Raw genomic sequence first — 72,089 nt, 5'->3', positions numbered from 1 at the left:
AAGAAACAAGCAGTCTCCTTCTGACATCATAAATAAACAAGCAGTCTCCTTTTGACATCATAAAGAAACAAGCAGTCTCCTTCTCACATCATAAAGAAACAAGCAGTCTCTTTCTGACATCATAAAGAAACAAGCAGTCTCCTTCTGACATCATAAAGAAACAAGCAGTCTCCTTCTGATATCATGTAGAAACAAGATATATATGTCTGATATATCAGAATATATATATGCTTGTTGAATATAAATCTTCATTAAAACGTTTAAATGTTCATTTTAAAAAACATTAAAATCATCATTAAAATGTTTAAATGTTCATTTTTTTAAAAACGTTAAAATGTTCATTAAAACGTTTAAATGATCATTAAAACGTTAAAATGTTCATTAAAACGTTTAAATGTTCATTAAAACGTTAAAATGTTCATTAAAACGTTAAAATTTTCATTTTTAAAAACGTTAAAATGTTCATTAAAAAGTTTAAATGTCCATTAAAACGTTAAATTCTTCATTAAAACGTTTAAATGTTCATTTTAAAAACGTTAAAAGGTTAATTAAAACGTTAAAATATTCATGAAAACGTTAATGTGTTCATTAAAACGTTAAAATATTCATTTTTAAAATGTTAAAATGTTCATTAAAACGTTAAAATGTTAATGAAAACGTTAAAATGTTCATTAAAACGTTAAAACCTTCATTAAAACATTAAAATCTTCATTTTTAAAAATGTTAAAATGTTCATTAAAACGTTAAAATCTTCATTAAAACGTTAAAATCTTCATTAAAACGTTAAAATCTTCATTAAAACGTTTAAAATCATTAAAACGTTAAAATCTTCATTAAAACGTTAAAATCTTCATTTTTAAAAATGTTAAAATCTTCATTAAAACGTTAAAATCTTCATTTTTTAAAATGTTAAAATGTTCATTAAAAACGTTTCAATGTTCATTAAAATGTTTAAAAGTTCATTAAAACGTTTAAATCTTCATTTTTAAAAATGTTAAATGTTCATTAAAACGTTAAATTCTTGATTAAAACGTTAAAATCTTCATTTTTAAAAACGTTAAAATCTTCATTAAAAACGTTTCAATGTTCATTAAAATGTTTAAAAGTTCATTAAAACGTTTAAATCTTCATTTTTAAAAATGTTAAATGTTCATTAAAACATTAAATTCTTGATTAAAACGTTAAAATGTTCATTTTTAAAAATGTTTAAAGTTTCATTAAAAAGTTAAAATGTTCATTTTTTGAAACAAGCAGTCTCCTTCTGACATCATAAAGAAACAAGCTGTCTCCTTCTGACATCATGTAGAAACAAGCAGTATCTTTCTGATATCATGTAGAAACAAGCAGTCTCCTTCTGACATCATAAAGAAACAAGCAGTCTCTTTCTGACATCATAAAGAAACAAGCAGTCTCTTTCTGACATCATAAAGAAACAAGCAGTCTCTTTCTGACATCATAAAGAAACAAGCAGTCTCCTTCTGATATCATGTAGAAACAAGATATATATGTCTGATATATCAGAATCTATATATGCTTGTTGAATATAAATCTTCATTAAAACGTTTAAATGTTCATTTTAAAAAACATTAAAATCATCATTAAAATGTTTAAATGTTCATTTTTTTAAAACGTTAAAATGTGCATTAAAACATTTAAATGTTCATTAAAACGTTAAAATCTTCATTAAAATGTTAAAATTTTCATTTAAAAAAATGTTAAAATGTTCATGAAAACGTTTAAATGTCCATTAAAATGTTAAATTCTTCATTAAAATGTTTAAATGTTCATTTTTAAAAACGATAAAAGGTTAATTAAAACATTAAAATTTTCATGAAAACGTTAACGTGTTGATTAAAACGTTAAAATGTTCATTTTTATGATGTTAAAATGTTCATTAAAACGTTTAAAGGTTCATTAAAACATTAAAATGTTCATTAAAACGTTAAAATGTTCATTTTTAAAATGGTAAAATGGTTATTAAAACGTTTAAATGTTCATTAAAACGTTAAAATCTTCATTAAAACATTAAAATTTTCATTTTTAAAAACGTTAAAATGTTCATGAAAACGTTTAAATGTCCATTAAAACGTTAAATACTTCATTTAAACGTTAAAATGTTCATTAAAACATTAAAATGTTCTTTTTAAAACGTTAAAATGTTCATTAAAACATTAAAATGTTCATTAAAACTTTAAAATCTTCATTAAAATATTAAATTCTTCATTAAAACGTTAAAATATTCATTAAAACATTAAAATGTTTATTTTTAAAAACTTAAAATGTTCATTAAAACGTTTAAATGTTCATGAAAACGTTAAAATGTTCATTGAAACGTTAAAATGTTCATTAAAACGTTAAAATTTTCATTTTTAAAAATGTTAAAATGTTCATGAAAACGTTTAAATGTCCATTAAAACGTTAAATACTTCATTAAAACGTTAAAATGTTCATTAAAAAATTAAAATGTTCTTTTTTTAAATGTTAAAATGTTCATTAAAACGTTAAAATGTTCATTAAAACGTTAAAATGTTCATTAAAATGTTAAAATGTTCATTAAAACGTTAAAATGTTCATTAAAACGTTAAAATGTTCATTAAAACGTTTAAATCTTCATTAAAACGTTAAAATCTTCATTAAAACGTTAAAATCTTCATTAAAATGTTAAATTCTTCATTAAAACGTTAAAATGTTCATTAAAACATTAAAATGTTTATTTTTAAAAATGTTTAAATGTTCATTAAAACGTTAAAATCTTCATTAAAAATGTTTAAATGTTCATTAAAACGTTTAAATGTTCATTAAAACAGTAAAATCTTCATTAAAACGTTAAAATCTTCATTTTTAAAAATGTTAAAATGTTCATTTAACGTTAAAATCTTCATTAAAAATTATAAATGTTCGTTAAAATGTTTAAAAGTTCATTAAAACTTTAAAATGTTCATTAAAACGTTTAAATCTTCATTTTTAAAAATGTTAAATGTTCATTAAAACGTTAAATTCTTGATTAAAACGTTAAAATGTTCATTTTTAAAAACGTTTAAATGTTCATTTTTAAAAACATTTAAAGGTTCATTAAAAAGTTAAAATGTTCAATTTTTGAAACAAGCAGTCTCCTTCTGACATCATAAAGAAACAAGCAGTCTCCTTCTGACATCATGTAGAAACAAGCAGTTTCTTTCTGACATCATAAAGAAACAAGCAGTCTCCTTCTGACATCATAAAGAAACAAGTAGTCTCTGTCTGATGTCATGTACAAACAAGCAGTCTTTTTCTGATATCATAGAAAAAAGCAGTCTCCTTCTGACATCATAAAGAAACAAGCAGTCTGTTACGACACCTGGGTTTTACAATGGCTGGTCGTATTATTATTACTGTTTAGTCAGAATTTTTTCACCTGTTTTGGTAGTTTTCTTCCCTTTGTTATGTTTTCTTTTGGAGTGTCAACACCAGACCCAGATACAAGATGGCTGCCTCCCTGCTGTTGTCCAGTAACCATGGAAACCACAATGAGCACCGGCAGTCTCATCACCACTGGATCCCTCCACAGTTCTTCAGGTGGAAGCAATTGGACTAATCATTTTCTCTGGATCTGGAAAGGATACAAGGCTGGAAGAACTTTCATTCTGGGAGCTATACTTGTAACCAAGTAGACTCCATTTGGCTGGTTTCAGGGTTTTAGAAGTTTAAACATCTTGAAAGAAAATAATTCCTCAGCTTGTATTAAGTCTCTCTTTGGGTGTAGTAATTACTCTTGGTAAAAGAACTACAGTGGCCACTGTTAGAGTTTGAGAGTCATTTGTGGTTAAGTCGCTGAATTATTATGTAGAAGGTGAAAGCTTCTTTAGGTTTTGGAAATAACCCTGAGTCTTCTAGTTAATCCATCCCAAATCTTTCTTTTGTACCAACCTGTTGGACACTTAGGTCTGAATGGTTTTCTTTTGGTGCTGCCAGTTAAAAGATCTGAGCCTTAGTCTCCTGCTTTATTTTAAACAAACATTGGACTCTCTGAGATTTATGGGCTGTGTTAGTGAATTGCTGTAAGGATTTCCAGCCCTTGGTTTTGTGTTGTCCTCTAATATTTTAATAAATTTGTTTTTCTTTACACAAGTTCCTTCTTGCCTCCCTGGTTTCCCCTCCCTGAAGAAGGTAAAACGTAACACAGTCTCCTTCTGATATCATGTAGAAACAAGCAGTATCTTTCTGATGTCATGTAGAAACAAGCAGTCTCCTTCTGATATCAAGAAACAAGCAGTCTTTTTACGGCCCCCAGCTCGTCTAGGAGATGATGGTAAAGGGGGCGTAAAGAAATATATGTGAAATACCGGACAAACCAAGATTCACTCTCTCAGAGAAGTTTAACTAAAAATCACTGCATTATGCAGGCAAAGACAAAATGAATACAAAACCAAAACGACATCCACACTGGGGAATCACTAATAATACTAAACACAAAGATCATCCAATACTGGGAATATCAATAAACACAAAACGCCGGTACTAATCCGGGAAAACTAAAGGAATGAGCTAAACACAAAAAGCTCCACCAGAAGGGTGAGCTGAACTCTGTAACGAGTATTCTAACAAAGACAAACAACGAGCTCTGGACTAGGAAGTGTACCACACAGGTAATCAAAACAAAGACTCTATGGTCTGGGTTACTAGGAGGGAAAAAGAGGAACACTCGTTTTAACACAAGGCCTCTGCTAAGCTTCCCTCCTCGAATGACAGAGGGAGCTGCCTTTTATAGGAAGCTCCCTGATTGAATGATTAGCGACACCTGGCTCAGTTAGAGCCAAGAAAACAGGAGGAGCTCTGAGGCCATCTTGTGGCCACAAAACAGACAGCGTCTGTAACACCCTTCCCCTCAAAACAACTAAAATCTTTTTTGTTGTTGCCACAAAAACAAGAGCGCTCCCTCTAACTAACTAGAACAAAAAAAAAACACAGCTAACTAACTAACTAAAATCCCTGGATCTCGGAAGGCGGGCTGATTAAACACATAAAATCACGCTGCACTGACCCTCAGTGCTGCGGAGTGTCCCTGAGATGGTAGCTTTCGCTACCAACACTAGCCTTAAAGGGAGATCCTCACAGCTAAACAAAACAATTTCCACTAGGGAGCCTCAAACTGTGTGGCATCGGGATAGCGCGTCAGCCATCATGTTGTCTGTTCCTTTCTTGTGGCGGACTTCAATGTTGAACTCCTGGAGGAGGAGAGCCCATCTCATGAGACGTTGGTTGGCGTTGAACATGCGGTGGAGGAAGGTCAGCGGATTATGATCTGAGAAAACAAATGTGGTGAAATGGCTGCAGACATACACGTGAAAATGTTGTAGGGACCAAATTAAAGCTAGAGTTTCCTTTTCTATTGTAGAGTAGTTGCGTTGTGACTGGTTGAACTTCCTGGAGAAATAGCAGACGGGGTGATCAAGTCCGTTAGCATCCTCCTGGAGAAGAACAGCTCCTGCTCCGGCGTCAGAGGCGTCCACCTCGATTTTAAAGGGCCGCGACAGATCAGGAGCAGCCAGGATCGGTGCGCAACAAAGCAGGTTTCTGAGAGAAAGGAAAGCCTGGTGACAGTCTGGGGTCCAAGAAAAGGGAATATTAGTGGACAGCATGTCAGTTAATGGTTTAGCGACAGTTGAAAAGTTTCTACAGAAACATCTATAATATCCCGTAATGCCCAGGAACCGACGCAGTTCCCTCCGAGTGGTAGGAGGAGGACAAGAAACGATGGCCTGGATTTTGTCAACAAGGGCCCTTACTTGACCTTGACCCACTTCTTTTCCTAGGTACCGGACAGTAGCTCTAACAAACTCACATTTTGCCAGATTCAACGTGAGGTTAGCGAACTTGAGTCTGTCAAAAACACGTTCCAAAGTCTGAATGTGGAGGTCCCAAGAATTAGTGTAAACAACGATGTCATCCAGATAAGCACTGCAGTGGGGGATGTCAGATAAAACTTGATTGACTAACCTTTGGAATGTAGCTGGAGCGTTCCTTAAACCAAAAGGTAGCACGGTATATTGCAGGAGATTATCAGGGGTAACAAAGGCAGAAACTTTTGAAGCGAAAGGGGTCAAAGGCCAGTAACCTTTTAGTAAATCCAGTTTGGTAACAAAGGTAGCAGAACCAACACTGTCAACACAATCTTCTACACGGGGCAGAGAAAACGAGTCAGGAACCGTTTTTGCGTTTAATTTTCTGTAGTCTGTAACAAACCGGTAGGTTCCATCAGGCTTATTTTCCAATAAGCAGGGCGAGCTCCAGGAGCTGGAGCTGGTTTTGGCCAAGCCGTGTTCCAAGAGGTAGTTTACCTCAGCTTTCATCAAGTCTCTTTTCAGGGGGCTAGCCCTGTAGGGATGCAAACGAACAGGGACGGAATCAGTCAGTGTTATATCATGAGTTATGAGATGAGTTTGGCTGGGAACATCAGAGAACAGTTCAGGGAAGGAATGAATCAGTAGCAAGAGCTCCCTCTGTTGGGACGAGGCGAAATGACCCAAACTGGAGGTTAGGTTAGCGAGCGCTTCTGAATTACAGAGGCGTGGAGTAATCGGAGGAGCTGGACTCCACGGCACACGATCATCTGAGGAAACCTCAGATTTCTGAGGAGCGACTTCGGTAGAGACGAGACAAGGCTGGATCACAGGGTTTCGAACACAAAATAGTTTTAATCTATTTATGTGGCAGACCATGGTTTTCTTTCTCATAAGGGGAGTTTTAATCACATAATTACATTCATTCAGTTTGGAGTGAATGACAAATGGGCCTTCGAATTTCGGAGCTAATGAAGATCCAACAACAGGACTTAGAAGCAAGACCTGGTCCCCTGGTTGCAAGGTTCTGGGTACAGCCTTTCTATCAAAGGTTCTTTTCATCTTAAGTTTTGCGTCTTCGAGGTGCTGTTGAGCAAAGAGATTTGATTCTCTCAGTCTCTTTTTAAAGGTTTCCACATATAGAGGAACATTGGTCCCGGTTTGAGGAACGGGCCACAAAAACTTTTCTTTTAGAGCCTTTAGGGGCCCCCGAGGAGTGTGACCGAACACGAGCTGATGGGGGCTGAAACCGGTGGACTCCTGAACAGCGTCTCTGGCGGCAAACAGGACAAAAGGAAGTCCATCTTCCCAAGATCGTCCGGTGGAGAGACAATATTTTCTCAACATACTTTTTAGTGTTTGATGCCACCGTTCAACAACTCCCAGACTTTCAGGGTGATAACTAGAAGATTTCAGGTGCTGTATTTTTAGGGTCTTAGCCACCTGAGCAAAAATGCGTGAGGTAAAGTTGGTACCTTGATTGGACTGAATGATTTTAGGTAAACCAAATACAGAGAAGAAACCGGTCAGCGCTTTAATTACATTAGCTGTAGTAATGGAGGACAGAGGCACGGCTTCAGGAAAGCGGGTAGCAGAACAGATGATGGTTAATAGATATTTCTTTCTGGTTCGGGAGGGAGGAAGAGGTCCTACACAATCAATAGCAATGTGGTCAAAAGGAGTGCTTATGACAGGAGTAGGATGTAACGGAGCAGGCCGAATGGTCTGATTCGGGTTCCCTACTTTTTGACAGATCGGGCAGCTTTTACAAAAGCCTGAGACGTATTTCTTTAAACCAGGCCAAAAGAAATGGCACAATATAGCGTCATAGGTTTTGTTTATGCCTAAGTGGCCGGACCACTCACATTCATATGCTAACGCCAAAATGGGAGAGCGGAACTTTTCAGGCACAACTATCTGCTTTGTTTTTCCCCATTCGGCGCCTTCAGCAGAAGGCCGGTCCCAACATCGGAGCAGAACCTCATTTCCTATTATGTAGCTAGCTTTCCCTATTGAGGGCTTAGCGTCACCAGCAGCGAGTGAAAAATAAGGCTGGAGAGTTTTGTCCATTTTCTGAGCTGCTACCAAAGCATCATAGCTTATAGGGAAGTTCACAGCAACCTGGAGCTTCATAACAGCAGTGGTATCTGCAACGGAGGTGTCGTCTGACAGGAAAGGATGTAACACAGAATCTCGGAGAGTTATCTTCGGATCCTTTTTAGCTTGCGCTCTAGTCAGCACACAAGCAGGCAGAGGGCCTTCATTATCATGAACTTCGGGCTCTAAAATGAGTTCAGGCAGAGGTACGACCAAACCTCCAGCAGCATTGTTTCCTAAAATCAAATCAACTCCCTTTGTAGGGAGTTCGTCCAACACACCAACCAGAAAATCACCTGAGACTAAGGGACAGGTCATTTTAATGTGGTGCATTTCGGCCGAGACAGCTCCCATCTCGATACCTTGTAGCAACACCGAATAGCCGGCTTGGCTATTTTCAGAAAACGGCAACAAGCTTCTTTTTATTAAAGTCAGGGAAGCTCCTGTATCTCTCAAGATAACAACTTTTGTGTCAGCTTCAGAAACCCGGAAGAGACACAAAACCCTCTGAAAGGAATGGCTTAAAGCAGAGATTTGGCTTTTTAATACTGGGTTTTTCACAGCAAGCTTTTTCCGTTCTGTCCTTATTTGGAGAACTTCTGGTTCTACGGTTCTTCTGTTTCAAGGAATAACAATCACGGATGACGTGGCAACGTTTATGGCAGTAAAAACACTCTGGTTTTTCAGGATTTAAGTTTGGAGTTAATCTTACACTGGGTCTGAATGCACGGTTCACGTCAGTACGAATCTCTCTGACCCGGTGAGTGAGGGAGAACTCATCGGCGAGGAGAGCAGCCTCAGAGAAGGAATTCACCTTCTGCTCATTTAAATAGAGAACCAGTTTTTCAGGAAGATGTCGCTTGAACTCTTCTATCAAAATGAGCTCCTTTAGATCAGCCAATGAGTAAATATGAGAAACAGAACACCATTTCTCAAACAACACAGACTTTAAGTGAGCATACTCAACATACGACTGATTTAACTTAGGTTTCTCGAATCTGAACCATTGCCTGTAGGCTTCAGGAACTAGTTCATAAGCCGTGAGCACTGCGGACTTTACCTTGTCGTAATCTGCATCGTCTGTTGGAGACAGAGCGGATACCACCTGAAGGGCCTTACCTGTTAACCTGCAAGTCAAGAGGAGAGGCCAGACCTCGCGAGGCCACTGCAGCGTCGCAGCGATCCGCTCAAAGGCAAGGAAGTAGCCGTCCACTTCTGTCTACCGGAACTGGGGCAGCAGTGTGATGCATTTACTGACATCAAAGGGTGTCGTTCGCAACGGTGAACTGGCGGGTGTCACTGGATCTGGGCAAACCTCCGCATGGGAGGCAGATGAGTCATCAGGTTCCTGGGAGGAAGTCCAAGCCGCTTCAGGAACGGGCTTCTTGTTGCATAGCTCGATCTCGAGCATCTTAAGCTGAGTTTCGGCATCCAGTCTCTTTAAGTCCAACTCATGGCGTAACCACCGTTCGAGAGCGCGTTCATCAGCCTCAATGCACAGGCGAGCGAGCCGGAGTTTCAGGCGAGCTCCACTGAGTGGCGAAGTCGAAGGACTCTGATCTGGTGACGGTGAGCCGGAAGAGGATTCTTTTGGTTTGACCTCTTTCTCTGGAGTCACTGGAGGCGATGAAGGGCGTGAGCCGGTTTCGGAAGGAGGCGGAAGGATCTCTTGAGCCTCCAAATAGTCCACAACGAACTTCTGTAGAGGGTCTTTTGGGAGCGATTTCGGGACAACCAGGTCGAAGTGGGCAGCTACTTCCTGCAGGTCAGCTTTTCTGCAACGGCGCGAGGGAGCCTCCACAAAAGCCCGCAAATCAAAGGTTGCCATGGTGACGTCCGCTCCACCTCCAAGAGAGGAAACAAGGTTAGTCCAGAAAACACAAAATAGATGTTAAACCGGGAATAAATGCACAAAAAATGACAAAGATCCCGGACGAGCCCCCACTCTTTTACGGCCCCCAGCTCGTCTAGGAGATGATGGTAAAGGGGGCGTAAAGAAATATATGTGAAATACCGGACAAACCAAGATTCACTCTCTTAGAGAAGTTTATTAACTAAAAATCACTGCTTTATGCAGGCAAAGACAAAATGAATACAAAACCAAAAGGACGTCCACACTGGGGAATCACTAATAATACTAAACACAAAGATCATCCAATACTGGGAAAATAATATCAATAAACACAAAACGCCGGTACTAATCCGGGGAAACTAAAGGAATGAACTAAACACAAAAAGCTCCACCAGAAGGGTGAGCTGAACTCTGTAACGAGTATTAAGAAACACAAAAGCTCCACCAAAAGGGTGAGCTGAACTCTTTAACGAGTATTCTAACAAAGACAAACAACGAGCTCTGGACTAGGAAGTGTACCACACAGGTAATCAAAACGAAGACTCTATGATCTGGGTTACTAGGAGGGAAAAAGAGGAACACTCGTTTTAACACAAGGCCTCTGCTAAGCTTCCCTCCTCGAATGACAGAGGGAGCTGCCTTTTATAGGAAGCTCCCTGATTGAATGATTAGCGGCACCTGGCTCAGTTAGAGCCAGGAGAACAGGAGGAGCTCTGAGGCCATCTTGTGGCCACAAAACAGACAGCGTCTGTAACAAGTCTCATTTTGACATCATAAAGAAACAAGCAGTATCTTGGTGACATCATAAAGAAACAAGCAGTATCTTGGTGACATCATAAAGAAACAAGCAGTCTCTTTCTGACATCATAAAGAAACAAGCAGTATCTTGGTGACATCATAAAGAAACAAGCAGTATCTTGGTGACATCATAAAGAAACAAGCAGTCTCTTTCTGACATCATAAAGAAACAAGCAGTATCTTGGTGACATCATAAAGAAACAAGCAGTCTCTTTCTGACATCATAAAGAAACAAGCAGTCTCCTTCTGATATCATGTAGAAACAACATATATATGTCTGATATATCAGAATATATATATGCTTGTTGAATATAAATCTTCATTAAAACGTTTAAATGTTCATTTTAAAAAACATTAAAATCATCATTAAAATGTTTAAATGTTCATTTTTTAAAACGTTAAAATGTTCATTAAAACGTTTAAATGATCATTAAAATGTTAAAATGTTCATTAAAACGTTTAAATGTTCATTAAAACGTTAAAATCTTCATTAAAACGTTAAAATTTTCATTTTTAAAAACGTTAAAATCTTCATTAAAACGTTAAAATTTTCATTTTTAAAAACGTTAAAATGTTCATGAAAACGTTTAAATGTCCATTAAAACGTTAAATTCTTCATTAAATCGTTTAAATGTTCATTTTTAAAAACGTTAAAAGGTTAATTGAAACGTTAAAATTTTCATGAAAACGTTAACGTGTTCATTAAAACGCTAAAATATTCATTTTTAAAATGTTAAATTGTTCATTAAAACGTTTAAAGGTTCATTAAAACGTTAAAATGTTCAATAAAACGTTAAATTGTTCATTTTTAAAATGTTAAAATGTTCATTAAAACGTTTAAAGGTTCATTAAAACTTTAAATTCTTCATTAAAACGTTTAAATGTTCATTTTTAAAAACGTTAAAAGGTTAATTAAAACGTTAAAATTTTCATGAAAACGTTAACGTGTTCATTAAAACGTTAAAATATTCATTTTTAAAATGTTAAAATGTTCATTAAAACGTTTAAAGGTTCATTAAAACCTTAAAATGTTCATTAAAACGTTAAAATGTTCATTTTTAAAATGTTAAAATGTTCATTAAAACGTTTAAAGGTTCATTAAAACGTTAAAATCTTCATACAAACATTAAAATTTTCATTTTGAAAAACGTTAAAATGTTCATGAAAACGTTTAAATGTCCATTAAAACGTTAAATTCTTCATTAAAATGTTTAAATGTTCATTTTTAAAAACGTTAAAAGGTTAATTAAAACGTTAACATTTTCATGAAAACATTAACGTGTTCATTAAAACGTTAAAATGATCATTTTTAAAATGTTAAAATGTTCATTAAAATGTTTAAAGGTTCATTAAAATGTTAAAATGCTCATTAAAACGTTAAAATGTTCACTTTTTAAAATGTTAAAATGTTCATTAAAACGTTTAAAGGTTCATTAAAACGTTAAAATCTTCATTAAAACGTTAAAATGTTCATTAAAAATTTAAAATGTTCATTTTTAAAAACGTTAAAATGTTCATTAAAAGGTTTAAATGTTCATAAAAACGGTAAAATGTTCATTTAAACATTTAAATGTTCTTCAAAACGTTAAAACCTCTATTAAAACATTAAAATCTTCATTTTTAAAAACGTTAAAATGTTCATTAAAACATTTAAAGTTTCATTAAAACGTTCAAATGTTCATTAAAACTTTAAAATCTTCATTTTTAAAAATGTTAAATATTCATTAAAACGTTAAACTCTTGATTAAAAAGTTAAAATGTTTATTTTTTGAAAAAAGCAGTCTCCTTCTGATATCATGTAGAAACAAGCAGTCTCTTTCTGAAATCATAAAGAAACAAGCAGTCTCCTTCTGACATCATAAAGAAACAAGCAGTCTCTTTCTGACATCATAAAGAAACAAGCAGTATCCTTCTGACATTATAAAGAAACAAGCAGTCTCTTTCTGACATCATACAGAAACAGTCTCTTTCTGACATCATAAAGAAACAAGCAGTCTCCTTCTGACATCATAAAGAAACTAGCAGTCTCTTTCTGATATCATGTAGAAACAAGCAGTCTCCTTCTGACATCATAAAGAAACAAGCAGTCTCCTTCTGACATCATAAAGAAACTAGCAGTCTCTTTCTGATATCATGTAGAAACAAGCAGTCTCCTTCTGACGTCTCCTTCTGACATCATAAAGAAACAAGCAGTCTCTTTCTGATATCATGTAGAAACAAGCAGTCTCTTTCTGATATCATGTAGAAACAAGCAGTCTCTTTCTGATATCATGTAGAAACAAGCAGTCTCCTTCTGATATCATGTAGAAACAAGCAGTCTCTTTCTTATATCATGTAGAAACAAGCAGTCTCTTTCTGATATCATGTAGAAACAAGCAGTCTCCTTCTGACATCATAAAGAAACAAGCAGTCTCCTTCTGATATCATGTAGAAACAAGCAGTCTCCTTCTGACATCATGTAGAAACAAGCAGTCTCTTTCTGATATCATGTAGAAACAAGCAGTCTCCTTCTGACATCATAAAGAAACAAGCAGTCTGTTACGACACCTGGCTTTTACAATGGTTGGTCGTATTATTATTACTGTTTAGTCAGAATTTTTTCTCCTGTTTTGGTAGTTTTCTTCCCTTTGTTTTGTTTTCTTTTGGAGTGACAACACCAGACCCAGATACAAGATGGCTGCCTCGTGCTGTTGTCCAGTAACCATGGAAACCACAATGAGCACCGGCAGCCTCATCACCACTGGATCCCTCCACAGTTCTTCAGGTGGAAGCAATTGGACTAATCGTTTTGTCTGGATCTGGAAAGGATACAAGGCTGGAAGAACTTTCATTCTGGGAGCTACTTGTAACCAAGTAGACTCCCTTTGGGCTGGTTTCAGGGTTTTAGAAGTTTAAACATCTTGAAAGAAAATAATTCCTCAGCTTGTATTAAGTCTATCTTTGGGTGTAGTAATTACTCTTGGTAAAAGAACTACAGTGGCCACTGTTAGAGTTTGAGAGTCTTTTGTGGTTAAGTCGCTGAATTATTATGTAGAAGGTGAAAGCTTCTTTAGGTTTTGGAAATAACCCTGAGTCTTCTAGTTAATCCATCCCAAATCTTTCTTTTGTACCAACCTGTTGGACACTTAGGTCTGAATGGTTTTCTTTTGGTGCTGCCAGTTAAAAGATCTGAGCCTTAGTCTCCTGCTTTATTTTATACAAACATTAGACTCTCTGAGATTTATGGGCTGTGTTAGTGAATTGCTGTAAGGATTTCCAGCCCTTGGTTTTGTGTTATCCTCTAATATTTTAATAAATTTGTTTTTCTTTACACAAGTTCCTTCTTGCCTCCCTGGTTTCCCCTCCCTGAAGAAGGTAAAACGTAACACAGTCTCCTTCTGATATCATGTAGAAACAAGCAGTCTCCTTCTGATATCATGTAGAAACAAGCGGTCTCCTTCTGATATCATCAAGAAACAAGCAGTGTCCTTCTGACATCACATAGAAACAAGCAGTCTCCTTTTGACATCATAAAGAAACAAGCAGTATCTTGGTGACATCATAAAGAAACAAGCAGTCTCTTTCTGACATCATAAAGAAACAAGCAGTCTCCTTCTGATATCATGTAGAAACAAGATATATATGTCTGATATATCAGAATATATATATATGCTTGTTGAATATAAATCTTCATTAAAACATGTTCATTTAAAAAAAAACATTAAAATCATCATTAAAATGTTTAAATGTTCATTTTTTTAACGTTAAAATGTTCATTAAAACGTTTAAATGATCATTAAAACATTAAAATGTTCATTAAAACGTTTAAATGTTCATTAAAACGTTAAAATCTTCATTAAAACGTTAAAATTTTCATTTTAAAATGTTAAAATGTTCATTAAAATGTTTAAAGGTTCATTAAAATGTTAAAATGCTCATTAAACATAAAAATGTTCATTTTTAAAATGTTAAAATGTTCATTAAAACGTTTAAAGGTTCATTAAAACTTTAAAATCGTCATTAAAACGTTAAAATGTTCATTTTTAAAAACGTTCAAATGTTCATTAAAACGTTTTAATTCATTAAAACGTTAAAATCTTCATGAAAATGTTAAAATCTTCATTTTTAAAAACGTTAAATGTTCATTAAAACCTTAAATTCTTGATTAAAAAGTTAAAATGTTCATTTTTTGAAAAAAGCAGTCTCCTTCTGATATAAAGAAACAAGCAGTCTCCTTCTGACATCATGTAGAAACAAGCAGTCTCTTTCTGACATGATAAAGAAACAAGCAGTCTCCTTCTGACATCATAAAGAAACAAGCAGTCTCCTTCTGACATCATAAAGAAACAAGCAGTCTCTTTCTGACATCATAAAGAAACAAGCAGTATCCTTCTGACATCATACAGAAACAAGCAGTCTCCTTCTGACATCATAAAGAAACAAGCAGTCTCCTTCTGACATCATAAAGAAAGAAGCAGTCTACTTCTGACATCATAAAGAAACAAGCAGTCTCTTTCTGATATCATGTAGAAACAAGCAGTCTCCTTCTGATATCATCAAGAAACAAGCAGTGTCCTTCTGACATCATAAAGAAACAAGCAGTCTCCTTTTGACATCATAAAGAAACAAGCAGTATCTTGGTGACATCATAAAGAAACAAGCAGTATCTTGGTGACATCATAAAGAAACAAGCAGTCTCTTTCTGACATCATAAAGAAACAAGCAGTCTCCTGATATCATGTAGAAACAAGATATATATGTCTGATATATCAGAATATATATATGCTTGTTGAATATGAATCTTCATTAAAACATTGAAATGTTCATTTTAAAAAACATTAAAATCATCATTAAAATGTTTAAATGTTCAATTTTTTGAAAACGTTAATATGTTCATTAAAACATTTAAATTATCATTAAAACGTTAAAATGTTCATTAAAAGATTTAAATGTTCATTAAAACTTTAAAATCTTCATTAAAACGTTAAAATTTTCATTTTTAAAAATGTTAAAATGTTCATGAAAACGTGTAAATGTCCATTAAAACGTTAAATTCTTCATTAAAATGTTTAAATGTTCATTTTTAAAAACGTTAAAAGGTTAATTAAAACGTTAAAATTTTCATGAAAACGTTAACGTGTTCATTAAAATGTTAAAATATTCACTTTTAAAATGTTAAAATGTTCATTACAACGTTAAAATGTTCGTTTTTAAAACGTTAAAATGTTCATGAAAACGTTTAAATGTCCATCAAAACGTTAAATTCTTCATTAAAACGTTTAAATGTTCATTTTTGAAAACGTTAAAAGGTTAATTAAAACGTTGACATTTTCATGAAAACATTAACGTGTTCATTAAAACGTTAAAATGTTCATTTTTAAAATGTTAAAATGTTCATTAAAATGTTTAAAAGTTCATTAAAACGTTAAAATGCTCATTAAAACGTTAAAATGTTCATTTTTAAAATGTTAAAATGTTCATTAAAACGTTTAAAGGTTCATTAAACCTTTAAAATCTTCATTAAAACGTTAAAATCTTCATTAAAACATTAAAATGTTCATTTTTAAAAATGTTAAAATGTTCATTAAAACGTTTAAATGTTCATGAAAACGTTAAAATGTTCATTTAAACATTTAAATGTTCATTAAAACGTTAAACCCTTCATTAAAACATTAAAATCTTCATTTTTAAAAACGTTAAAATGTTCATTAAAATGTTTAAAGTTTCATTAAAACATTCAAATGTTCATTTTTAAAAATGTTAAAATGTTCATTAAAACGTTTAAATGTTCATGAAAACGTTAAAATGTTCATTTAAACGTTTAAATGTTCATTAAAACGTTAAACCCTTCATTAAAACATTAAAATCTTCATTTTTAAAAACGTTAAAATGTTCATTAAAACGTTTAAAGTTTCATTAAAACATTCAAATGTTCATTAAAACTTTAAAATCTTCATTAAAACGTTAAAATCTTCTAAAAAACATTAAAATCTTCATTTTTAAAAACGTTAAATGTTCATTAAGACATTAAATTCTTGATTAAAAAGTTAAAATGTTCATTTTTTGAAAAAAGCAGTCTCCTTCTGATATCATAAAGAAACAAGCAGTCTCCTTCTGACATCATGTAGAAACAAGCAGTCTCTTTCTGACATCAAAAAGAAACAAGCAGTCTCCTTCTGACATCATAAAGAAACAAGCAGTCTCTTTCCGACATCATAAAGAAACAAGCTGTATCCTTCTGACATCATAAAGAAACAAGCAGTCTCCTTCTGATATCATGTAGAAACAAGCAGTCTCCTTCTGACATCATAAAGAAACAAGCAGTCTCTTTCTGATATCATGTAGAAACAAGCAGTCTCTTTCTGATATCATGTAGAAACAAGCAGTCTCCTTCTGATATCATCAAGAAACAAGCAGTGTCCTTCTGACATCATAAAGAAACAAGCAGTCTCCTTTTGACATCATAAAGAAACAAGCAGTATCTTGGTGACATCATAAAGAAACAAGCAGTATCTTGGTGACATCATAAAGAAACAAGCAGTCTCTTTCTGACATCATAAAGAAACAAGCAGTCTCCTGATATCATGTAGAAACAAGATTATATGTCTGATATATCAGAATATATATATATGCTTGTTGAATATGAATCTTCATTAAAACATTGAAATGTTCTTTTAAAAAAACATTAAAATCATCATTAAAATGTTTAAATGTTCAATTTTTTGAAAACGTTAATATGTTCATTAAAACGTTTAAATGATCATTAAAACGTTAAAATGTTCATTAAAACGTTTAAATGTTCAGTTAAACGTTAAAATCTTCATTAAAACGTTAAAATTTTCATTTTTAAAAATGTTAACATGTTCATGAAAACGTTTAAATGTCAATTAAAACGTTAAATTCTTCGTTAAAATGGTTAAATGTTCATTTTTAAAAACGTTAAAAGGTTAATTAAAACGTTAAAATTTTCATGAAAACCTTAAAATGTTCATTAAAACGTTAAAATGTTCATTTTTAAAATGTTAAAATGTTCATTAAAACGTTTAAAGGTTCATTAAAACGTTAAAATCTTCATACAAACATTAAAATTTTCATTTTGAAAAACGTTAAAATTTTCATGAAAACGTTTAAATGTCCATTAAAACGTTAAATTCGTCATTAAAATGTTTAAATGTTCATTTTTAAAAACGTTAAAAGGTTAATTAAAACGTTAACATTTTCATGAAAACATTAACGTGTTCATTAAAACGTTGAAATGATCATTTTTAAAATGTTAAAATGTTCATTAAAATGTTTAAAGGTTCATTAAAATGTTAAAATGCTCATTAAAACGTTAAAATGTTCACTTTTTAAAATGTTAAAATGTTCATTAAAACGTTTAAAGGTTCATTAAAACGTTAAAATCTTCATTAAAACGTTAAAATGTTCATTAAAAAATTAAAATGTTCATTTTTAAAAACGTTAAAATGTTCATTAAAAGGTTTAAATGTTCATAAAAATGATAAAATGTTCATTTAAACATTTAAATGTTCTTCAAAACGTTAAAACCTCTATTAAAACATTAAAATCTTCATTTTTAAAAACGTTAAAATGTTCATTAAAACGTTTAAAGTTTCATTAAAACGTTCAAATGTTCATTAAAACGTTTAAATTCATTAAAAGGTTAAAATCTTCATTAAAACTTTAAAATATTCATTTTTAAAAATGTTAAATATTCATTAAAACGTTAAACTCTTGATTAAAAAGTTAAAATGTTTATTTTTTGAAAAAAGCAGTCTCCTTCTGATATCATGTAGAAACAAGCAGTCTCTTTCTGACATCATAAAGAAACAAGCAGTCTCCTTCTGACATCATAAAGAAACAAGCAGTCTCTTTCTGACATCATAAAGAAACAAGCAGTATCCTTCTCACATTATAAAGAAACAAGCAGTCTCTTTCTGACATCATACAGAAACAAGCAGTCTCCTTCTGATATCATGTAGAAACAAGCAGTCTCCTTCTGACATCATAAAGAAACAAGCAGTCTCTTTCTGATATCATGTAGAAACAAGCAGTCTCCTTCTGACGTCTCCTTCTGACATCATAAAGAAAGAAGCAGTCTACTTCTGACATCATAAAGAAACAAGCAGTCTCCTTCTGACATCATAAAGAAACAAGCAGTCTCTTTCTGATATCATGTAGAAACAAGCAGTCTCCTTCTGACGTCTCCTTCTGACATCATAAAGAAACAAGCAGTCTCTTTCTGATATCATGTAGAAACAAGCAGTCTCCTTCTGACGTCTACTTCTGACATCATAAAGAAACAAGCAGTCTCCTTCTGACATCATAAAGAAACAAGCAGTCTCTTTCTGATATCATGTAGAAACAAGCAGTCTCCTTCTGACGTCTCCTTCTGACATCATAAAGAAACAAGCAGTCTCTTTCTGATATCATGTAGAAACAAGCAGTCTTTCTGATATCATGTAGAAACAAGCAGTCTCTTTCTGATATCATGTAGAAACAAGCAGTCTCTTTCTGATATCATGTAGAAACAAGCATTCTCTTTCTGATATCATGTAGAAACAAGCAGTCTCTTTCTGATATCATGTAGAAACAAGCAGTCTCCGTCTGATATCATGTAGAAACAAGCAGTCTCTTTCTTATATCATGTAGAAACAAGCAGTCTCTTTCTGATATCATGTAGAAACAAGCAGTCTCCTTCTGACATCATAAAGAAACAAGCAGTCTCTTTCTGATATCATGTAGAAACAAGCAGTCTCCTACTGACATCATAAAGAAACAAGCAGTCTGTTACGACACCTGGCTTTTACAATGGTTGGTCGTATTATTATTACTGTTTAGTCAGAATTTTTTCTCCTGTTTTGGTAGTTTTCTTCCCTTTGTTTTATTTTCTTTTGGAGTGATAACACCAGACCCAGATACAAGATGGCTGCCTCGTGCTGTTGGCCAGTAACCATGGAAACCACAATGAGCACCGGCACCCTCATCACCAATGGATCCCTCCACAGTTCTTCAGGTGGAAGCAATTGGACTAATCGTTTTCTCTGGATCTGGAAAGGATACAAGGCTGGAAGAACTTTCATTCTGGGAGCTATACTTGTAACCAAGTAGACTCCCTTTGGGCTGGTTTCAGGGTTTTAGAAGTTTAAACATCTTGAAAGAAAATAATTCCTCAGCTTGTATTAAGTCTATCTTTGGGTGTAGTAATTACTCTTGGTAAAAGAACTACAGTGGCCACTGTTAGAGTTTGACAGTCTTTTGTGGTTAAGTCGCTGAATTATTATGTAGAAGGTGAAAGCTTCTTTAGGTTTTGGAAATAACCCTGAGTCTTCTAGTTAATCCATCCCAAATCTTTCTTTTGTACCAACCTGTTGGACACTTAGGTCTGAATGGTTTTCTTTTGGTGCTGCCAGTTAAAAGATCTGAGCCTTAGTCTCCTGCTTTATTTTATACAAACATTGGACTCTCTGAGATTTATGGGCTGTGTTAGTGAATTGCTGTAAGGATTTCCAGCCCTTGGTTTTGTGTTATCCTCTAATATTTTAATAAATTTGTTTTTCTTTACACAAGTTCCTTCTTGCCTCCCTGGTTTCCCCTCCCTGAAGAAGGTAAAACGTAACACAGTCTCCTTCTGATATCATGTAGAAACAAGCAGTCTCCTTCTGATATCATGTAGAAACAAGCGGTCTCCTTCTGATATCATCAAGAAACAAGCAGTGTCCTTCTGATATCATCAAGAAACAAGCAGTGTCCTTCTGACATCACATAGAAACAAGCAGTCTCCTTTTGACATCATAAAGAAACAAGCAGTCTCCTTCTGATATCATGTAGAAACAAGATATATATGTCTGATATATCAGAATATATATATGCTTGTTGAATATAAATCTTCATTAAAACATTTAAATGTTCATTTAAAAAAAACATTAAAATCATCATTAAAATGTTTAAATGTTCATTTTTTTTAATGTTAAAATGTTCATTAAAACATTTAAATGATCATTAAAACATTAAAATGTTCATTAAAACGTTTAAATGTTCATTAAAACGTTAAAATTTTCATTTTTAAAATGTTAAAATGTTCATTAAAATGTTTAAAGGTTCATTAAAACGTTAAAATGCTCATTAAACATAAAAATGTTCATTTTTAAAATGTTAAAATGTTCATTAAAACGTTTAAAGGTTCATTAAAACTTTAAAATCTTCATTAAAACGTTAAAATGTTCATTTTTAAAAACGTTCAAATGTTCATTAAAACGTTTTAATTCATTAAAACGTTAAAATCTTCATTAAAACGTTAAAATCTTCATTTTTAAAAACGTTAAATGTTCATTAAAACCTTAAATTCTTGATTAAAAAGTTAAAATGTTCATTTTTTGAAAAAAGCAGTCTCCTTCTGATATCATAAAGAAACAAGCAGTCTCCTTCTGACATCATGTAGAAACAAGCAGTCTCTTTCTGACATCATAAAGAAACAAGCAGTCTCCTTCTGACATCATAAAGAAACAAGCAGTCTCCTTCTGACATCATAAAGAAACAAGCAGTCTCTTTCTGACATCATAAAGAAACAAGCAGTATCCTTCTGACATCATACAGAAACAAGCAGTCTCCTTCTGACATCATAAAGATACAAGCAGTCTCCATCTGACATCAAACAGAAACAAGCAGTCTCCTTCTGATATCATGTAGAAACAAGCAGTCTCCTTCTGACATCATAAAGAAAAAGGCAGTCTCCTTCTGACATCATAAAGAAAGAAGCAGTCTACTTCTGACATCATAAAGAAACAAGCAGTCTCCTTCTGATATCATGTAGAAAGAAGCAGTCTCTTTCTGATATCATGTAGAAACAAGCAGTCTCTTTCTGATATCATGTAGAAACAAGCTGTCTCCTTCTGATATCATCAAGAAACAAGCAGTGTCCTTCTGACATCATAAAGAAACAAGCAGTCTCCTTTTGACATCATAAAGAAACAAGCAGTATCTTGGTGACATGATAAAGAAACAAGCAGTCTCTTTCTGACATCATAAAGAAACAAGCAGTCTCCTGATATCATGTAGAAACAAGATATATATGTCTGATATATCAGAATATATATATGCTTGTTGAATATGAATCTTCATTAAAACATTGAAATGTTCATTTTAAAAAACATTAAAATCATCATTAAAATGTTTAAAAGTTCAATTTTTTGAAAACGTTAATATGTTCATTAAAACGTTTAAATGATCATTAAAACGTTAAAATGTTCATTAAAACATTTAAATGTTCATTAAAACGTTAAAATCTTCATTAAAACGTTAAAACTTTCATTTTTAAAAATGTTAAAATGTTCATGAAAACGTTTAAATGTCAATTAAAACGTTAAATTCTTCATTAAAATGTTTAAATGTTCATTTTTAAAAATGTCAAAAGGTTAATTAAAACGTTAAAATTTTCATGAAAACGTTAACGTGTTCATTAAAATGTTAAAATATTCACTTTTAAATTGTTAAAATGTTCATTACAACGTTAAAATGTTCGTTTTTAAAACGTTAAAATGTTCATGAAAACGTTTAAATGTCCATCAAAACGTTAAATTCTTCATTAAAACGTTTAAATGTTCATTTTTGAAAACGTTAAAAGGTTAATTAAAACGTTGACATTTTCATGAAAACATTAACGTGTTCATTAAAACGTTAAAATTTTCATTTTTAAAATGTTAAAATGTTCATTAAAATGTTTAAAGGTTCATTAAAACGTTAAAATGCTCATTAAAACGTTAAAATGTTCATTTTTTAAATGTTAAAATGTTCATTAAAACGTTTAAAGGTTCATTAAAACTTTAAAATCTTCATTAAAACGTTAAAATCTTCATTAAAACATTAAAATGTTCATTTTTAAAAATTTTAAAATGTTCATTAAAACGTTTAAATGTTCATTAAAACGTTAAAATGTTCATTTAAACGTTTAAATGTTCATTAAAACGTTAAACCCTTCATTAAAACATTAAAATCTTCATTTTTAAAAACTTTAAAATGTTCATTAAAACGTTTAAAGTTTCATTAAAACATTCAAATGTTCATTAAAACTTTAAAATCTTCATTAAAACGTTAAAATCTTCTAAAAAACATTAAAATCTTCATTTTTAAAAACGTTAAATGTTCATTAAGACATTAAATTCTTGATTAAAAAGTTAAAATGTTAATTTTTTGAATAAAGCAGTCTCCTTCTGATATCATAAAGAAACAAGCAGTCTCCTTCTGACATCATGTAGAAACAAGCAGTCTCTTTCTGACATCATAAAGAAACAAGCAGTCTCCTTCTGACATCAAAAAGAAACAAGCAGTCTCCTTCTGGCATCATAAAGAAACAAGCAGTCTCTTTCTGACATCATAAAGAAACAAGCAGTATCCTTCTGACATCATACAGAAACAAGCAGTCTCCTTCTGACATCATACAGAAACAAGCAGTCTCCTTCTGACATCATAAAGAAACAAGCAGTCTCCGTCTGACATCATACAGAAACAAGCAGTCTCCTTCTGATATGTAGAAACAAGCAGTCTCCTTCTGACATCATAAAGAAACAAGCAGTCTCCTTTTGACATCATAAAGAAACAAGCAGTATCTTGGTGACATCATAAAGAAACAAGCAGTATCTTGGTGACATCATAAAGAAACAAGCAGTCTCTTTCTGACATCATAAAGAAACAAGCAGTCTCCTGATATCATGTAGAAACAAGATATATATGTCTGATATATCAGAATATATATATATGCTTGTTGAATATGAATCTTCATTAAAACATTGAAATGTTCATTTTAAAAAACATTAAAATCATCATTAAAATGTTTAAATTTTCAATTTTTTGAAAATGTTAATATGTTCATTAAAATGTTTAAATGATCATTAAAACGTTAAAATGTTCATTAAAACATTTAGATGTTCATTAAAACGTTAAAATCTTCATTAAAACGTTAAAATTTTCATTTTTAAAAATGTTAAAATGTTCATGAAAACGTTTAAATGTCAATTAAAACGTTAAATTCTTCATTAAAATGTTTAAATGTTCATTTTTAAAAACGTTAAAAGGTTAATTAAAACGTTAAAATTTTCATGAAAACGTTAACGTGTTCATTCAAATGTTAAAATATTCACTTTTAAAATGTTAAAATGTTCATTACGACGTTAAAATGTTCGTTTTTAAAACGTTAAAATGTTCATGAAAACGTTTAAATGTCCATCAAAACGTTAAATTCTTCATTAAAACGTTTAAATGTTCATTTTTGAAAACGTTGAAAGGTTAATTAAAACGTTGACATTTTCATGAAAACATTAACGTGTTCATTAAAACGTTAAAATGTTCATTTTTAAAATGTTAAAATGTTCATTAAAATGTTTAAAGGTTCATTAAAACGTTAAATGCTCATTAAAACGTTAAAATGTTCATTTTTAAAATGTTAAAATGTTCATTAAAACGTTTAAAGGTTCATTAAAACTTTAAAATCTTCATTAAAACGTTAAAATCTTCATTAAAACATTAAAATGTTCATTTTTAAAAATGTTAAAATGTTCATTAAAACGTTTAAATGTTCATGAAAACGTTAAAATGTTCATTTAAACGTTTAAATGTTCATTAAAACGTTAAACCCTTCATTAAAACATTAAAATCTTCATTTTTAAAAACGTTAAAATGTTCATTAAAACGTTTAAAGTTTCATTAAAACATTCAAATGTTCATTAAAACTTTAAAATCTTCATTAAAACGTTAAAATCTTCTAAAAACATTAAAATCTTCATTTTTAAAAACGTTAAATGTTCATTAAGACATTAAATTCTTGATTAAAAAGTTAAAATGTTCATTTTTTGAATAAAGCAGTCTCCTTCTGATATCATAAAGAAACAAGCAGTCTCCTTCTGACATCATGTAGAAACAAGCAGTCTCTTTCTGACATCATAAAGAAACAAGCAGTCTCCTTCTGACATCAAAAAGAAACAAGCAGTCTCCTTCTGACATCATAAAGAAACAAGCAGTCTCTTTCTGACATCATAAAGAAACAAGCAGTATCCTTCTGACATCATACAGAAACAAGCAGTCTCCTTCTGACATCATAAAGAAACAAGCAGTCTCCGTCTGACATCATACAGAAACAAGCAGTCTCCTTCTGATATCATGTAGAAACAAGCAGTCTCCTTCTGACATCATAAAGAAACAAGCAGTCTCTTTCTGATATCATGTAGAAACAAGCAGTCTCTTTCTGATATCATGTAGAAACAAGCAGTCTCCTTCTGATATCATCAAGAAACAAGCAGTGTCCTTCTGACATCATAAAGAAACAAGCAGTATCCTTTTGACATCATAAAGAAACAAGCAGTATCTTGGTGACATCATAAAGAAACAAGCAGTATCTTGGTGACATCATAAAGAAACAAGCAGTCTCTTTCTGACATCATAAAGAAACAAGCAGTCTCCTGATATCATGTAGAAACAAGATATATATGTCTGATATATCAGAATATATATATATGCTTGTTGAATATGAATCTTCATTAAACATTGAAATGTTCATTTTAAAAAACATTAAAATCATCATTAAAATGTTTAAATGTTAATTTTTTTGAAAACGTTAATATGTTCATTAAAACGTTTAAATGATCATTAAAACGTTAAAATGTTCATTAAAACATTTAAATGTTCATTAAAACGTTAAAATCTTCATTAAAACGTTAAAATTTTCATTTTTAAAAATGTTAAAATGTTCATGAAAACGTTTAAATGTCAATTAAAACGTTAAATTCTTCATTAAAATGTTTAAATGTTCATTTTTAAAAACGTTAAAAGGTTAATTAAAACGTTAAAATTTTCATGAAAACGTTAACGTGTTCATTAAAATGTTAAAATATTCACTTTTAAAATGTTAAAATGTTCATTACAACGTTAACATGTTCGTTTTTAAAATGTTAAAATGTTCATGAAAACGTTAAATTCTTCATTAAAACATTTAAATGTTCATTTTTCAAAACGTTAAAAGGTTAATTAAAACGTTGACATTTTCATGAAAACATTAACGTGTTCATTAAAACGTTAAAATGTTCATTTTTAAAATGTTAAAATGTTCATTAAAATGTTTAAAGGTTCATTAAAACGTTAAAATGCTCATTAAAACGTTAAAATGTTCATTTTTAAAATGTTAAAATGTTCATTAAAACGTTTAAAGGTTCATTAAAACTTTAAAATCATCATTAAAACGTTAAAATCTTCATTAAAACATTAAAATGTTCATTTTTAAAAATGTTAAAATGTTCATTAAAACGTTTAAATGTTCGTGAAAACGTTAAAATGTTCATTTAAACGTTTAAATGTTCATTAAAACGTTAAACCCTTCATTAAAACATTAAAATCTTCATTTTTAAAAACGTTTAAAGGTTAATTAAAACGTTAAAATGTTCATTTAAACGTTTAAATGTTCATTAAAACGTTAAACCCTTCATTAAAACATTAAAATCTTCATTTTTAAAAACGTTAAAAGGTTAATTAAAACGTTAAAATTTTCATGAAAACGTTAACGTGTTCATTAAAATGTTAAAATATTCATTTTTAAAATGTTAAAATGTTCATTACAACGTTAAAATGTTCGTTTTTAAAATGATAAAATGTTCATTAAAACGTTTAAAGGTTCATTAAAACGTTAAAATCATTAAAACGTTAAAATTTTCATTTTTAAAAACGTTAAAATGTTCATGAAAACATTTAAATGTCCATCAAAACGTTAAATTCTTCATTAAAACGTTTAAATATTCATTTTTGAAAACGTTAAAAGGTTAATTAAAATGTTGACATTTTCATGAAAACATTAACGTGTTCATTAAAACGTTAAAATGTTCATTTTTAAAATGTTAAAATGTTCACTAAAATGTTTAAAGGTTCATTAAAACGTTAAATTGCTCATTAAAACGTTAAAATGTTCATTTTTAAAATGTTAAAATGTTCATTAAAACGTTTAAAGGTTCATTAAAACTTTAAAATCTTCATTAAAACGTTAAAATCTTCATTAAAACATTAAAATGTTCATTTTTAAAAATGTTAAAATGTTCATTAAAACGTTTAAATGATCATGAAAACGTTAAAATTTTCATTTAAACGTTTAAATGTTCATTAAAACGTTAAACCCTTCATTAAAACATTAAAATCTTCATTTTTAAAAACGTTAAAATGTTCATTAAAACGTTTAAAGTTTCATTAAAACATTCAAATGTTCATTAAAACGTTAAAATCTTCTAAAAAACATTAAAATCTTCATTTTTAAAATGTTAAAATGTTCATTAAAACATTTAAAGGTTCATTAAAACGTTAAAATATTCAATAAAACGTTAAAATGTTCATTTTTAAAATGTTAAAATGTTCATTAAATCGTTTAAAGGTTCATTAAAACTTTATTCTTCATTAAAACGTTTAAATGTTCATTTTTAAAAACATTAAAAGGTTAATTAAAACGTTAAAATTTTCATGAAAACGTTAACGTGTTCATTAAAACGTTAAAATATTCATTTTTAAAATGTTAAAATGTTCATTAAAACGTTTAAAGGTTCATTAAAACCTTAAAATGTTCATTAAAACGTTAAAATGTTCATTTTTAAAATGTTAAAATGTTCATTAAAACGTTTAAAGGTTCATTAAAATGTCAAAATCTTCATACAAACATTAAAATTTTCATTTTGAAAAACGTTAAAATGTTCATGAAAACGTTTAAATGTCCATTAAAACGTTAAATTCTTCATTAAAATGTTTAAATGTTCATTTTTAAAAACGTTAAAAGGTTAATTAAAACGTTAACATTTTCATGAAAACATTAACGTGTTCATTAAAATGTTAAAATGATCATTTTTAAAATGTTAAAATGTTCATTAAAATGTTTAAAGGTTCATTAAAACGTTAAAATGCTCATTAAAACGTTAAAATGTTCACTTTTTAAAATGTTAAAATGTTCATTAAAACGTTTAAAGGTTCATTAAAACGTTAAAATCTTCATTAAAACGTTAAAATGTTCATTAACAAATTAAAATGTTCATTTTTAAAAACGTTAAAATGTTCATTAAAATGTTTAAATGTTCATGAAAACGATAAAATGTTCATTTAAACATTTAAATGTTCATTAAAACGTTAAAACCTTTATTAAAACATTAAAATCTTCATTTTTAAAAACGTTAAAATGTTCATTAAAACGTTCAAAGTTTCATTAAAACGTTCAAATGTTCATTAAAACGTTTAAATTCATTAAAACATTAAAATCTTCATTAAAACTTTAAAATCTTCATTTTTAAAAATGTTAAATATTCATTAAAACGTTAAACTCTTGATTAAAAAGTTAAAATGTTTATTTTTTGAAAAAAGCAGTCTCCTTCTGATATCATGTAGAAACAAGCAGTCTCCTTCTGACATCATAAAGAAACAAGCAGTCTCCTTCTGACATCATAAAGAAAGAAGCAGTCTCTTTCTGATATCATGTAGAAACAAGCAGTCTCCTTCTGACGTCTCCTTCTGACATCATAAAGAAACAAGCAGTCTCCTTCTGACATCATAAAGAAACAAGCAGTCTCTTTCTGACATTATAAAGAAACAAGTAGTCTCTTTCTGACATCATACAGAAACAAGCAGTCTCCTTCTGATATCATGTAGAAACAAGCAGTCTCCTTCTGACATCATAAAGAAACAAGCAGTCTCCTTCTGACATCATAAAGAAAGAAGCAGTCTCTTTCTGATATCATGTAGAAACAAGCAGTCTCCTGACGTCTCCTTCTGACATCATAAAGAAACAAGCAGTCTCTTTCTGATATCATGTAGAAACAAGCAGTCTCCTTCTGACGTCTCCTTCTGACATCATAAAGAAAGAAGCAGTCTACTTCTGACATCATAAAGAAACAAGCAGTCTCCTTCTGACATCATAAAGAAACAAGCAGTCTCTTTCTGATATCATGTAGAAACAAGCAGTCTTACTGATATCATGTAGAAACAAGCAGTCTCTTTCTGACATCATAAAGAAACAAGTAGTCTCCTTCTGATATCATAAAGAAACAAGCAGTCTCTTTCTGACATTATAAAGAAACAAGCAGTCTCTTTCTGATATCATGTAGAAACAAGCTGTCTCCTTCTGACATCATAAAGAAACAAGCAGTCTCCTTCTGACATCATAAAGAAAGAAGCAGTCTCTTTCTGATATCATGTAGAAACAAGCAGTCTCCTTCTGACGTCTCCTTCTGACATCATAAAGAAACAAGCAGTCTCTTTCTGATATCATGTAGAAACAAGCAGTCTTTCTGATATCATGTAGAAACAAGCAGTCTCTTTCTGATATCATGTAGAAACAAGCTGTCTCCTTCTGACATCATAAAGAAACAAGCAGTCTCTTTCTGACATCATAAAGAAAGAAGCAGTCTCTTTCTGATATCATGTAGAAACAAGCAGTCTCCTTCTGACGTCTCCTTCTGACATCATAAAGAAACAAGCAGTCTCTTTCTGATATCATGTAGAAACAAGCAGTCTCCTTCTGACGTCTCCTTCTGACATCATAAAGAAAGAAGCAGTCTACTTCTGACATCATAAAGAAACAAGCAGTCTCCTTCTGACATCATAAAGAAACAAGCAGTCTCTTTCTGATATCATGTAGAAACAAGCAGTCTCCTTCTGACGTCTCCTTCTGACATCATAAAGAAACAAGCAGTCTCTTTCTGATATTATGTAGAAACAAGCAGTCTTTCTGATATCATGTAGAAACAAGCAGTCTCTTTCTGATATCATGTAGAAACAAGCATTCTCTTTCTGATATCATGTAGAAACAAGCAGTCTCCTTCTGATATCATGTAGAAACAAGCAGTCTCTTTCTTATATCATGTAGAAACAAGCAGTCTCTTTCTGATATCATGTAGAAACAAGCAGTCTCCTTCTGACATCATAAAGAAACAAGCAGTCTCTTTCTGACATCATAAAGAAACAAGCAGTCTCCTTCTGATATCATGTAGAAACAAGCAGTCTCCTTCTGACATCATGTAGAAACAAGCAGTCTCTTTCTGATATCATGTAGAAACAAGCAGTCTCCTTCTGACATCATAAAGAAACAAGCAGTCTGTTACGACACCTGGCTTTTACAATGGTTGGTCGTATTATTATTACTGTTTAGTCAGAACTTTTTCTCCTGTTTTGGTAGTTTTCTTCCCTTTGTTTTGTTTTCTTTTGGAGTGACAACACCAGACCCAGATACAAGATGGCTGCCTCGTGCTGTTGTCCAGTAACCATGGAAACCACAATGAGCACCGGCACCCTCATCACCAGTGGATCCCTCCACAGTTCTTCAGGTGTAAGCAATTGGACTAATCGTTTTGTCTGGATCTGGAAAGGATACAAGGCTGGAAGAACTTTCATTCTGGGAGCTACTTGTAACCAAGTAGACTCCCTTTGGGCTGGTTTCAGGGTTTTAGAAGTTTAAACATCTTGAAAGAAAATAATTCCTCAGCTTGTATTAAGTCTATCTTTGGGTGTAGTAATTACTCTTGGTAAAAGAACTACAGTGGCCACTGTTAGAGTTTGAGAGTCTTTTGTGGTTAAGTCGCTGAATTATTATGTAGAAGGTGAAAGCTTCTTTAGGTTTTGGAAATAACCCTGAGTCTTCTAGTTAATCCATCCCAAATCTTTCTTTTGTACCAACCTGCTGGACACTTAGGTCTGAATGGTTTTCTTTTGGTGCTGCCAGTTAAAAGATCTGAGCCTTAGTCTCCTGCTTTATTTTATACAAACATTGGACTCTCTGAGATTTATGGGCTGTGTTAGTGAATTGCTGTAAGGATTTACAGCCCTTGGTTTTGTGTTATCCTCTAATATTTTAATAAATTTGTTTTCCTTTACACAAGTTCCTTCTTGCCTCCCTGGTTTCCCCTCCCTGAAGAAGGTAAAACGTAACACAGTCTCCTTCTGATATCATGTAGAAACAAGCAGTCTCCTTCTGATATCATGTAGAAACAAGCGGTCTCCTTCTGATATCATCAAGAAACAAGAAGTGTCCTTCTGACATCACATAGAAACAAGCAGTCTCCTTTTGACATCATAAAGAAACAAGCAGTATCTTGGTGACATCATAAAGAAACAAGCAGTCTCTTTCTGACATCATAAAGAAACAAGCAGTCTCCTTCTGATATCATGTAGAAACAAGATATATATGTCTGATATATCAGAATATATATATGCTTGTTGAATATAAATCTTCATTAAAACATTTAAATGTTCATTTTAAAAAAAACATTGAAATCATCATTAAAATGTTTAAATGTTCATTTTTTTAACATTAAAATGTTCATTAAAACGTTTAAATGATCATTAAAACATTAAAATGTTCATTAAAACATTTAAATGTTCATTAAAACGTTAAAATCTTCATTATAACGTTAAAATTTTCATTTTTAAAATGTTAAAATGTTCATTAAAATGTTTAAAGGTTCATTAAAACGTTAAAATGCTCATTAAACATAAAAATGTTCATTTTTAAAATGTTAAAATGTTCATTAAAACGTTTAAAGGTTCATTAAAACTTTAAAATCTTCATTAAAACGTTAAAATGTTCATTTTTAAAAACGTTCAAATGTTCATTAAAACGTTTTAATTCATTAAAACGTTAAAATCTTCATTAAAACGTTAAAATCTTCATTTTTAAAAACGTTAAAAGTTCATTAAAACCTTAAATTCTTGATTAAAAAGTTAAAATGTTCATTTTTTGAAAAAAGCAGTCTCCTTCTGATATCATAAAGAAACAAGCAGTCTCCTTCTGACATCATGTAGAAACAAGCAGTCTCTTTCTGACATCATAAAGAAACAAGCAGTCTCCTTCTGACATCATAAAGAAACAAGCAGTCTCCTTCTGACATCATAAAGAAACAAGCAGTCTCCTTCTGACATCATAAAGAAACAAGCAGTCTCTTTCTGACATCATAAAGAAACAAGCAGTATCCTTCTGACATCATACAGAAACAAGCAGTCTCCTTCTGACATCATAAAGAAACAAGCAGTCTCCATCTGACATCAAACAGAAACAAGCAGTCTCCTTCTGATATCATGTAGAAACAAGCAGTCTCCTTCTGAGATCATAAAGAAACAAGCAGTCTCCTTCTGACATCATAAAGAAAGAAGCAGTCTACTTCTGACATCATAAAGAAACAAGCAGTCTCCTTCTGATATCATGTAGAAACAAGCAGTCTCTTTCTGATATCATGTAGAAACAAGCAGTCTCTTTCTGATATCATGTAGAAACAAGCAGTCTCCATCTGATATCATCAAGAAACAAGCAGTGTCCTTCTGACATCATAAAGAAACAAGCAGTCTCCTTTTGACATCATAAAGAAACAAGCAGTATCTTGGTGACATCATAAAGAAACAAGCAGTATCTTGGTGACATCATAAAGAAACAAGCAGTCTCTTTCTGACATCATAAAGAAACAAGCAGTCTCCTGATATCATGTAGAAACAAGATATATATGTCTGATATATCAGAATATATATATGCTTGTTGAATATGAATCTTCATTAAAACAATGAAATGTTCATTTTAAAAAACATTAAAATCATCATTAAAATGTTTAAATGTTCAATTTTTTGAAAACGTTAATATGTTCATTAAAACATTTAAATGATCATTAAAACTTTAAAATCTTCATTAAAACGTTAAATGTTTCATTTTTAAAAATGTTAAAATGTTCATGAAAACGTTTAAATGTCAATTAAAACGTTAAATTCTTCATTAAAATGTTTAAATGTTCATTTTTAAAAACGTTAAAAGGTTAATTAAAACGTTAAAATTTTAATGAAAACGTTAACGTGTTCATTAAAATGTTAAAATATTCACTTTTAAAATGTTAAAATGTTCATTACAACGTTAAAATGTTCTTTTTTAAAACGTTAAAATGTTCATGAAAACGTTTAAATGTCCATCAAAACGTTAAATTCTTCATTAAAACGTTTAAATGTTCATTTTTGAAAACGTTAAAAGGTTAATTAAAACGTTGACATTTTCATGAAAACATTAACGTGTTCATTAAAACGTTAAAATGTTCATTTTTAAAATGTTAAAATGTTCATTAAAATGTTTAAAGGTTCATTAAAATGTTAAAATGCTCATTAAAACGTTAAAATGTTCATTTTTAAAATGTTAAAATGTTCATTAAAACGTTTAAAGGTTCATTAAAACTTTAAAATCTTCATTAAAACGTTAAAATCTTCATTAAAACATTAAAATGTTCATTTTTAAAAATGTTAAAATGTTCATTAAAACGTTTAAATGATCATGAAAACGTTAAAATTTTCATTTAAACGTTTAAATGTTCATTAAAACGTTAAACCCTTCATTAAAACATTAAAATCTTCATTTTTAAAAACGTTAAAATGTTCATTAAAACGTTTAAAGTTTCATTAAAACATTCAAATGTTCATTAAAACGTTAAAATCTTCTAAAAAAAACATTAAAATCTTCATTTTTAAAATGTTAAAATGTTCATTAAAACATTTAAAGGTTCATTAAAACGTTAAAATATTCAATAAAACGTTAAAATGTTCATTTTTAAAATGTTAAAATGTTCATTAAATCGTTTAAAGGTTCATTAAAACTTTATTCTTCATTAAAACGTTTAAATGTTCATTTTTAAAAACATTAAAAGGTTAATTAAAACGTTAAAATTTTCATGAAAACGTTAACGTGTTCATTAAAACGTTAAAATATTCATTTTTAAAATGTTAAAATGTTCATTAAAACGTTTAAAGGTTCATTAAAACCTTAAAATGTTCATTAAAACGTTAAAATGTTCATTTTTAAAATGTTAAAATGTTCATTAAAACGTTTAAAGGTTCATTAAAATGTTAAAATCTTCATACAAACATTAAAATTTTCATTTTGAAAAACGTTAAAATGTTCATGAAAACGTTTAAATGTCCATTAAAACGTTAAATTCTTCATTAAAATGTTTAAATGTTCATTTTTAAAAACGTTAAAAGGTTAATTAAAACGTTAACATTTTCATGAAAACATTAACGTGTTCATTAAAATGTTAAAATGATCATTTTTAAAATGTTAAAATGTTCATTAAAATGTTTAAAGGTTCATTAAAACGTTAAAATGCTCATTAAAACGTTAAAATGTTCACTTTTTAAAATGTTAAAATGTTCATTAAAACGTTTAAAGGTTCATTAAAACGTTAAAATCTTCATTAAAACGTTAAAATGTTCATTAACAAATTAAAATGTTCATTTTTAAAAACGTTAAAATGTTCATTAAAATGTTTAAATGTTCATGAAAACAATAAAATGTTCATTTAAACATTTAAATGTTCATTAAAACGTTAAAACCTTTATTAAAACATTAAAATCTTCATTTTTAAAAACGTTAAAATGTTCATTAAAACGTTCAAAGTTTCATTAAAACGTTCAAATGTTCATTAAAACGTTTAAATTCATTAAAACATTAAAATCTTCATTAAAACTTTAAAATCTTCATTTTTAAAAATGTTAAATATTCATTAAAACGTTAAACTCTTGATTAAAAAGTTAAAATGTTTATTTTTTGAAAAAAGCAGTCTCCTTCTGATATCATGTAGAAACAAGCAGTCTCCTTCTGACATCATAAAGAAACAAGCAGTCTCCTTCTGACATCATAAAGAAAGAAGCAGTCTCTTTCTGATATCATGTAGAAACAAGCAGTCTCCTTCTGACGTCTCCTTCTGACATCATAAAGAAACAAGCAGTCTCTTTCTGATATCATGTAGAAACAAGCAGTCTCCTTCTGACGTCTCCTTCTGACATCATAAAGAAAGAAGCAGTCTCTTTCTGACATCATAAAGAAACAAGCAGTCTCCTTCTGACATCATAAAGAAACAAGCAGTCTCTTTCTGACATTATAAAGAAACAAGTAGTCTCTTTCTGACATCATACAGAAACAAGCAGTCTCCTTCTGATATCATGTAGAAACAAGCAGTCTCCTTCTGACATCATAAAGAAACAAGCAGTCTCCTTCTGACATCATAAAGAAAGAAGCAGTCTCTTTCTGATATCATGTAGAAACAAGCAGTCTCCTTCTGACGTCTCCTTCTGACATCATAAAGAAACAAGCAGTCTCTTTCTGATATCATGTAGAAACAAGCAGTCTTACTGATATCATGTAGAAACAAGCAGTCTCTTTCTGACATCATAAAGAAACAAGCAGTCTCCTTCTGATATCATAAAGAAACAAGCAGTCTCTTTCTGACATTATAAAGAAACAAGCAGTCTCTTTCTGATATCATGTAGAAACAAGCTGTCTCCTTCTGACATCATAAAGAAACAAGCAGTCTCCTTCTGACATCATAAAGAAAGAAGCAGTCTCTTTCTGATATCATGTAGAAACAAGCAGTCTCCTTCTGACGTCTCCTTCTGACATCATAAAGAAACAAGCAGTCTCTTTCTGATATCATGTAGAAACAAGCAGTCTTTCTGATATCATGTAGAAACAAGCAGTCTCTTTCTGATATCATGTAGAAACAAGCTGTCTCCTTCTGACATCATAAAGAAACAAGCAGTCTCTTTCTGACATCATAAAGAAAGAAGCAGTCTCTTTCTGATATCATGTAGAAACAAGCAGTCTCCTTCTGACGTCTCCTTCTGACATCATAAAGAAACAAGCAGTCTCTTTCTGATATCATGTAGAAACAAGCAGTCTCCTTCTGACGTCTCCTTCTGACATCATAAAGAAACAAGCAGTCTCTTTCTGATATTATGTAGAAACAAGCAGTCTTTCTGATATCATGTAGAAACAAGCAGTCTCTTTCTGATATCATGTAGAAACAAGCATTCTCTTTCTGATATCATGTAGAAACAAGCAGTCTCTTTCTGATATCATGTAGAAACAAGCAGTCTCCTTCTGATATCATGTAGAAACAAGCAGTCTCTTTCTTATATCATGTAGAAACAAGCAGTCTCTTTCTGATATCATGTAGAAACAAGCAGTCTCCTTCTGACATCATAAAGAAACAAGCTGTCTCCTTCTGATATCATGTAGAAACAAGCAGTCTCCTTCTGACATCATAAAGAAACAAGCTGTCTCCTTCTGATATCATGTAGAAACAAGCAGTCTCCTTCTGACATCATGTAGAAACAAGCAGTCTCTTTCTGATATCATGTAACAAGCAGTCTCCTTCTGACATCATAAAGAAACAAGCAGTCTGTTATGACACCTGGCTTTTACAATGGTTGGTCGTATTATTATTACTGTTTAGTCAGAACTTTTTCTCCTGTTTTGGTAGTTTTCTTCCCTTTGTTTTGTTTTCTTTTGGAGTGACAACACCAGACCCAGATACAAGATGGCTGCCTCGTGCTGTTGTCCAGTAACCATGGAAACCACAATGAGCACCGGCAGCCTCATCACCAGTGGATCCCTCCACAGTTCTTCAGGTGGAAGCAATTGGACTAATCGTTTTCTCTGGATCTGGAAAGGATACAAGGCTGGAAGAACTTTCATTCTGGGAGCTACTTGTAACCAAGTAGACTCCCTTTGGGCTGGTTTCAGGGTTTTAGAAGTTTAAACATCTTGAAAGAAAATAATTCCTCAGCTTGTATTAAGTCTATCTTTGGGTGTAGTAATTACTCTTGGTAAAAGAACTACAGTGGCCACTGTTAGAGTTTGAGAGTCTTTTGTGGTTAAGTCGCTGAATTATTATGTAGAAGGTGAAAGCTTCTTTAGGTTTTGGAAATAACCCTGAGTCTTCTAGTTAATCCATCCCAAATCTTTCTTTTGTACCAACCTGTTGGACACTTAGGTCTGAATGGTTTTCTTTTGGTGCTGCCAGTTAAAAGATCTGAGCCTTAGTCTCCTGCTTTATTTTATACAAACATTGGACTCTCTGAGATTTATGGGCTGTGTTAGTGAATTGCTGTAAGGATTTACAGCCCTTGGTTTTGTGTTATCCTCTAATATTTTAATAAATTTGTTTTTCTTTACACAAGTTCCTTCTTGCCTCCCTGGTTTCCCCTCCCTGAAGAAGGTAAAACGTAACACAGTCTCCTTCTGATATCATGTAGAAACAAGCAGTCTCCTTCTGATATCATGTAGAAACAAGCGGTCTCCTTCTGATATCATCAAGAAACAAGCAGTCTCCTTCTGATATCATCAAGAAACAAGCAGTGTCCTTCTGACATCACATAGAAACAAGCAGTCTCCTTTTGACATCATAAAGAAACAAGCAGTATCTTGGTGACATCATAAAGAAACAAGCAGTCTCTTTCTGACATCATAAAGAAACAAGCAGTCTCCTTCTGATATCATGTAGAAACAAGATATATATGTCTGATATATCAGAATATATATATGCTTGTTGAATATAAATCTTCATTAAAACATTTAAATGTTCATTTTAAAAAACATTAAAATCATCATTAAAATGTTTAAATGTTCATTTTTTTTAACGTTAAAATGTTCATTAAAACGTTTAAATGATCATTAAAACATTAAAATGTTCATTAAAACATTTAAATGTTCATTAAAACGTTAAAATCTTCATTAAAACGTTAAAATTTTCATTTTTAAAAATGTTAAAATGTTCATTAAAATGTTTAAAGGTTCATTAAAACGTTAAAATGCTCATTAAACATAAAAATGTTCATTTTTAAAATGTTAAAATGTTCATTAAAACGTTTAAAGGTTCATTAAAACTTTAAAATCTTCATTAAAACGTTAAAATGTTCATTTTTAAAAACGTTCAAATGTTCATTAAAACGTTTTAATTCATTAAAACGTTAAAATCTTCATTAAAACGTTAAAATCTTCATTTTTAAAAACGTTAAATGTTCATTAAAACCTTAAATTCTTGATTAAAAAGTTAAAATGTTAATTTTTTGAAAAAAGCAGTCTCCTTCTGATATCATAAAGAAACAAGCAGTCTCCTTCTGACATCATGTAGAAACAAGCAGTCCCTTTCTGACATCATAAAGAAACAAGCAGTCTCCTTCTTGCATCAAAAAGAAACAAGCAGTCTCCTTCTGACATCATAAAGAAACATGCAGTCTCTTTCTGACATCATAAAGAAACAAGCAGTATCCTTCTGACATCATACAGAAACAAGCAGTCTCCTTCTGACATCATAAAGAAACAAGCAGTCTCCTTCTGACATCATAAAGAAAGAAGCAGTCTACTTCTGACATCATAAAGAAACAAGCAGTCTCCTTCTGATATCATGTAGAAACAAGCAGTCTCCTTCTGACATCATAAAGAAACAAGCAGTCTCCTTCTGACATCATAAAGAAAGAAGCAGTCTACTTCTGACATCATAAAGAAACAAGCAGTCTCCTTCTGATATCATGTAGAAACAAGCAGTCTCCTTCTAACATCATAAAGAAACAAGCAGTCTCTTTCTGATATCATGTAGAAACAAGCAGTCTCCTTCTGACATCATAAAGAAACAAGCAGTCTCCTTCTGATATCATGTAGAAACAAGATATATATGTCTGATATATCAGAATATATATATGCTTGTTGAATATAAATCTTCATTAAAATGTTAAAATCTTCATTTTTAAAAATGTTAAATGTTCATTAAAACGTTAAATTCTTGATTAAAAAGTTAAAATGTTCATTTTTTTAAAAAAGCAGTCTCCTTCTGATATCATAAAGAAACAAGCAGTCTCCTTCTGACATCATAAAGAAACAAGCAGTACCCTTCTGATATCATAAAGAAACAAGCAGTCTCTTTCTGACATCATAAAGAAACAAGCAGTCTCCTTCTGACATCATAAAGAAACAAGCAGTCTCCTTCTGATATCATAAAGAAACAAGCAGTCTCTTTCTGACATCATACAGAAACAAGCAGTCTTCTTTTGACATCATAAAGAAACAAGCAGTCTCCGTCTGACATCATACAGAAACAAGCAGTCTCCTTCTGATATCATGTAGAAACAAGCAGTCTCCTTCTGACATCATAAAGAAAAAAGCAGTCTCCTTCTGACATCATAAAGAAAGAAGCAGTCTACTTCTGACATCATGTAGAAACAAGCAGTCTCATTTTGACATCATAAAGAAACAAGCAGTCTCTTTCTGATATCATGTAGAAACAAGCAGTCTCTTTCTGATATCATGTAGAAACAAGCAGTCTCCTTCTGATATCATCAAGAAACAAGCAGTGTCCTTCTGACATCATAAAGAAACAAGCAGTCTCCTTTTGACATCATAAAGAAACAAGCATTATCTTGGTGACATCATAAAGAAACAAGTAGTCTCTTTCGGACATCATAAAGAAACAAGCAGTCTCTTTCTGACATCATAAAGAAACAAGCAGTCTCCTTCTGATATCATGTAGAAACAAGATATATATGTCTGATATATCAGAATATATATATATGCTTGTTGAATATAAATCTTCATTAAAACATTTAAATGTTCATTTTAAAAAACATTAAAATCATCATTAAAATGATTAAATGTTCATTTTTTAAACGTTAAAATGTTCATTAAAATGTTTAAATGATCATTAAAACGTTAAAATGTTCATTAAAACGTTTAAATGTTCATTAAAACGTTAAAATCTTCATTAAAATGTTAAAATTTTCATTTTTAAAAATGTTAAAATGTTCATGAAAACGTTTAAATGTCCATTAAAATGTTAAATTCTTCATTAAAATGTTTAAATGTTCATTTTTAAAAACGTTAAAAGGTTAATTAAAACGTTAAAATTTTCATGAAAACGTTAACGTGTTGATTAAAACGTTACAATATTCATTTTTAAAATGTTAAAATGTTCATTAAAACGTTTAAAGGTTCATTAAAACGTTAAAATGTTCATTAAAACGTTAAAATGTTCGTTTTTAAAATGTTAAAATGTTCATTAAAACGTTTAAAGGGTCATTAAAACGTTAAAATCATTAAAACGTTAAAATTTTCATTTTTAAAAACGTTAAAATGTTAATTAAAACGTTAAAGTTTTCATGAAAACGTTAACGTGTTCATTAAAACAATAAAATGTTCATTTTTAAAATGTTAAAATGTTCATTAAAATGTTTAAAGGTTCATTAAAACGTTAAAATGTTCATTTTTAAAATGTTAAAATGTTCATGAAAACGTTTAAATGTCCATTAAAATGTTAAATTCTTCATTAAAATGTTTAAATGTTCATTTTTAAAAATGTTAAAAGGTTAATTAAAACGTTAAAGTTTTCATGAAAACGTTAACGTGTTCATTAAAACGTTAAAATGTTCATTTTTAAAATGTTAAAATGTTCATTAAAATGTTTAAAGGTTCATTAAAACGTTAAAATGCTCATTAAAACGTTAAAATGTTCATTTTTAAAATGTTAAAATGTTCATTAAAACGTTTAAAGGTTCATTAAAACTTTAAAATCTTCATCAAAACATTAAAATCTTCATTAAAACATTAAAATGTTCATTTTTAAAAATGTTAAAATGTTCATTAAAACGTTTAAATGTTCATGAAAAGTTAAAATGTTAATTTAAAAATTTAAATGTTCATTAAAACGTTAAAACCTTCATTAAAACATTAAAATCTTCATTTTTAAAAACGTTAAAATGTTCATTAAAACGTTTAAAGTTTCATCAAAACGTTCAAATGTTCATTAAAACATTTTAATTCATTAAAACGTTAAAATCTTCATTAAAACGATAAAATCTTCATTTTTAAAAACGTTAAATGTTCATTAAAACGTTAAATTATTGATTAAAAAGTTAAAATGTTCATTTTTTGAAAAAAGCAGTCTCTTTCTTATATCATAAAGAAACAAGCAGTCTCCTTCTGACATCATGTAGAAACAAGCAGTCTCTTTCTGACATCATAAAGAAAGAAGCAGTCTCCTTCTGACATCATAAAGAAACAAGCAGTATCCTTCTGACATCATAAAGAAACAAGCAGTATCCTTCTGACATCATACAGACACAAGCAGTCTCCTTCTGACATCATAAAGAAACAAGCAGTCTCCTTCTGATATCATGTAGAAACAAGCAGTATCCTTCTGATATCATAAAGAAACAAGCAGTCTCCTTCTGACATCATGTAGAAACAAGCAGTCTCCTTCTGATATCATGTAGAAACAAGCAGTATCTTTCTGATATCATAAAGAAACAAGCAGTCTCTTTCTGATATCATGTAGAAACAAGCAGTATCTTCCTGATATCATGTAGAAACAAGCAGTATCTTTCTGATATCATGTAGAAACAAGCAGTCTCCGACTGACATCATACAGAAACAAGCAGTCTCCTTCTGATATCATGTAGAAACAAGCAGTATCTTCCTGATATCATGTAGAAACAAGCAGTCTCTTTCTGATATCATGTAGAAACAAGCAGTCTCTTTCTGATATCATAAAGAAACAAGCAGTCTCTTTCTGATATCATGTAGAAACAAGCAGTATCTTCCTGATATCATGTAGAGACAAGAAGTCTCTTTCTTATATCATGTAGAAACAAGCAGTATCTTTCTGATATCATGTAGAAACAAGCAGTATCTTCCTGATATCATGTAGAAACAAGCAGTCTCTTTCTGATATCATGTAGAAACAAGCAGTCTCTTTCTGATATCATGTAGAAACAAGCAGTCTCTTTATGATATCATGTAGAAACAAGCAGTATCTTTCTGACATCATAAAGAAACAAGCAGTCTCTTTCTGATATCATGTAGAAACAAGCAGTCTCCTTCTGATATCATGTAGAAACAAGCAGTCTCCTTCTCATCATAAAGAAACAAGCTGTATCTTCCTGATATCATGCAGAAACAAGCAGTCTCCTCCTGATATCATATGGCAAGCCAAATGAGCATTTATTCTGATATCAGGATATCAGCCAGAATTGTCATGAACATGTAAGCCATTTCTGTCCACTAGTTAACTAGTTAGCCATGTCTGTGTCAACTAGTTAAATAGTCACAGCCGAAATGTCAACTAGTTAACTAGTAAGGCCTAAATTCTCTCTAGTTAACTAGTTAAAATGTTTCATGTCTTACTAGTTAACTAGTATTGCTCAGTGTGTTCACTAGTTAACTAGTGGACAAATCAATGTCCACTAGTTAACTAGTTAAAACACATTTAGTTTTTACTAGTCAACTAGTAAGGTACAAAAACTCGTACTAGCTGACTACTGAATGTAAAAATCCCACTTGTTAACTTTGCCCAATTTGGCCAGCCGCTTGAGCATTAATTCTGATATCTTGTCAACAGGTCAACTAGTTAACTAGTGAGGGTCAAAATGTACACACTAGTTAACTAGTGAACACATTTTGACCTTCACTAGTTAAATAGTTGACACAAAAATGGCTCATTAGTTAACTAGTAAAGGCCAAAATGCATACCAGTCAGCTAGTTGAAGGTATTTGTGTCTCACTAGTTAACTAGTCAGGGTCAAAATGAGCCCTCCAGTTAACTAGTGGGAGACGGAAATGTTCACTAGTTAACACATTTTGGCTTCACTAGTTAACTAGGTGACAAAAATGGCTCACTAGTTAACTAGTAAAGGCCAAAATGCATACCAGTCAGCTAGTTGAAGGTTTTTGTGTCTCACTAGTTAACTAGTGATGGCCAAAATGTGCACACCAGTTAACTAGTGACAGAAGAAATGCCCACTAGTTGACAAGTGAACACATTTTGGCTTCCTAGTTAACTAGGTGACACAAAAATGGCTCACTAGTTAACTAGTAAAGGCTAAAATGCATACCAGTCAGCTAGTTGAAGGTTTTTGTGTCTCACTAGTTAACTAGTGACAGTTCAAAGTGTCCACATGTTCACTAGTGAAGGCATAACTCCTAACTAGTTAACCAGTTGGAGTAGGTCAGTGCCACTAGTTAACTAGTGAACCATTAATGGCTCACTAGCTAGCTAGTTGATTGTAGCAGGCTCACTAGTTACCTAGTTGATGCATCCATTGTCCAAACTAGTTAACTAGTGAGGACATAAATGTATACTAGTAAACTAGTTCAACACTACATTCACACTAGTTAGCTAGTTGCGCAGAATTCTAATTAGGAGGCGGAGAATTTCTCAAATTAAGACTCTCTATTGGCTCCCTGTGTCAAAATAAAATATGACAACCAATCACAGTGCGGAATTTTGCAAAATCCCACCCCAAACATTTGCATGCGGCACACAAGTTAACATGCTGGCCAGAGGAACCTCAGCTAGTGAACTAGTGGCTTCAGTGTGACACTTACATGTAAACTTGTGAAGGCGGAACTGCTCACTAGTTAACTAGTGAGGGTACAAATGTCCACTAGTTAACTAGTGAGGTGCAAAATAAGTGTCACTAGTTCACTAGTGGGTCCCAAAACGCCCACAAGTTAACTAGTAAGGTGCGGATATGCTCACTAGTTAACTAGTGAGATGCAGATTTGCTCACTAGTTAACTAGTGCACTCTAAAGCGCCCACTAGTTAACTAGTAAGGTGCAAAAAAGCATCACTAGTTAACTTGTAAAGTGCAGATATGCTCACTAGTTAACTAGTGGGCCTCAAAAGGCCAACTAGTTAACTAGTAGGGTGCAGATTTGCTCACTAGTTAACTAGTGAGGCGCAGATATGCTCACTAGTTAACTAGTGAAGTGCGGATTTGCTTACTAGTTAACTAGTGAGGTGCGGATATGCTCACTAGTTAACTAGTGAGGTGCGGATTTGCTCACTAGTTAACTAGTGAGGCGCGGATTTGCTCACTAGTTAACTAGTGAGGTGCGGATTTGCTCACTAGTTAACTAGTGAGGTGCGGATTTGCTCACTAGTTAACTAGTGAGGTGCGGAATTGCTCACTAGTTAACTAGTGAGGTGCGGATTTGCTCACTAGTTAACTAGTTACACCTAAAAACACATACAAGCTGACCATTTTTGTCCACTAGTTAACTAGTGGAACAATTGAAGTTTCACCACTTTACATGTGTGGCAGTGCAGCAGCTCACTAGTTAACTAGTGCCTGAAACACAAATTATGCATATTCTAATGAGAAGGCGGGCAGAAGACTCCTGTTGGGTATAAGAATCCCACCCAGTCTAAAACTTATGTGCTGTGGCCTCGCAATCACATATTGATGGGTGCCCCTGAGCGCCAAGGCTTGCACTCCTAAGTCATGGTTTGACACCTACTGCTTGGTCGTTGCGGCGTGTTCGAATCCCGCAGATGGCATTCCGCAATTGCCGTAACATTATTTATTTTCTCTTTGTGTTGTAATGTTCAAAGTTTTATTGTTTTACTGCTTTTATTCCCCCCTCCCGAATCAAGTAAAGCACCTCGTTTGGTGTCGTGTAAGGGAGATCAGATGGCGAGTTCAAGTCCCATTGAGGAGAATTGGAATTTAGTGTGCCAGTTATCTATTTTATTGTAGTTCATTATATATATATATATATATATATATATATATATATATATATATATATATATATATATATATATATATATATATATATATATACATCCATCCATCTTCCCAAGAAATAGATCAAATGACACTGAGGGAAAAAACTGAGGTTATTTTGAGCTAGCACCAGAAGGCAGTGTAACCTTTTTTAGTTCTCTCCAGTCAAAACAAAACTTTAGACTTTTTTCTTTTTTAATTTAACAGGGAACAGCAATCAATTGAACAGGGAACTGCAAGCAGTAGTCACATAAACAAAATAAAATCACACAAACAAAATAAAGTTACTCTCCTCTTTTCTTGGTCATATTAATAACATATTTCACACTGTGTACGTTCTAATAGACTCATTCTGTAATATACTGACATATCAATACTATTGCTAATACATACAGTATTTGCAATATACTTTATCACAGCTAAAGCACTTCTGGATAGATGCAAACTGCCTTTCGCTGCCTTGTACCTGTGACATGTGCAACGACAATAAAGTTGAATTCTAATCTATTATATTGTTTTCTTTTTCCCATAAACATGTGAAGCAAAGGCAGCTCTCCATTCTTCAAATGACTTTGTTGCAGTCGCTTCACAGTACCAGTAGCCAAAATACTGTTTATGAGAGGACGGCTTCCTTTCTTGGTTGCTTTGTTTACAGACTATCATTGTTGATTTTTTTTTTACATATGTTCATGTAGGTTGTCCAGCCTGCTCCCTCTGCAGCTTCCTCTTCCTGTACTGCTGTGTGGTGTCGGGCACATCAGGGGTCTGGTGGCCTCTAGATACTGATGGCCCAGTCACAGCAAGGGCAGAAATTGAGGGACTTAGTGCAGAAACAAACAGTGGCAAGTTGGCTTGATAAAGTGGCTGGACAGGAAGCAATTTAGGGAGAAGCCTGGGACCTGATGTACTCGGAAGAAGTCTTCCCGAAGAAAGCTGTCCCTTGGTGTTCTGTGCTTGTTGAGGCAGTTCTGTAACAGTCCTTTTCATTTTAATTTTTGCTGTTCCAGCTGTGTCTGGAGGAAGAACAAAGAGGTGCGGGTTGTTTGTTGGAGCAACTTGGACGACTTCCTTCTGTGGTGCTGATGGCTGGTTGATGACACCGGATACGGCCGACAGAGGAGACTGAATGCCTGTTGAATAGTTGTCTCCTGTGTCCGAGTGCGCCTGCAATACCTACACATGGAATGACTATAATTAAAGGTTACAGTTTCAAATATATATATATATATATATATATATATATATATATACTACCCATTTCTGATTAAGTCCGATGTTTATTTTCAGCGAATATTTTATCCGTTTTAAACACGGAGTGATTACTAGTTTTAAAAAAAATCCCGCTTCTGCTTCATATAACTAAATTTTTGTTAATAAAAATGTTACAAGCAGTAATTAAATATCCTTGTAAGACAATAACTAAATCAACACAACTTACCGTTCGATGACGCCATTCTTTATCAAAACAAAATGATGAGATCAAACGTAGAAAACGTTCTCCCCGAGCGACCATGCGGACCCCCACAACAACACCTAAAAGGTTTACCTGAACAGCAAGGTCTCTGATTGGTCTCTGATTGTCACTTAGAGGCGGGCGTTTTGTGATTGGCCAACGATACTGTCACTCTCGCTTTTCGGTCGATCTCGGTCGCAGGGGGGCCGTGATTGGCCTGTACTCCACGGGGAGCGCCAAAGTGACGCACTGCTGCGGCTGAGCCAGCAGTATGGCGGATGCCGTTCTAAGACGTATTAGAAGACGATGTATATCAATAGAGCAAGCATATAGCCAAGGATGTGCGGGCCCCAGAGAGGTACGCGCTATTGACATCTCCATTGCAAATCTGTGCAGAGTTGAAGCTACTCTTAGCCCTGATGCAATACGGGAAATTGTTAATAGTCTAAGGGAGCTTAGAACTATTATCTCCGTGGCCGTAGAAGCCTCAACAGCCGGTCATACTTTTCATGCTGGACGACTGCTTTCAGGTAAGTTGCTCATCTTTTCAAATTTACTTTAAGTAATTGATTCTACGGAGCCCAAGGGACAGGTGCAGCATTATTTTTTTTAAAGAATCCCGACCCTCGGCTCGCTCATTTAGCTAGTTTATTGTCTGCCATGCCACAGACAAGCAGTAAGTCTAATAGAAACTTTAAAAGGAAATTATTAGAGTTTCTGGGGTGCAGCGGTACTGTGTGTGCACTGCAAACCAACGGTTGGGGGTTCGAGGCCAGGCCGTGATACACTTGACATTTCTTTTAATGTTTTTTTTTTTTTTAAATGCTACAATAGCATGACAGAAACATCTCGCTATCATTTTTGGCTGAAACTTACGCTGACGTGGAAAGTAATATATTTATGGCGTTTAAAGCGTGCCACAACCCGTGCACGCGCATTGGGTCCACAGCGCGCGTGTGAACGGGACTCGCGAGCGGAAATATACATGGCGAGAGGTCATTTGTGCACTGAGAGGGAGCAAACTGTGTCTGTGAGCGCACAAGGATGTGCACAAGTGACAAACCTGCGTGCGCGCGTTGTCAACGAGCACACGGCAGAGGAAAACGTGCGCGCGCGGCAGCCTCTGTGCGCGCTTGGCAGCCTCTCTGCGCGCTCGGTTTCTGACTCCTGCTCGCTCGGCTGTAAGGGTTTTGGCACTCTGGAGGCGTGGCCTGTGGCAGATCTTCTCTGTCCTCTGATTGGTTAGTGTACCCCGCACTTTACCCTCTACCTATCTATACAAAAAAGTCTGCTGGTAAAGCAGTTGCTGGCATAGTTCAGTTGGGAGAGCGGGTGACTCTCGCCCCGGAGGATCCGGGTTCGAGGTCGGGCAAGGAAAATGCAGTAGATGTCATGTTAATTTTTCTTAATTTCAGGTATTTTACAGTTGTGACCGTTCAACTGTCATTAAACGTCCGAATGTTTGCTGGGCAGTGTTTTAAAAAGTGCACATAAGCTAGATGGTTTTAACCATAGAAAATTACATTTTTTGTGATACTGGAAAAATACATACTGAAATAAAACTACTGATTGAAAACTTTATGACTGTGGTTGTACAACATATGACTCACTAATACACTGCAAACTCCCTTAGAGTGGGGCTTCCAGAGAGAGAGAGAGAGAGACAGAGAGAGAGACAGAGAGAGAAAAGTTCTTGCCTCATTAATGAATTGTTTATTTTTTTCAGTATTTAATTGACAAATTATCCTTTCAAATAATTAATTGATGAGTTACATAATTGTCCATTTAGAATTGTTGAATGGACTGAGTCAAGTTTGGTGCACTTTATATATTTCAAAACATGTTTTTTTTTAATGATGCATATAAATAATTTAAATGTTAATTTAATGAAATATTTCTATTTTTTCATTACCTCACCCTTGTTTTGACAAAAACGGGACCTTGCTGGATAATATCATGGAGAAACTATTTGTTCACAGTACATGGCTCAGTGAGGATCTGTGTACCAAAGGAGGAGATTCTCAGAAATCTGTCTGCAGATTGTTACAACCCAGACTGGAAGTGGTGGGCTGTAATAAGAAAGGAGACCAAACAGAGGAGTGGGGGTTCAACAGCTGATTTATTTAACAAAAGTAAGGATTTACTAAAGCAAGTTAGTGAACAGAAAATGGCCAGTGAGGACTCTCCACCACACAGGAGAGACCCAGTGAAAGCAGAAAAACAGTAGGCTTTGTAGGCAGCACCACACCCTGAGCCCAGGTGCCTCCAAGGCTGCTTAACCAGCTGCCTACAACAGAAGAAAAACACAATTAAACACAAATGAAAACCCAATGAGACGGTGGGGGCATCACAACACGTTCAGGACTACCCAAACACCAGTAATTCTTGACTGCACTGATCTGAGGTGTCAATGGCCATATTCCCCTCTCTTCCAGAGTCATATATTTTCCTCAAGTTCAACTGCACTCTGAAGAGGCTCATTTGGATTGTGCCACATAGGCCAGTGACCTTTGTCTCAGCACTGTATGCTGGAACTATCAGCGACCAACCTGGGAATCTGGTGTGATGAAAATGCTACAACTAGAGATGGTCATCTTGGTAGACAGGGGTTTCTTCATTGATGACATTGTGCCCTGCAAAGTGTACAGGCCAGCTTTCCTTTCTGGCAAACCTCAAATGTCTGCATGTAAAGTTATAGAAACAGAAGCCATAACATCTCTGAGTGCATGTGGAGCGCTCCATTCATCTGGTCCAAGAACACAAGCATTTTGATTGTTATTCCCCTCCTTGCATTTGTAAACAATCAGCTATATGCTGTGGTTTTTCTCCTTACCAACTTTTAAAATAGCCCACTAGTGAAGGCCTGGGCAAAGAAGCCTGATGTCTGAGAACCTCAACATATGTTCGGCAACCACACTGTATATTTACACACTTTCATAAAGAAACTGCATATCAAGCTTTCATTCAGATGACCTTCAACAGTGCTGCACCCTGCTGAGGGACATCCGAGTAAAACCTTGAGATGGCCATTTTCTGTTCACTAACTTGCTTTAGTAAATCCTTACTTTTGTTAAATAAATCAGTTGTTGAACCCCCCACTCCTCTGTTTGGTCTCTTTTCTTATTACAGCCCGCCACTTCCAGTCTGGGTTGTAACAATCTGCAGACAGATTTCTGAGTATCTCCTCCTTTGGTACACAGATCCTTACGGAGCCATGTACTGTGAACAAATAGTTTCTCCATGATATTATCCAGCAAGGTCCCGTTTTTGTCAAAACAAGGGTGAGGTAATGAAAAAATAGAAATATTTCATTAAATTAACATTTAAATTATTTATATGCATCATTAAAAAAAAACATGTTTTGAAATATATAAAGTGCACCAAACTTGACTCAGTCCATTCAACAATTCTAAATGGACAATTATGTAACTCATCAATTAATTATTTGAAAGGATAATTTGTCAATTAAATACTGAAAAAAATAAACAATTCATTAATGAGGCAAGAACTTTTCTCTCTCTGTCTCTCTCTCTCTCTCTCTCTCTCTCTCTCTCTGTCTCTCTCTCTCTCTCTCTCTCTCTCTCTCTCTCTCTCTCTCTCTCTGGAAGCCCCACTCTAAGGGAGTTTGCAGTGTATTAGTGAGTCATATATTGTACAACCACAGTCATAAAGTTTTCAATCAGTAGTTTTATTTCAGTATGTATTTTTCCAGTATCACAAAAAATGTAATTTTAAATGGTTAAAACCATCTAGCTTATGTGCACTTTTTAAAACACTGCCCAGCAAACATTCGGACGATTAATGACAGTTGAACGGTCACAACTGTAAAATACCTGAAATTGAGAAAAATTAACATGACATCTACTACATTTTCCTTGCCCGGCCTCGAACCTGGATCCTCCGGGGCGAGAGTCACCCGCTCTTTCAACTGAGCTATGCCAGCAGCTACTTGACTAGTAGACTTTTTTATATAGATAGGTAGAGGGTAAAGTGCGGGATACACTAACCAATCAGAGGACAGAGGAGATCAGCCACAGGCCACGCCTCCAGAGTGCCAAAACCCTTACAGCCGAGCGAGCAGGAGTCAGAAACCGAGCGCGCAGAGAGGCTGCCGAGCGCGCACAGAGGCTGCCGCGCGCGCACGTTTTCCTCTGCCGTGTGCTCGTTGACAACGCGCGCACGCAGGTTTGTCACTTGTGCACATCCTTGTGCGCTCACAGACACAGTTTGCTCCCTCTCAGTGCACAAATGACCTCTCGCCATGTATATTTCCGCTCGCGAGTCCCGTTTACACGCGCGCTGCCATGTATATTTTCGCTCGCGAGTCCCGTTCACACGCGCGCTGTGGACCCAATGCGCGTGCACGGGTTTTGACAGGGGTATGACGCGATATATATTCTTTAAAGCCTTCTGACTGCCTTTACTGGACATGCACAACCGGAAGTCAATGTAAAAATAGCCTGAACTTTATTGTCACTAGCTGCAGTAACAATAGCCACTACCTTTTTTATAAGTCGATCGCACTATTTAATATCTCTAGTATACAGATGTTGCCAAGCAACGTGGCACCAGCGAGGCGAATGAATCTGTGATGGGAAGTGAGATGTTGACTTTACCTTCTGTAACGTGATACAAAGTATCTTTTCCGAAGGCCAGTGCACCACTGCTTGTGTTCGTCCATAGGATGATGCAAAACTTTATTGGAACGAGTAAAAAATATGGTTTCCTAAATCGTCTTTATTACAACAAATATTGTCAACCATTCACTCACATGTTGAAAGGAAAGCAAGCAAGTAGCCTATATGCAAGACAGAATGACAGGCAATGGCAGTGGGCCAATGCCAGTCATCATAATTTATTTAATACCAAAAGTTACATTTCCATTAATTTAAATGTTACTCTTCAAAGTTGTCAAACTCACCAAATAAGTGAAAATAAATAAACTCATGTTTTGTTTGTCTTGCTGTTGCGATGACTCACTGCACTCAACTGTAAAACTTTGAGTCTCTGTTGCCATGGTTATCATGTAGCATTTGAACCAGAGCAATAATTTAGAACTGTCACCAGGCAATTTTACGGGACGACTTTATGTGTACTTGATCACCTTTTAACCTACAACCTCCAGCGATTCAGAAACGAGTTCTCACCCAGAGAATGGTATAATGGATAATTATTCCAGGTCTTCTGTATTCTGTGTAGTTATCACTCTAAACTCTTGATATTAGAGGGATAATTAAGCTTTTCATTAATTACATAGGCCAAAATGTATGAGTTGTACATTTTATCACCTAAAATGCAGCATTACATAGAGGCAGAATAATTTTTCTCTACCAAAAAAATCCTATCACATAAATACATTTCTGTTATACATTTACATATTGTTTTCAAAGAAATTAGTTTTGCCTAATTTCTGTTCTTTTTTCATTACTGAAGGCAGTAGAGGGAGGCCTGCCCTTGATGTCACTAGGGAACAAGTAGACCTCCTCCTGACACAGGGATTTACAGTGAGAGCTATGGCTCGGATCTTGGGATGTTCTGCCTCATATCTGCACAAGAAAATGAAGGGTTTTCACTTGGGATCAAGGAAAAGGTTCACACCAATAACGGATGCAGACCTGGAGGTGAAGATGGTGACACTCCATAACCAGTTTCCCAGAGCTGGGTCAGAAGTGAGTTACAAAATGTTTACCTGAGTAAACCTATTTATGTATTAGAATATATGCTGCATTTTTTAGTACACTGACACTTTTCTCCTTTCAACTCCATATAGATGATGAGGGCATATCTGCGTTCTGATGGCTTTGTGGTTCCCAGAAGAAGAGTTAGGGAGATCCTGAACCGTATTGACCCATCAGCTGCAGCCCAAAGGTGGAGCCAGACTGTAGCAAGAAGAAGTTACCATGTCCCCCACCCAAACAGTCTATGGCATATTGATGGCCACATGCGTCTCATTCGGTCAGTAATAGTAGTTCAGCCTTCATGTCAGTATTTTGTAAAGTCTATTTTTTAATCACATGAAAATTGAAGTGCAGTTTTATGTCTTATTTAAAAATTGCCATATACTCATGGTAACATTGTAATTATTAGTGTTGTATGGATAATCCTTATTTTGTATTTAATGTGTTACAGATGGGGGTTTGTAACACATGGTTGCATTGATGGAAATTCTCGACTCATCACTTACATTAAGTGCAGCACTGACAACAGTGCTCGGACAGTTTTGACCCACTTTGTCCGAGCAACATGTCTGTACGGACTACCCTCCAGGGTAAGATCTGACCATGGAGGCGAGAACACTCTGGTTGCCCTTCTCATGGCCCTCCTACAAGGCCCAGGAAGACATCTTACTGGTCCATCTGTGCACAACCAACGAATAGAGCGACTTTGGAGAGATGTATCCACACAAGTAGTGCACTACTTTTACAGCCTTTTTTATTCCTATGAAAATGAGCAGATATTGAACCCCTCATCAGACACCCAGAAGATGGCACTCCAAGTTGTTTTCCTTCCAGAAATTCAGGCAAGATTAGACCATTTCCAAAATGCATGGAACCACCACCAAATCAGGTCTGCCAATCAAAGAACCCCAGTGCAACTTTGGATGGAGGGCATGCTGACAAGCGAGTCTGATTCTACGGCACTTGAAGGCATATTTGGACAGGATCCTTACAGCCAAGAGAATCTTGAAACTTGCTTGGCCAGACATGGGTTGCAGTTCAACCAGTTGCAAGCCAACGAGGAAGACATTCATAGGGCTGTTATAGTTTCCCCACCTTTCCATCTGACGCTGAACCAACAGGAGGAGCTAAACAATGCTTTAGCTGGGATGGCAGATCTGAAAAATAAATACCTGGAGTGTGTTAGACGGATGGAGATCTATTTTCAAACCTGAAATGTGTTTCAGGATGCTTTCACACTAGATAACACCTTCTGACACTATGTTAAATGGAACTCATTTGGCCTTTGCCTTTTTTCTTTTATATGTCTACAACAACAGTTAATGTAATTTCTGGGACCAACTGCTTTATTGGTTTTAGAAAACTGCAATGTTTCCCATAAAGTTACTTTGTAAGTTGTCGCTATGTTAGTTTAGAATCTTTTTTCCGCTCGCAATCAAAATTTGTACAGCGCTGTCATACATACATGTCATATGAGAATTCATAATCTTGTGAAGTTTAATATAAAATTTGGGTTACATATAGATAATAGTGGGTTAAATGTAAAATGCCTGTTTTTAGCTTGTGCAATTAAAATTTTGATAATGATCTTAGTGTTTTTGGCTAACAGAACTTTGAGTCCCCCACCACAACTTTATCCACACACAACACAGCTGGATATTACCATAAGTGTTTATTTTCAGGAACAATGTTTCTTTCATTGCAACTTAAATCCATTACCAATAGTCTCATAGTATGGATGCTGGAGAAAAAAATAATTTCAACCATAGCAAATTTAATACATCACTATGCACATATATAAACACAAAAAGCCAGTCACAAACTCCAGGACATTTAAAGAACACACCATTAACAATGTTTTACTGTATTGCAAAAAAAAAATATTGCATGGATCGCAGGAAAAACTCATTGCAACTTGTAATTAAGAAAGAAAAAAATCAACCACCACTACTGGCTTCATGGTTGTGATACTACAGAAAAAAACACAACCGTAAACTCTCTACATCTAAAAGCCAAGGAAAATCAACTATTCAACAAGCAAAATATAACCATCAAAAATTGTTTGCCTAGCACTAGCATTATCTTTATGCTAGTTCATAAAACAAAAAGGACACCACAGTTGCAGTTTTAAGCTCCAGGCCTACTGTTTTAACTTCTGTAGATGAATAGTTCAGACTTTACCAAAACCATGTGAACCCTTTATTGACTCACAAAGCAGGTCATGCAAGTCCTCCTCAGATGTGTCTCTGGGGAGATAAAGACACATTTGGCAGGTTGAAGCGTATGGCAGGCGTCGCTGTCCAGGCTCCTGTGAGTAGAACCCTATGGTTGGTTTTGTAGGAAAGCCCAGGACGGGCACCTCATCTGCACCAGTCATGAAAATCAGGATGTCCTCGTATGTGAGGTCAGTGACCTTGTCTGTCGAAAACAAAACTAAGCCAAATCAACATTTGCATTCTTTTTGAATATTCAGGTACATTTCAAGTAATATTATCTGACATTACTATTACTTTCATTTAGAACTGATGAACTATAATGCTTATCTCCATCATATTTTAAAGACCTAATAATGACTTAGTGCCTTGTAAAACCCAAAACATTCCAAGAGTATTTATTGAAACTTTGAGAATATCAACATCTACAAGAGGAAGAGCTTTCTGCTCCCGTGCGTCCATATTGTGGAATGATCTCCCTCCCTAAATTTGTGAATTATGTAATCTCAATACCGTTAAGTTAAAATGTTGATATCTCTCTCTCATATATATAGATATAGAGAGAGAAACACAGAGACAGACAGACAGAGAGAGAGAAACACACAGAGAGAGAGAGAGAGAAAGGGAGAGAGAGAGAAACAGAGAGAGAGAGACAGAGGGGGAGAGAGAGAGAGAGACAGACAGAGACCATAGACTGTACATATACTGGACAATTCGATTCCATAGGCTTCAATAACACGTTATCTGTCCATAATGGGAGGTGTCCACCACCGCCATTTTGACCGTGTCACAGGTTCCGTCCAGCCCAGACAATTCCATAAAAGGGAAGAGAGGAGGCGCTGAGGGTGTGGCTGTAAGGCTGGGCTCGAGTGACGACACCCAGGCGAACTAGCTACGAGCTAACCTGAAGCTAACCCTGGCTAACCCAAAGCTAAAGCGGAGGTGGGAGCCGAGCTAACGGATGTAGCCACCTAGCTTCAACCCAACCGGAGCTAACTGGAACACCCATCGACCTGAACCTCACACGGAGTTTAGGTGGAGGTTTTCTGCGCCTGTTCGTGAGAAGTACCTGTATTAAAAAAGTTTTAAATCGGTAAGTTTATAATTTATTTCCGTAATGAATACATTTTGCTTTGAGCAAGTTTTCAGTACAGTTTTTTTCGGCGCTATCACTCCTGAGTCGCACCAGCCATTAAATGTATCATGAAGAAGAGAAAATATATTTAAGTCGTATTTTGGGGGGACATTTTATTATCTTTCTTACAAAATCTGAGACCAAACGTTTCACATTGCAACACAAGCACCGGTAACCATAACAGAATGAACAGCCAGCAGAGGAGAGGATGGCGGTGTTTCAAACCCTCCCGGCCGGCGTGTAGAGCTCATTCCTGGGCTGGAGCCGGCCCTCAGCACCCCGCCACAGGCTCTAACAGATGCTGGCGGTGTTTCATATATTTCCAAAACGTAATACTTGTTTGTATCTTGTACAGCCAACTAGCCTTTATTCTGGACTCAGTACAATTTACCAAAAGTAAAGAGACATTATACAGATGAAGTAAGCACAAGATAACTTACTGGAAGACACAGAGTTATCATCAGAACCAGAACAAGAGAGCCTGATAACAGTCATGTGAAAATAACAGTTAAAAAGTATGTATGTATAATAGAAATAAAAATATATTAGAATTAGTGTAACTCACTGTGATCCAAACAATAAATCAGCCATAGCTGATTAGTAAATATGACATGAGGTTTGGGAGTTTTTAAGTTTCATTCTTTTATTACATTTTTTTTCTTAGATCTATTAAAAGGTCACCATGGCAGCCTGTGTGTCAACGTCAGCTACACAAAGTAAGTGTAAGTACCAAGTACTTGTCTTGACCACTTCATGTATGGTTTTGTACTTTAAACAGCTAGGCCAAACCTGTTATTTTTTCTCCATAGCCATTTGGATCATTGGAGACAGCTGAGTGAGGCGTGGTGCCCAGAGAGCTGCAGAGACAACCTTGGCCTCCCTGACGTCTGTGTCTCTTGGTTTGGTTGGGGCGGACCATCGACATACATACATACATGTGCCGACACTTTGCGCCCTGTTTTATAAAATGTAGTGTTAAAAATAAATGTTTTTGCTCAATTACTGGAATTTCTTTGGTTAAGACAAAAGTGAGGAATAATCATTTACAAGTTATTTGTACAACAGGCCCATTTTAAATCCCAACAGTTTCTTAGCAGACAATAGAAATGTGTTCTTTACTAACTTTACTTGGTTTGAAAATCTTACTAAAATAAACTTGAGTGCCGTATTGCAAAACCCAATCATACTTGTTATGTAAACATTAGCTTTGTAGATATTTTTTACAGATATATATTTGTGTGCAACAAAAACCAAACTTAAATAATTTGTCATTCTTTATTGAAAAACAACAAAATACAGGTATACAGAAGTGTGGGAAAATGATAATGTGAAAGTATTGCACTATAAATGAAGTGAGATGAGATGAAGGTGAGATGAAGGTGGACGCCAGCGGGCTGGACGCTGGACGAGGAAACCTGGAGACGGATCGCTCAGACAGGAAGGGAAGAGCTTCCTCTTACCTTGATGGAATTAAAGTTAGCCGTCGTCTGAACGCCCAACCGTACGGTCTGAGGTCAAAGGTCACAGGAAACACACACCAGTCAGCAGTCATACAGATGCATAAAAATAACTGTAGCCATGGCAACCAGCTGACATGTCCCCACTTTCACCAGCACCTGGTGCCTGCCGGGTCACCTGAATTCCTGTGTGATGTCAGCACGGTCGGCCGTGACTGCGGCCATCAGAGGTGACATCTGATCAGCTGAATGAACTCACCTTCCAGGGTGACGCCGTGTTAGAGTCGGCTTCATCCTGTAAACAAACAAACAAACGAGTGGTAACATAAACACCACGTCTGGTTCTGGTGGAGGCGGAGGACAACACGCACCTTTCCAGGAGCAGAACCCAGATGTTCTTGTTGCTACAAACATAGACGAGCAGAGTTAAACCAGGAAGTGAGAGGGACCAGCTGCTGCAGACAGGTGACGCTCACCTGAGCCGGAACCATAGGAGCCTCCTCAGCCATCAGACCTTCTGACTCCAGTTCAGATGCCACCATGTTGATGTCCCTCAGGCGGTACTCTTTGTCCTTCAGGTCCTGCAGGACAAAAGCACCTGCTGATTACCTTGTTGCTGTCGGGTTAACAGGTCTGGTGTTAGAACGTGGTGGATAAGAATGTTCTGACGGGCCGAGGGTTCTGAACTCACCCTGCAGGACTGGGCCTGCTCCTTCAGGGCCTGGATGCTGCTGCCGTAAGCCGACAGGTCCGACATCAGGGCCTCGTGCTTCTTCAGGAGAGCCTGTGGAGCAGAACATCAGAACCTTCAGCTCGTCTGACACAAGTGGAGCTTTCTCGCAGCGATGGTCCAATCGGATCCGCCACCGTAAAACAAACCCTGCTCAGTTCACCGCAGACGTAGCTCTGCGGGTGTTTAGTGGAAAAGCGTGAGCCTTCTGCCGGCTGCCACGTGTCATGGCTGCTCTGCAGCGGGAACACACATCACAGCTTGTAAACCGTTTGAAATAAGAGCGACGGGAACACGTTTGTCATCACTTCCTGTGCGAGGCCAGCACTTCTACCCCTAACCCATGAGACGCTCAAACGAGCAACGACATCTGGTAGACAACCGAAGGAAATGACAAATACAGAAACACTAATTATGAAGGACTGGAAAGAGAGCAAAGAAAAGCGATTGGAGTTTCTCAGGAAGGGACTTCCATACCTCGGCCAAGTCCTCGTCTTTCCCTTAGTCTGGACTTCCAACGATGGGCTCCTTCTCCCTCATCCAGGACTCGGCCTCATTAGCATCCGCAAAGTACTGCTGGGCCTGCAGAGAGTCCTCCAGGTCCTGCCTCCTCTGGGACGCCTTGGCCTTCAGCGTGTCCCAACGTCCATGAAGCTCCCACAGTTTAGTCTTCACTTCCTCACCAGCGAAGTGACCTGGACCCAAAAAAAGTGAGCCAGAACCTGCAGACACCTCAGAAACATGTCAGGACCAGACCTGCTCTACCTTCTTCCACCATGGTCTCTCCTTTCTGGGTGACAGCCTTGATGCGAGGTTCATGACCTGTGATCTCAGCCTGCAGCGCCTGGTGCTTCTTCAACAGGTTCTGGACACCAATCAGGTCCTTCCCTGAGGACACATGTTAGAGTTCAGCATTATGCAGTAGACAGACCAGTTTAACCCAGGGGTTTCTTTCTTCTACAATCTGCTCTTTAACTGTATTATTTCCTGCTATTTCAGCTGTTAACTTTATTTTTTCTCTAAGTGTTTATCTCCCCAGAAGAAGCTACAACGACGTTCTGCTGAGCTGTGGTGGCCTCATGGAGGGGGCCATCGGCTAGCACACTGCTGCTAACCACTTAAACATTCTCCCTCTCCTGATAGTAACATTTTACTTTCTTTGATGTTGGATGTGCTACTACTAGTTTACCCGTTTAATTATAGATTCACTAGGATAAATACAATAAAGTTTATCTCTTGCCAAATAGAATATTTACTGTGGCGAGCCCGTGAAGAGGTGTCGGAGAATGCGACAAATTTGTCTGTTATGTACAAAAAACACAATATCATCACACTATTTTGGACCGATACATGACGGTCAGGTCCAGCTTGGGGAGAAAATATGACACGTCTTTCAGGATGGACTTCATCTTTGGTAGCTGGCGAAGCCGGGAAAAGCAGGATCTAACCACCTGGCTAATGTGGGAGTCCATCCGCATCTCTGGGTCCAAAACCACCCCCAGGTTAGTGATGGTTGGCTTCACTAGCTGCAAAAACAGGGTTGCAGGACAGGACTAACTGCAGTGGGAGAGGGAGGAACAAATATTCCAGTTATAAATATTAAATATTTGAACAAATAAATATTTGTTAAAAGGAAGAAACTGATGATGACTTTAAGATTAGAGGAATGTTCTAGAACGGGTCTGGAACCAACGATGGCCCTTTGGATCAAATTTGGATTAAAAAATAGCTCATGATTTTATTTATGGATGGAATAAAAATACAGGTTGTAAGCATCTTCTCAGTATCTTCATGTTGCACGACTTTCCACAGCAGAAGGACACAAAAACTGCCAGAATTATGATTAGAAAGATTTACGTTTTAATCTCAGAATCCCAACTTTTCCCAGAATCTTCACATTATTCTATGAATTCAGAGAAAATATACATTTTTCAGAGGTGTCGCTCCCCTGTTGTGGATATTTCTCAAAATTCAACCATTTTTTCTTTTCAAAAGCTTTAGTAAGAGTTTGGACTCTAAACAAGTTTTACTTTGCAGACTGCTTGTCTACACCTTCATCAGATCTGCTCATAATAAAACATTTGGGTTATATTTAATGCCCAGGAAGATGCTCTTCCTGGGCATTAAGTTATCAAAAACAGATAAAAGTATTTTTTACCATAATTTTAACTGCTATCAGCTGATAAAAATAATAAAAAACAGCCTGATCATTAAAGGGGTGTAAGTGAAACCGCGCAGATCACACAAACCATCATGCTGTCTATATGACTTTGAAAATATATAGTTTAATTACAGTTTGATTTATTTGACATCTGTATAATGTTTATTATTTTGTTTTTTCCCCCTAAATGCCTAACGTTTTAGTTTTACATGAATATTAGTCATTCATCACAATACATAAAGTTACACATTTGAAATTTTAATAGGGGAAGACTGCAGGAGGGAGCGGTAAAATACAGAAATCCCCAGCAAAAACAAGAAACTTTACGAGTCTGATGAAACCCGCTGGAGTTCCTTCAGCAGGCCTGGTGGCAGCTACAACGGCCCAGTGGCTGTGCTTGGTCAATGTTATCGAGCTCAGTCCGGCTCGGCCGTGAACGAGCCGAGGCGACATCCTGCTCTGCTTAAGAAGAAGTGTTATTTTCCGCTTCAGAAGAAGCGTCCGTGTTTTACGCTTTCTCAGAGACATGTCACGTTGTTAAGTTGCGCCGCGTGCTAACACGTCAATAGTGCAGCATAGCCTGCTGAGGTTTTAAGGGTTCAGATGAAAACACCCTACCACTCAGGCTGCTTACACATCGATATTAAGTTGTCGCTGTTGCGCTCACGCCGTAATACGGTAGATGCGGTTAAAGTCAGACATGAAAAACTCCACGAGCGGTCAGACCGCGCAGCAGCTAGGCGCAGCAAGTAGGCGCCGGATCGGTCAGGCTGCCCGGCCTGACCGCTGGGGATTACCGGATGGAAGAATGGACACAGAAGTCTCCCTCTTAGCGCTCCGTCATATTTCAACCCATTTTTATCTTAAATGCACTGGGTTTTACCCTATTACCCATCTAAATATGCCCTATTAATTATTTTACCGTATTTTACATTTAAATTTCATGGTTAAACAGTACATGCTACATGTTAAACTGATAGTTAGCTAGCTACTTCGGTAAACTCAGCTAGTTTAAAGGTGGCAGTGACATAAAATACGAATATAGATTTTAACTTACCGAAAAAAATGAAGTGGAGACTCCTTGGACGCTCTATTAGTGCAATTAATACCACTGCAAGTCATTTTGTCCAACAATTGCACCAATAATATCCAAAGAAGAATACACAAACACAGAGACTCAAAATGCCGGAGCAGTTTCCAAGCCAGACCGAGGCTGTACTGAGGCCTTTCCACGGAGCTAGCTCTGTGGTCACGTGGGTCTGAGGCGGCGGTCACGTGTGTCGGATGCTCATTAATTATACAGAATTTTAGGCTTTCAATACACTTAAACAGAAGAGTGAGAAAAAAATTCACCCCCCTCAGAGTTGTCATGAGTATAAACTAGATAATTTAGACAAAAAACATGTTTTGGCACCAGGCTGTAAACATGTTTATTTCTGCTGTGAAATCGGCATTTTTAACATGGGAGTCAATGAGGATTTGCTCGCTTCTGGCACCAGCCCCCAGCGGATGAGGGTGGAACTGCAATTTTTCTTACTTCCGGGATGGGACCATTTTCTGAGCGGCATTGTGGGGGCTTGACAGAGACAGAGAGAGAGAGAGACAGACAGAGACACAGACAGAGAGAGAGAGAGACAGACAGAGAGAGAGAGAGAGAGAGAGACAGATTGCTACTACAAAAATTGTATACCTGATATCTAGTTCCTTTCCATAAAATTTGCATATTGTGATAAACTTCATTATTTTCGGTAAAGTACTGGTAAACACACTTTCACATATTTTAGGTTCATTACACACAACTGCAGTACTTCAAGCCTTGTATTTTTTTAATATTGATGATTTTGGCTTACAAATCATGAAAACACAAAATTCCTTTCTCATAAAATTACCATATCATGAAAAGTCTGTTGTAATCACATCCAGCTGTGTGTAGTTACTCCCCGTGTATATAGACCCTTTTACTACCTACATCATCAAAAGTTGCGCGCGCAGCCTGGCAACGAGTGAAGGCTTCCTCATTCACACTCGATACTAAAACAGCGTTTTAAACCCTTTGTTTTGAAGTTCTGAGCACATAAAAATGTCGGGTTGTTGCGTGTATGGATGCCAGAATCGCTTCTCTTCAAGCAGTGGACTCAAACTTTACAGAATTCCGAAGGGAGCACATCCATTTCAACAAAATCGGAGGCGTCTGTGGCTGCAGGCCATCAAAAGGGTTGATGAAAACTGGACTGAAAACACGATCAGAAATGCTCGAGTTTGTAGCGCCCATTTTATATCAGGTAAGGTAATTATGTACTAAGATTACACCAGAAAGCTGGTTAACGTGTGTTCTATTAAATAAAGTAAGTTGCGTTTGCCGGTTTGCTTTTAAGCAGTCTATTTATAGGCAAGGTTTTCTGTTTTTCCCATCCTAACACAAAGCTCAACTTTGAATAAAATTGCTGCTGCGTGGCTGCAGCATGACCCAAGTCTGGAACATCAAAATTACAGAACTTAACAAATTTATACGCTTTATTTCATGCTTAAAATTAACATTTCATTCTAATTCATCTGTATTTTCCCACTGCATATTAGTATAAACTGTATTTCTCTCAAATTAACACGATTGTACTCTGAGCACGCTAAAAAAAAGAAACCTATGCTATACTCACCCTGCCATGCAGGTACAGTTGGCTGTGACGACGTAGTTCTCTGGTTTGTTTACTATGACCCAAGCCTCGTACATAGCAGTCTTGTGTCCTTGTCTTTGGCTAGGAAGGACTTCTGCCTTCAAGACGCAAAAAGAGTGTATGTCGTGATATTTTACTTTCTATACATGGCCACAGACAACATAGTTGTATGCATCTAACGATTTGTATGCCCGTAGCTTCTCACCTGTTGTCAGGTCGTATTGTCTCATTGAACCTAATGGTTCTCCCCCTTCTGCTCGTCTGGCTACTCCTCTCCCTGTGATCCCTGGACTCTTTTCCTGAGGACCCTCCCAGTGTTCCTGGTTACCCTTTTTGCATTTTTGTCCTTGTCACTCTTCATTAAAATGCCAAAGAAGCACAAAACATCTGCGCCTGGATCCTCACTACCCAATCATGAATTAGCCTAATCATCTGAATCAACTAATTAACTCTAAACAACTGCAAAAGATTCTTGAGGCTTTTAAAAACTCCCAGCTTGGTTCACTACTCAAGACTGCAAATCATGGGTCAGACTGCCGACCTGACTGCTGTCCAGAAGGCCACCATTGGCACCCTCAATTCCCCAGGTCAAGCCACTTTGGAAACAGAAATAGCGGCAGAAGCGCCTGACCTGGGCTACAGAGAAGCAGCACTGGACTGTTACTCAGTGGTCCAAAGTACTTTTTTTCGGATTGAAGGAAATTTTGCATGTCATTTGGAAATCAAGGTGCCAGAGTCTGGAGTAAGACTGTGGAGAGGGAAATGCCAAAATGCCTGAAGTCCAGTGTCAAGTAGCCACAGTCAGTTATGGTCTGGGTTCCATGTCAGCTGCTGGTGTTGGTCAACTGTGTTTTATCAAGGGCAGGGTCAATGCAGCTACTGTAGCTATCAGGAGATTTTGGAGCACTTCATGCTTCCATCTGCGTAATAGCTTTTTGGAGATGAAGATTTCATTTTTCAGCACAACCTGGCACATGGCCACAGTGCCAAAACCACTGGTAAATGGTTTACTGACCATGGTATTACTGTGCTCAATTGGCCTGCCAACTCTCCTGCCCTGAACCCCAGAGAGAATCTGTGGGATATTTGAAATGAAAGTTGACAGATAAAAGTCCCAACACTGGATGAGCATAAGGCCGCTATCGACGCATCCTGGGCCTCCATAACACCTCAGCAGAGCCACAGACTGATTGCCTCCATGCCACGACGCATTGAAGCAGTCATTTAAGCAAAATGATTACCCACATAGTACTGAGTGCATAACTGGACATAATTATTTGAAGGTTGACTTTGTAGTATTAAAAAGAATTCTTTTATTGATCTGACTAAATACCGTAACTCCTCTAATACAGGCCGGTATTCAATTAAAGGCCGGGTCTCCAATTTTGGCCGGTGTCGGAGTCAACCCGGTCTCTTATTGTGGCCGGGGGGAATGTGGTAACAAGTAAGTATAAGCGTCCCAGCGGCAGGGTTATAGTCCCCAGATCAACCAGCAGGAGGCAGTAGAGGTTCACGCAGACCTTTATTGGGCTTTTTCTTCAACGCTTTGTAACGCTACAGACACGATCCTCTATCATGCTCCTACCACACAGAGTCACGGTGTCAGTTAACCATGCTAATTCAACCTGCTTCACAGAACACACATCACCTTCCCTGTGGCTTACATAACACTCACACAACACGCAAATCAGCACATAGGAACTAGCAGAACGATAGGAAACACATATAACACAATACCCAGAATGCACCTGGCTTACAACCCCAGACAGGTCATTACACTATCAAGTTCAAAGAGAATGTGCTGATTATGCTGCAGAACACTCTGGGGAGCAGCAGTAGGGGGTGTATGAACTAGTCAACTTCACTATAGTGACTTTTTATGCCTGTCGTCGACTAGTCGCTGTCACGTGATAATGACCGGCAAGATGCAGCCCTCGGAAAAGACAGCAGCCTGCTATCAGCAGGTGACAAGCTCCTGCGCTCGGGGGCTGGGTGGGGGCAACGCGCTGTGCCAGACTGTAGGTACTGACACGCGATCGTTCATGTCGGTTCATTTCCTTTAATGTTTTCTGTCTTTTTTTTGCGCCTGATGTGTATCACTGCTGTGGAGGGGGGCGCATCACCTTGTCCTCCGACGCACAGATCACTGATGCGGCCGGCAAGCAGGGAGCGCTCAGCTGTTTGCGCGGTCGGTAGATCTGCCTCCTGAGCACGGCCACAGTAACAATCAGGTGTCGCCACCTCAAAAACTAATTTAACACGCGATCGTTCATGTCAGTTCATTTCCTTTAATGTTTTCTGTCTTTTATTTGCGCCTGATGCGTTTCGCTGCATGCTGTGGAGCGGGGCGCTGCGCGCATCACCTTGTCCCCCGACGCACTGATCACTGATACGGCCGCCAAACAGCGAGCGCTCCGCTGTTTTTGCGGTCGGTAGATCTTTTAGAACTGCAGTTCAAAGGTAACTCATGAGGTGAATATATATGAACCCAGGTAGCAGTTTCTCTTTAGGATTGAGAGGAGATGCAGGAAGATAATAAACAGACAGGACTGAAAAATAGTCAAATAAAAACAAGTTAGTTTTTGTACCTGCTGTTGCAACAAACAGACACCATTGAAGGTAATCAGAAGTGAGGAACAGAAAATGAAATAATTATTTTAATGTTTAGAGCAGCAGGAACTCCGAGAGGCTGCAGGCGCATCAGTGAGTTTGGGGCCGCTGCGCAGGGGGAGGGGGCTGAAGCAGGGGGAGGGGGGAGATGGCTGAAGCAGAAACTACCGTTGTTAAAAGAAATGTGTTTAACTTTGAAAATGTGGGCGCAATTTTAATTGTCAAAAACTCCAGCGAACCATTAGTTCATTTTTGCTCAATTTGAAATAGATGTCTGCCTCTAATACTGGCCCTCCTTCCAATAAAGGCCTGGAGCTTGATGAGCTTGAGTCAAATACAGGCCCGGGCCTGTATTAGAGGATTTACGGTACGCTAATTTTTAGAGATAGGAATTTTTTGGTTTTCATGAGCTGTATGCCAAAATCATCAGTATTAAAACAATACTGCTTTAACTACTTCAGTTATGGGCAATGGATCCAAAATATGTGAAAATCTTATGTTAACCAGTACATTACAGAAAATAATTAAGTTTATCACAACATGCTAATTTTTGGGAAAGGACATGTGTATCAGACATAGAAATTTTGTAGTAGCAATCTGCTAGATTGGTCTTATTCTTGCCTCTTCTGCCTTCCTTTAAAACAATGATCTCTGGTGGATGTCAAGTCTGGCATCAAATTCCTGCTTCCCTGTCATTAACTCTTGAGTGTAGGCCCAAAACAGGACCGACTTCTCTACTTCTTACAGTCCCTGTAACATATCCTCCCTTCATAAAATTGTCAAATTAAACTCTGCTTTGATGTTATCCCCATTATTGACAACACTCCTTTTAATGAATGGACAGATACTGGGCCATCAAACCAGAACCGTAGACAACAAACTATGCTTTTACAACAATATCATTTTGGAAAAAAATGTTCTCCTCATATGACACTTGTTTGAAATGATGGAAACCTTGTGATCCATCTATAAATTCCTTATACTTCACTTGGTGCCTGCCAGTTGTATTGAGTACCTGAGTCATGGATCTGCCCATGAGTGCTTCCTAAACAAATTACTAGAATCTTTTCTTATTTTTCATATTTGAGAAGTTTGCAATATTTTCATTGCCACTGTTACTCTGGGGTGCTCCTCTTACTGTCTGAAAAGGGCTGCAAGGCAACAGTATTGTATTTGGTGCTCTAAAAACTATATTTAATTAAATATTGCAATACATACAGTAAATGTAAAACAAAATGTAAAAGAGGTCAGTGTGAAGCCTTATTATATATGCTTAACCACTAGTCTACAACAACTTGTAATAACTACCTTCGATTTTATTGAGGATCATCTCAAAGTTGAATGCCGTTTCCTCCTCTGCTTCCCGTACATTGGTCCCTTTCTCCCCACTGTAGGTGTACAGGTATAGGGCCTTAAATGCTCCCTTTGACATTGGTTCTTGCATGTTTGTGAAGATTGGGAGAAATGCAATCCAGTTGCATTTAATGAGGTCCCAGAGTCTTCCGCAGCTGCTGATTCCCTCAGTGAATTGGTTTATCATCTTTGTTGACCTACAACAACAACAAAAAAAGAATGTAAAAAAAATTACCCCACGGTAATGAATTACATAAACATAACACAAAAAACATGGAGTGCAAACAAATGAGCTATAAGGCCTTGGTCCCACATTGGCATGGTGAGGGGAGCTTCCTGATGATGGCATGATTGGCAGGCAGTGTATTGTGTGCATGAGGAGGGATGGTCAGTAAGTGGTGCAATATTAACATAACAGATCCCAAAGTGAACAAATAAATATACTTTCACAACAGAAAAAAAAGGGTTTATAAATAGAATAATAATGTCAATGAAACCCTACTGGTACCAACTATCTACTGAGGATGAGCTTAACCCAGTAATGTATCCGTAGACCCTGATGTCCTCATATCTATAACTGTGTGTGAGCATATAGGTTTTACCCATGGAAGTGTTTCATAGATGGCAGGGCCGTTTCTTCCTATAGGCAGACTGTGCAGTTGCACAGGGCCCCCAAGCCACTAGGGGGGCGACAAAGCAGCTGTAGGTCAATTGTGACTTTCCCCACTCCCATACGATTTTTTTTTTTTTTTTTTTCAAATTAAAATCAATTCAAAAGTTGTTTAAAAAAGCAATCTGGCAGGTTAAAGTCTGGTCTTTCTTTTATAAATCAGATTATTTGTAACCATCTTTCAATGGGGAAAAGGACTGAAGCTCGTCTCACTGGAACTGAGCTGCGTCACTGGTGCATTCAGGAGCGTTGGACGGTGAGTTCAATAACGTAGGATGTTTAAAATTTATAAGAAAAACATTAAGAAATAATACCATAAGGCTGAAACATCTGTTTAATGGCATTTGGCAAACAATATTTGGCCCATAGTAAATATGTTCTACCTATTTTCCCAAAAGTACTACAAAATAAACTAACAAACTATATTCTCTCTATTAATTTAATCATCTTAAGATAGCAGCAACTGAAAACTGGAACTTTTGTTTAAAAGATCTTGGATGCCCATTTGCAGTTTGATATCTTGAAAATTTTGTATCAGTTCCCAATATAATATATAAATGAACTCATTCCAGAGTCTTTTCTTGAAGACAAAATCACATCTCCCTGAAGCTACTGTTTGAAAATTATATTGTTTAAATATGCATAACCAAATAGATAAGAGTATTTCCTCCTGTTTTCTTATTATACTTGCCCTTGAATGGTAAATCCTACTACAGTACTACCACAATTTTTTTTTGCTAACTGGTTTTATTGATATTGGAGATTAGCCGAGACAGAAAACAGCAGCTATACAAATTGTGTTCCTCTCTTGATCAAAATAAAATGTAAATCAAAAATAACGAATTATTATAGTTAGTTATTTTTCTTAGCATAGTTAGTTACTTAGATCTCAAAACACGCCCTAACCACAGGGTGACCAACCATCCTCTTTACAAGGACATTTTTACATTCTATTAACACAGATAGAGAGAGAGATATAGATAGATAGACATGGAGAGAGATAGAGAGGAATATATATATATATATATATATATATATATAGAGAGAGAGAGAGACAAATACCCAAAAGTGTATGGGAGATGTAAGAAGTGGTATGAAGTCGGGTGTGTGTGTGTACTGTATGGATGTGTATGCTGCAGTGTTAGGATGTGGGATAGAATAACAAAAGGTCCATGACAGAGGGAGTAAAAACTGCTGAAAATTCAATTTGTGTGTTTTGTGTGTGTAGTGCAGTGTGTTATGTCTTCATGAGTGCTGAGGAGTCAATTTCCATTTTAAGTGCAAATACATTACCTCAAGAAAATGTAGTGTTTCACTACATAGGAGTATATCTTGGGGACTTCTTCCAGCTTAGCGTTGAACACACCTGGGAACCCACAGTCTGCAATCCACTCTCCCAGGTCCCTTTTAAGCATTGAAAGATCCTCACAGGTCTGGCACTGTAAAACCTTCAATCAAATTATATTATTGTTAGCCAAGTTCACCACTACATGGGGAAAACGTACCAAAAATGAGTGTTACCCTTTTTAGTTTTTCCTGCACGTCCGGGTCTGGCAAAAGAGAAGGATTGAAGTGTTCTAATGGGGGATCCTGGCCACACATCATCTGGTACAAATTTGGATCCAGGGCCTTTATCCCTGGACCACCATGAGCTAAAGACCAGCCAATAAGCTTTCCACCCTGGAAGAACTTATTTTGTTCAAGTGCAGACTGGTCGTAAGCAAAGAATACTTGTCCAGCTCTGCCTTCAAATATCCCAAGGGTTGACTGTACTTCAATCATTAGTAGTCTGGGAAAAAGTAAACAAGACTTAATGCAAAGTTCAATTGAAAACATGTGTAGTAGAAACATAATGACAGCTTGATGAGAAAAAGTAACATTATAGAAATAAAATGTAATTGAAGGAAGCAAAGTTACACCAGTAAAAGGGAATACTAGACTAGTTCTGTGTCACTTGAGTTTTGAAGGCACATTAAATGTAGAATTGTGTCAGAATAATAAAAATACCTCAGATAGGAGTACAGTGCAATTTCATAAGACTTTGAAGACAAGTGTGCTATTCTGATGCCATGTAAAAACAACCCAAAAATGTATCATTAAGGCCATTAGAAAAATTTTTACCGAAAAAATTCACGCTGGGGCCCACCCATATCATCCGCTTCTTCTCCGAAGAATTCTATTTCCGGTGAGTCATTCCAAGAGAAACTTAAACGTGACATTGCCCTGATGGCCGTATCCAGAAGCTTTCGCCTTCTGATGCAGATCTTTTGCACTAGTCCTGAGAGGTTGTCCTCTTGGAATTGTTTTAAGAGGACAGCTACATCCTCTTCAACCTGAATGAAAGACAACATTATTTATAAAAACTGCAATGTTTGGGACTTCTTTTTGCCCTGTAATTAAATTCCATACGATGCAAGGAGAGGCTGAAAACGAATCAAATGTTCATTTTCAACTTTCGGCCGAAAGACCTGAACCACCGAAACAACACGGACGAAACATGATGTCATTGTTTACAGTCTATTCTGCCTCGATACGTTCCATCTTCCAGAACTAAAGGCTTGGTTTCTGCTAGTATCGAGAGACTGAACCGCTGTGCTTAGATGACGCTACATATGCTAACCGTTGCTACAGCTAACAGAACACAGCTATCTAGCCACCAGCGTCTGAACGACCGAATGGGTTTGCTTTGCTGCTCGCTACGGCTGCAGCAGACTGTAGAAATGTTAACGGTGTGGGTCAATTCGCGTCCCAATTTGAATGTATGTGGTGGCTCTACTTTCTACACGCTATGAGTCAGCTCTAGAATTTTTATCAGAGCAGAGAGGAAAATATTTCTTCTAGAGTTTTTCAGCAGCTGGCACACAACATTTGTCGTGCATTACCACCACCTTCTAGAATGGAGTGTGGGCCAGGCATTGCAGTTGCTTAAAAAGACTTATTTCTACTTATTTTACCGTCTTTCTCCTGCCATTAAGTTTTAAGCCCATCATTTATTGATTTTTTTATAATTATTTTTTAATGTGTACATGAATGGAGGCAAGCAAAACATTTTATTTAAAATTGTATTTCATATTTATTCATAATTAAATATTTATGCAGCACATGTCAGTGCTGCATGATAGTTTCATAGTTTTGTTTAACTGCAATGCCTTGATTTTAGTGAGGTTGGAACTCATCATAGCACTAAACACTATGGTTCTAATTATTTACATCTTTCTTTTGGTTTCAGTTTTCGGCCTTGGCTTTCTCATTTTCAGTTTCGGCATAGAATTTTCATTTCGGTGCATCCCTAGTATCCACCCAAAAGGAAACATATGCACAATGAGGGATCCCTTACACTGCACACAGTAACAACACGATAGTGATTGCTACATCGAGTTATTACTTACATCTCCTAAAACATTTTTAAATGCACTTGCACAAACACACAATGTTATGCCATACAGTATCTTCCCAGCATATTTTAAAATGCACATCACTTACCAATGGCAGATTTTCTCTTTCCATAGGCAGTTCCACAATGTCATCGTCTTCCTCCTCCTCATCTGAATCTATAAAGAAATCAGTTGCAGGGTTCCTGAGAAAAAATGAAATTGCTTTAACTTGCGCCTTTATCCCCTATTAAAATATTTTTGTAGAGTGGTTAGTCTTGTATTAATCAATACATTACAAAAACTGAAAATGTGTACCAGATAAAAGATCCAAGTCAAAGCTATATATTTGGTATTGATGTTATTTTCACATTATTTGTGCAATATTGAACTATAGGCAATCAAATGGAGAGTGTGAACATGTGACATACTGCCCCACCAAGGGGTATGTCTCATATGGGTTAAGATGTCACAATGGATTTTGCAAATACTAAAACAAATAGACAATTACTGTTGTGCTTATTTTTTACTTTTACTGTTAAAATTGAAGTCAAGAACAGACTGTTTATCATTGTGTAACGGTTTTGGAAATTATTCTAGGTCCTAAATGAGGAGCTTCAGCAAAGCTGTATGGCTTACCAGTGTGCCAAACACCAAACACTCACTGCTTCCTGGTAGTGAGGATCAGCTTCAAGTCAGGTTAACATGGACCGACTCACAGTAGCATAGAGCAATGTTTTAAAGGGAAATCAAGAGCTGCTAACTCTTGAACAGCCATAAAGCTGGAAGAGCCGAGCTGAATGTTTGAATCAGCACTTTAGGAGCAGCAGCTGGTAATCAACTGGGGCACACACCTTTTAAGGGGCGTGTCCAACCACGAGGCGCACTACTCCTGCAGCTCTCGGTCACCTGGTCTGGGTTACAATTGGCTTTCAAGAAGTTATTAAGTGTGGCCATCAAAATGGACAAGGACACAGAATAATATAGCAAACACAGACTGGATGAAAGTCCAGACTGCCTAAAAGGCCTTTTTAGCATTTCTTTAATGAGTCAGAGTGGTTGCCTTGCTTTTTCTTGTTTAATAGCAATCACAGAAGAGACTAACGGTGCCGACACACCGCACGCAATTCTGGCAAAAAAAAACAAACACCTCTGTTCAGATGCACCACTTGACACACCTTGCCGCACGTGCAGGACGAGTTAAACACGCAGCTACAGTAATGTAAATATTTTGACTGATTTGGACAGGCGTCTAGGCGGACATGCGAGGATCTATTGATAGCGCATATACTGTATATGTAGATGTGGGAGTAACTAAACCGTGTGTAGAACACCACTGCTATGTTAGTAATTTATTTTAGACAGTATCTACAGTATTTCCATCTGATTGCAGATGTCAGTCAGAGGCTGAGCAGCGCGATTCATTTTAAGTCCGCACTGATTGTTGCCTGCTGGCGCTCTCACAGCTGTGGAGGGGCTTCGCTCGTTTCAGTAGTCGGAGCTGTGGCGCCGGCGTAGGAGCAAACGGCAAAGGAGGAGCTAAATAAATAATCAGTTGTTTTTCTTTTTGTGATCGTTGAAAACCCCGATCGTAATACAGATTAAAATTCAATTAATCGCCCAACCAATGTTCAATGTAACTCAATTGGGAAAATTACATAAACATCTTCTCCTAGGGATTTGAATGTAAAGACCCCAAAATTGATCAGCATCCTCACAAAACATTAAGATAAAAATCTTTCAAAGGACTGCTGCCTCAAAGCGTGTGTGCGTGGCATATAATTAATGTCTGCATAAACACAAACACAATTAAAAAGTTCTCCCACTTATAAAGTCCCAGCACGAGGAAACTTGGCGCGGTGCATCATCTCAAAGTTTTTGACAGCACACAGTGGTTAATTTCTAACCTCATGTAAACCCTGCCCCCTGAGAGCTATAAGTGTAATACTTTGCCTTACGACTAAGACACACCTGCTGAGGAAGTGCTGCAAATCACCCGGAGGCGATGCGCTAGCGAAATTTGGCCGTTGCTCGTTAGCTCATACCAGACACTCACATTTCAGCTGTGATCGAGGTGTGCTCCTGCAGAGGGCTGGTTTCTTTCTCCAACACAGGTAACCAGAGAGCATCTGCCTCCCCCTTTCTATGCCCACTATGTACAGTGAAGCCAAACATAATGGTGAAAGACTGAAAACCATATCCAGACACGATGAAAGAGGGCAGGGCTCAAGTTGCGTGGAGAAGTCTGACGTCATGCCATGGAAATACGTTAAAAATACTTGGCAGGGTCAGACTGGGTAATTGGTTCCAATGAAAGGCTAATTAGCTTCCTTAACCAAATAGCCTTATTTCATTTACATTTGTAGCTACTCCATTGTTTTGTGTGAACAAGGCTTACGTTTCCAATATGGGGTATGACTTACCTATATGACATCGGCTGGGGCCCCCGTGACTGTCCTTCAATCACCTTCAAAGAACAACCATTGCATGGTAAAAATGTTTTTCAAGGAAGCGGGCAATGTTTGGAGTATATTTCCCACTGTAAAATTATATCTAAAAGTTTTTACATGAGTCTTTATAAAATAAAATAATTAAGAAGGGGATGATGTGTTTAAACTTTCTCACGGGTCCACATTTTATCTTATGGAGCTTTGAGAGCTTCTACTTCTTGCATTAAAAT

At 35.4% G+C, this 72,089-nt stretch overlaps 2 protein-coding genes across 4 annotated transcripts; both read right to left on the bottom strand.

Annotated features, from left to right (window-relative positions):
• Positions 1 to 52,694: 52,694 nt before the first annotated feature.
• LOC139069980 (G2/M phase-specific E3 ubiquitin-protein ligase-like) lies at positions 52,695 to 70,246 on the bottom strand. Of its 2 annotated transcripts, none has more exons than XM_070551472.1 (7): positions 70,049 to 70,246; positions 69,522 to 69,615; positions 68,160 to 68,371; positions 67,560 to 67,827; positions 67,332 to 67,486; positions 65,324 to 65,565; positions 52,695 to 53,455 (listed from the first exon to the last, which is right to left on the bottom strand). In XM_070551472.1, exons 2-7 carry the CDS (start codon positions 69,543 to 69,545, stop codon positions 53,208 to 53,210), a joined length of 1,149 nt encoding a protein of 382 aa, XP_070407573.1. In that variant the 5' UTR covers positions 69,546 to 69,615; positions 70,049 to 70,246; the 3' UTR covers positions 52,695 to 53,207. The 2 variants fall into 2 exon arrangements, with proteins under 2 accessions (XP_070407573.1, XP_070407574.1); XM_070551473.1 differs by having other exon boundaries at positions 69,522 to 69,589.
• On the bottom strand, positions 55,147 to 57,578 carry LOC139069981 (spectrin alpha chain, non-erythrocytic 1-like). Of its 2 annotated transcripts, XM_070551474.1 has the most exons (7): positions 57,338 to 57,578; positions 57,050 to 57,267; positions 56,534 to 56,626; positions 56,319 to 56,423; positions 56,214 to 56,246; positions 56,102 to 56,137; positions 55,151 to 55,893 (listed from the first exon to the last, which is right to left on the bottom strand). In XM_070551474.1, the coding sequence occupies exons 3-7, from the start codon at positions 56,597 to 56,599 to the stop codon at positions 55,816 to 55,818; spliced, it is 318 nt and encodes a 105-aa protein (XP_070407575.1). In that variant the 5' UTR covers positions 56,600 to 56,626; positions 57,050 to 57,267; positions 57,338 to 57,578; the 3' UTR covers positions 55,151 to 55,815. The 2 variants fall into 2 exon arrangements, with proteins under 2 accessions (XP_070407576.1, XP_070407575.1); XM_070551475.1 differs by lacking the exons at positions 57,050 to 57,267; positions 57,338 to 57,578 and having other exon boundaries at positions 55,147 to 55,893; positions 56,534 to 56,919.
• Positions 70,247 to 72,089: the final 1,843 nt, after the last annotated feature.

The sequence above is a fragment of the Nothobranchius furzeri genome, chromosome 5 (genome assembly GCF_043380555.1).
Source record: "Nothobranchius furzeri strain GRZ-AD chromosome 5, NfurGRZ-RIMD1, whole genome shotgun sequence".
NCBI classification, from domain to species: domain Eukaryota; kingdom Metazoa; phylum Chordata; class Actinopteri; order Cyprinodontiformes; family Nothobranchiidae; genus Nothobranchius; species Nothobranchius furzeri.
This window is presented reverse-complemented; position numbering and strand designations above follow the sequence as displayed.

What these genes read in the sequence shown, in the direction of transcription:
- LOC139069980 (XM_070551472.1), bottom strand. Translation starts at nt 69,545, where the DNA reads ATGGAAAGAGAAAATCTGCCATTG. An exon ending in AAAGAGAAAATCTGCCATTG is followed by an intron (nt 68,372 to 69,521) that starts GTAAGTGATGTG and finishes TCTTTCATTCAG; the next exon opens with GTTGAAGAGGATGTAGCTGT. An exon ending in GATCCTCAATAAAATCGAAG is followed by an intron (nt 53,456 to 65,323) that starts GTAGTTATTACA and finishes TGTTTTCGACAG; the next exon opens with ACAAGGTCACTGACCTCACA.
- LOC139069981 (XM_070551474.1), bottom strand. Translation starts at nt 56,599, where the DNA reads ATGTCGGACCTGTCGGCTTACGGCAGCAGCATCCAGGCCCTGAAGGAG. An exon ending in AGCAGGCCCAGTCCTGCAGG is followed by an intron (nt 56,424 to 56,533) that starts GTGAGTTCAGAA and finishes TTTGTCCTGCAG; the next exon opens with GACCTGAAGGACAAAGAGTA. An exon ending in CTCCTATGGTTCCGGCTCAG is followed by an intron (nt 56,247 to 56,318) that starts GTGAGCGTCACC and finishes CTATGTTTGTAG; the next exon opens with CAACAAGAACATCTGGGTTC.